This window comes from Panthera leo, chromosome A1, assembly GCF_018350215.1.
Source record: "Panthera leo isolate Ple1 chromosome A1, P.leo_Ple1_pat1.1, whole genome shotgun sequence".
Taxonomy (NCBI): Eukaryota; Metazoa; Chordata; class Mammalia; order Carnivora; family Felidae; genus Panthera; species Panthera leo.
The window spans coordinates 39,141,333-39,213,421 of NC_056679.1; the positions used below are offsets into that span (position 1 = coordinate 39,141,333).

Here is a 72,089-nt window from a genome sequence, read left to right on the forward strand (position 1 = left end):
TGATATCATAGCAAGTAGGTACCCTTTTCTCCTCCGATATTCGCAAGGACTTGGAAGGAGTCAGTTACATAAAATGTAATTTGGTATTTTTAATCACAACTGAAAAATAATGCAAACTGAAATGTTATGTGTAATTAAATATTAATTTTAATATTTACTACTTCACACATGTATAAAAATTCTAAAAATATAAAGGCTATTTAGAGAGCAATTACTTGGGACACTGTTAACGTACTAAAATGGAACTGTTCCCTAGTTAGCACCTCTGGTTCAAGCTTTTTTGTATCCTCCTTTTTATTCTTCTTTCACATTTGAAAAATGGAAGATGCAGCAACTTGTACACTGTTACATATCAAATATTATGTGTACTCGTACAGAATTTCCTCAGGTGCCCAGTGGACCTAACACTTTCAGAGTAAGATCATATCCACTTGATTTTGTTTTTTAAGTATTTATTTATTTTGAGAGAGCGAGCACAGGGGAGGGTCGAGAGAGAGAGAGAGAGGAAGAGAGAATCACAAGCAGGCTCCATACTGTCAGCACAGAGCCCACCACAGGGCTCAAACTCACAAATTGTGAAATCATGCCCTGAGCTGAAATCAAAAGAGTCAGATGCTTAACTGACTGAGTTACCCACGCGCCCCTCCTTTTGACTTTATATTTGATAAGTCTCAGAAACGTTTTCAAGCAATTTTCTTTCCATTAGGTTGGTGTAAATCCTCAGTTATTTCTCCACTCATTTATAAAGGAATGAAAAACAGGATGTTAAGAGATGTTTCTATCACATCATTTATTAAAGAACAACCAATCAATTCCCTACAACTTCAAAATTAAAGAGTATAACATAAATAGACAGCCATGCTGTAATAAAAAATGCAATGGATTTGAGGTTCCGGATGGAGATTCTGGCTTTGCCATTTACGGTCTCTATAAACTTGGATAACCATTTAGTCTCTCAGTGCCTCTCCATCTACTGATCCTTTCATTTAACTGAGACAACAATTACATTGCCTTTTTTTTTTCTTTTGTAAATTAAACATAATCACATGAAGCACTTCAGTTGCTTTGAACTAATTTAAAATAAATATACTAAAGAAATCGTGTAAGTTTTAGTGAAATGAAATAAGCTGTTGAATGGCATTAACATGATATAGGGAATCAAAGTAAAACTTTGTTGATAAAATAAAGAATTTATTACAAGTGCCTAATATAAGATCACACCATAAATATGAATATTCAATGAAAAGGTAGACAAAAAATAGCTTTTTTTTCATGTAGCAGGTATTTATTTATTTGTAGAAACATTTCATGCCTTATGATAGATGCAGATATAACGCAAAACCAAAATCTTTGCCTTCACAATGTTCATGGATAAAATTGGAGAGAGGCAATTAAAAGAGTAATGATAATTATTATTTATAAAATCATTGATGGAATTATAGGAAAAATGCTAAGGAACAAATTCAGTAAATCATTAATATATATTAATATAATCCATTATTATAGAAGATTCTTTTCACAGTCACATAGATTTCTATTTAAAAATGCTTATATTGAAAATATTTTACCTTCCCTACAGGAAATCCATACTTTATTGAGGTTTCCTAGTTTTTACCTGAAGTCTTTTTCCTCTTCATACTAACTAAAATCCATACTTTGTTTAGGTTTCTTTAGTTTTTACTAAAGTCTTTTTTCTGCTCCAGGATTTCACCCAGGATACATTATATTTACTTGTCATGTCTCCTTAGGCTGTTCTTGGCTTTTACAGTCCCATGCCTACCCCCACCGTTTAAAAATTTTTAATAGATTGCATATTTTAGAGCATTTTTAGATTTACAGCAAAAAGGGGCAGAGAGTACAGAATTCCCATTAACACCCTAAGCTCACAAACACAACAGCACTCCCCCACCTACTTACTGCTAGCATCCCTGATGATATGTATCCACCATTAATGTATTATGCAAATATTTTCACTGCCATAAAAATCCTCTAAGCTTCGCCTATTCAGCCTGCCTCCCCTCACTCCCAATCCCTAGCAACCACTGATCAGTTTACTATCTTCATAGTTTTGTCTTTCCCAGAATGTCACATAATTGGCATCAAACAGGATCTAGCCTTCTCGGATTGCCTTCTTTCACTTAGCAATATGCATTTAAGATCCCTCCATTTCATTTCATGGATTGATAGCTCATTTCTTATTAGGGCTGAATAATATTCCTGTATGTGGGTACACTGCAGTTTATTTACCCATCTACTTACTGAAGGACATCCTGGTTGCTTTAAAGGCTTGGCAATTGTGAATAAAACTGCTATAAACATCTGTGTGCTTGTTTTGCTGTGGATATGTATTTTTTAACTCCTTTGGGTAAATACCAATGAGCACAATTACTGGATTATATGGAAGAAGTATATTTAGTTTTGTATGAAACTGCCAAACCATCTTCCAAAGTGGCTGCACCATTCTGCATTCCTACTCCCAAGAAATGAGAGTTCTTGCTACTCCACAGCTACTACAGCATTTGGTGTTGTCAGTGTTCTGGATTTGGGCCATCATGATAGATGGTTAGTGGTATCTCTGTTTTAATTTGCAATTCCCTTATGACAAATGATGCTCACCATCTTTTCACATACTTATTTGCTATCTGTATATATTCCCTGATGAGGTGTTTGTTCAGGTTCTTTTCCCCATTTTTTAGAAAATTAAGCTGTTCATTTTCTCATTGCTGAATTTCTAGAGTTCTCTGTGTAGTTTGGATAATAGTCTTTTGCTAGGTATGTCTTTGGTGAATATTTTCTCCCAGTCTCTGGTTTGTCTGATTTTCTTGGTCATGCTCTTTTAGGACATTACTATATTATTTGCCCTAATGTTTTTATCAGAATTTTTGCACATATGTTTATCAGCAACATTGAATTCATTCTTTGTGTTATTCTTTTATACATTGTTACCTACATTCTACTAAAATGAGGTGAGATTTTTGCCTCAGTTTTCTACTTCCTTAAAATATTTATCTATGATTGGGATCGTTGCCCCATAAATGTTTGATAGAATCCATATATAGATCAGCCAAGTGGGATGTATTCTTCACAGAATTAGAACTGGAAATTCAATTTATTTCATTATTTTATTATTTTCATATTTTCTACTTACTCATGAGAGTAGTTGGGAATTTATATGGTTTTAGTAATTTGTGCCCTTCACATTTATTTTTAAATTAATTGCATAGTTTTTAAATAAGTTTTAATCATTGTCTTTCCCTCTCACCTTTGATTAGGTCTCTGTCTACTTAACAGTGCTTGTTTTCTCTCAGTTGTTATTTTACCAGTTCTGCTAAATATTTGCTTATTATTTTAGGCTTTTCAATACACCAATTATTGGTATTTATCCTTTTCATTGTTTCCTTTTTTATATTTTTATAATTGCTATTCTTATTTGCATTAATTTCTTCTTTATGCTTTAAGATTTAATTGGCTCATTTTTCTAACTTCTTAAGTTGAGGTAATATAACTTCCTGATTTCTTCCTTATTTTTCTATAACAGTTAAGACTACAAAATTTCCTCTAAATGTTTTAGCTGTATCCTACAGACTATCACTTGTAATAATATTGTTACCAACAGTTCTAATTATTTTCTAGTTCCCATTTTCATTTGTTCTTTGACCTATCAGTCATTTTGAAATATTTTTCATTTTACAAACTGTGAAATTCTTTTCACTGTTTTCATTTTATAAATTAATTGTGCTATTTAATTAAGAGAATATTATCACTATAATGCCAAGCATTATTTTGTATTTGTGCTTGAGCATTCCTTGTTTCTTTAAAATACTTATTATTAAATATAGTTGACATGCAATATTATATTAGTTTCAAGTTTCAAGTGCACAACATAGTAATTGAATAATTGCATACCTTTTGCAGCACTCACCACAATAAGTGTAGTTACTATGTGTCAACATACAATGTTATTACAGTATTAGTGACTGTATTCCCTATGAGATACACTTCATCCCTGTGACTTATTTATTTTGTAACAGGAAGTTCACACCTCTTCATCTCCTTACCTATTATGCCCATTCCCCCAACCCCATCCCCTCTAGCAACCACCAGTTTCTTCTCTGTATTTATGAGTCTCTTTCTTTCTTTCTTTCTTTCTTTCTTTCTTTCTTTCCTTTCTTTTCTTTTTTCTTTTCTTTCCTTTTCTTTTCTTTCCTTTTCTTTTTTTTCTTTTCTTTTCTCTTCTTTTCTTTTCTTTTCTTTCCTTTCCTTTCCTTTCCTTTTCTCTTTTAGATTCCACATACAAATGAAATCACCTGGTATTTGTCTTTTTCTGTTTGACTTATTTCACCTGGCATGATATTTTCCAGGTCCATCCATGTTGTCACAAATAGCAAGAGCTCTTTTTTTTTTATTACTCAGTAATATTCTATTGTATATGTATACCACCATTTCTTTATCCATTCACCTAGTAATGGACACTTAGATTGCTTCCATATACTGGCTATTGTAAATAATGTTGCAATAAATATAAGGATGCATATATCTTTTCAAATTAGTGTTTTTGTTTTCTTTGGGTAAATACTGAAGACATAGTGCAATTACTGGTGAAATTACTGGATCATGTGGTATTTCTAGTTTTCATATTATTGAGGAAAGTCCATACAATTTTTCATAGTAGTGGCACCAATTTACATTCCCACCAACAGTGTATGATGGCTCCCCTGTCTCCATAGCCTTGCCAATACTTATTTCTTGTCTTTTGGATAATATCCACCCTGACTGGTGTGAGATATAACTTACTATGGTTTTGATATGTTTCCCTGATGATTAATGATGCTGAGCATCTTTTTATGTGTATGTTGGCCATTTGGATGTTTTCTTTGGAAAAATGTCCAGATCCTCTGCCCACTTTTTAATTTGTGTGTGTGTGTGTGTGTGTGTGTGTGTGAGTGTGTGTAGTTGTGTAAGCTCTTTATATGTTTTGGATATTAATCCCTTAATGATATCAGATCTATCTTTTATAAATATCTTCTGTTATTTAATAGATTGCCTTTTTAGCTTATTGATGGTTTCCTTAAAGGAAAGGTTTTTATTTTTGAGTAGTCCCAATAGTTTAATTTTGCTTTTGTTTCTTTTTGCCCAAAGAAATATATTTAGTTATTTATTTATTTTTTTAATATATGAAATTTATTGTCAAATTGGTTTCCATACAACACCCAGTGCTCATCCCAAAAGGTGCCCTCCTCAATACCCATCACCCACCCCGCCCTCCCTCCCACCCCCCATCAACCCTCAGTTTGTTCTCAGTTTTTAAGAGTCTCTTATGCTTTGTCTCTCTCCCACTCTAACCTCTTTTTTTTTTCCTTCCCCTCCCCCATGGGTTTCTGTTACGTTTCTCAGGATCCACATAAGAGTGAAACCATATGGTATCTGTCTTTCTCTGTATGGCTTATTTCACTTAGCATCACACTCTCCAGTTCCATCCACTTTGCTACAAAAGGCCATATTTCATTCTTTCTCATTGCCACGTAGTATTCCATTGTGTATATAAACCACAATTTCTTTATCTATTCATCAGTTGATGGACATTTAGGCTCTTTGCATAATTTGGCTATTGTTGAGAGTGCTGCTATAAACATTGGGGTACAAGTGCCCCTATGCGTCAGTACTCCTGTATCCCTTGGATAAATTCCTAGCAGTGCTATTGCTTGGTCATAGGGTAGGTCTATTTTTAATTTTTTGAGGAACCTCCACACTGTTTTCCAGAGTGGCTGCACCACTTTGCATTCCCACCAACAGTGCAAGAGGGTTCCCGTTTCTCCACATCCTCTCCAGCATCAATAGTCTCCTGATTTGTTCATTTTGGCCACTCTGACTGGCGTGAGGTGATATCTGAGTGTGGTTTTGATTTGTATTTCCCTGATAAGGAGCGACGTTGAACATCTTTTCATGTGCCTGTTGGCCATCTGGCTGTCTTCTTTAGAGAAGTGTCTATTCATGTTTTCTGCCCATTTCTTAACTGGGTTATTTGCTTTTCGGGTGTGGAGATTGGTGAGCTCTTTATAGATTTTGGATACTAGCCCTTTGTCCGATATGTCATTTGCAAATATCTTTTCCCATTCCATTGGTTGCCTTTTAGTTTTGTTGGTTGTTTCCTTTGCTGTGCAGAAGCTTTTTATCTTCATAAGGTCCCAGTAGTTCATTTTAGCTTTTAATTCCCTTGCCTTTGGGGATGTGTCGAGTAAGAGATTGCTACGGCTGAGGTCAGAGAGGTCTTTTCCTGCTTTCTCCTCTAAGGTTTTGATGGTTTCCTGTCTCACATTCAGGTCCTTTATCCATTTTGAGTTTATTTTTGTGAATGGTGTGACAAAGTGGTCTAGTTTCAACCTTCTGCATGTTGCTGTCCAGTTCTCCCAGCACCATTTGTTAAAGAGACTGTCTTTTTTCCATTGGATGTTCTTTCCTGCTTTGTCAAAGATGAGTTGGCCATACGTTTGTGGGTCTAGTTCTGGGGTTTCTATTCTATTCCATTGGTCTATGTGTCTGTTATTGTGCCAATACCATGCTGTCTTGATGATGACAGCTTTGTAGTAGAGGCTAAATTCTGGGATTGTGATGCCTCCTGCTTTGGTCTTCTTCTTCAAAATTACTTTGGCTATTCGGGGCCTTTTGTGGTTCCATATGAATTTTGGGATTGCTTGTTCTAGTTTCGAGAAGAATGCTGGTGCAATTTTGATTGGGATTGCATTGAATGTGTAGATAGCTTTGGGTAGTATTGACATTTTGACAATATTTATTCTTCCAATCCATGAGCAGGGAATGTCTTTCCATTTCTTTAAATCTTCTTCAATTACCTTCATAAGCTTTCTATAGTTTTTAGCATACAGATCTTTTACATCTTTGGTTAGATTTATTCCTAGGTATTTTATGCTTCTTGGTGCAATTGTGAATGGGATCAGTTTCTTTATTTGTCTTTCTGTTGCTTCATTGTTAGTGTATAAGAATGCGACTGATTTCTGTACATTGATTTTGTATCCTGCAACTTTGCTGAATTCATGTATCAGTTCTAGCAGACTTTTGGTGGAGTCTGTCGGATTTTCCATGTGTAATATCATGTCATCTGCAAAAAGCGAAAGCTTGACTTCATCTTTGCCAATTTTGATGCCTTTGATTTCCTTTTGTTGTCTGATTGCTGATGCTAGAACTTCCAGCACTATGTTAAACAACAGCGGTGAGAGTGGGCATCCCTGTCGTGTTCCTGATCTCAGGGAAAAAGCTCTCAGTTTTTCCCCATTGAGGATGATGTTAGCTGTGGGCTTTTCATAAATGGCTTTTATGATCTTTAAGTATGTTCCTTCTATCCCGACTTTCTCAAGGGTTTTTATTAAGAAAGGGTGCTGGATTTTGTCAAAGGCCTTTTCTGCATCGATTGACAGGATCATATGGTTCTTCTCTTTTTTTTTGTTAATGTGATGTATCACATTGATTGATTTGCAAATGTTGAACCAGCCCTGCATCCCAGGAATGAATCCCGCTTGATCATGGTGAATAATTCTTTTTATATGCCGTTGAATTCGATTTGCTAGTATCTTATTGAGAATTTTTGCATCCATATTCATCAGGGATATTGGCCTGTAGTTCTCTTTTTTCACTGGGTCTCTGTCTGGTTTAGGAATCAAAGTAATACTGGCTTCATAGAATGAGTCTGGAAGTTTTCCTTCCCTTTCTATTTCTTGGAATAGCTTGAGAAGGATAGGTATTATCTCTGCTTTAAACATCTGGTAGAACTCCCCTGGGAAGCCATCTGGTCCTGGACTCTTATTTGTTGAGAGATTTTTGATAACCGATTCAATTTCTTCGCTGGTTATGGGTCTGTTCAAGCTTTCTATTTCCTCCTGATTGAGTTTTGGAAGAGTGTGGGTGTTTAGGAATTTGTCCATTTCTTCCAGGTTGTCCAATTTGTTGGCATATAATTTTTCATAGTATTCCCTGATAATTGTTTGTATCTCTGAGGGATTGGTTGTAATCATTCCATTTTCATTCATGATTTTATCTATTTGGATCATCTCCCTTTTCTTTTTGAGAAGCCTGGCTAGAGGTTTGTCAATTTTGTTTATTTTTTCAAAAAAACAACTCTTGGTTTCGTTGATCTGCTCTACAGTTTTTTTAGATTCTATATTGTTTATTTCTGCTCTGATCTTTATTATTTCTCTTCTTCTGCTGGTTTTAGGCTGCCTTTGCTGTTCTGCTTCTAGTTCCTTTAGGTGTGCTGTTAGATTTTGTATTTGGGATTTTTCTTGTTTCTTGAGATAGGCCTGGATTGCAATGTATTTTCCTCTCAGGACTGCCTTCACTGCGTCCCAAAGCATTTGGATTGTTGTATTTTCATTTTCGTTTGTTTCCATATATTTCTTTTAATTTCTTCTCTAATTGCCTGGTTGACCCACTCATTCTTTAGTAGGGTGTTCTTTAACCTCCATGCTTTTGGAGGTTTTCCAGACTTTTTCCTGTGGTTGATTTCAAGCTTCATAGCATTGTGGTCTGAAAGTATGCATGGTATAATTTCAATTCTTGTAAACTTATGAAGGGCTGTTTTGTGACCCAGTATATGATCTATCTTGGAGAATGTTCCATGTGCACTTGAGAAGAAAGTATATTCTGTTGCTTTGGGATGCAGAGTTCTAAATACATCTGTCAAGTCCATCTGATCCAATGTATCATTCAGGGCCCTTGTTTCTTTATTGACCGTGTGTCTAGATGATCTATCCATTTCTGTAAGTGGGGTGTTAAAGTCCCCTGCAATTACCACATTCTTATCAATAAGGTTGCTTATGTTTATGAGTAATTGTTTTATATATTTGGGGGCTCCGGTATTCGGCGCATAGACATTTATAATTGTTAGCTCTTCCTGATGGATAGACCCTGTAATTATTATATAATGCCCTTCATCTCTTGTTATAGCCTTTAATTTAAAGTCTACTTTGTCTGATATAAGTATGGCTACTCCAGCTTTCTTTTGGCTTCCAGTGGCATGATAAATAGTTCTCCATCCCTTCACTCTCAATCTAAATGGTCCTCAGATCTAAAATGAGTCTCTTGTAGACAGCAAATAGATGGGTCCTGTTTTTTTATCCATTCTGATACCCTATGTCTTTGGTGCGCATTTAATCCATTTACATTCAGTGTTATTATAGAAAGATATGGGTTTAGAGTCATTGTGATGTCTGTATGTTTTATGCTTGTAGCGATGTCTCTGGTACTTTGTCTCACAGGATCCCCCTTAGGATCTCTTGTAGGGCTGGTTTGGTGGTGATGAATTCCTTCAGTATTTGTTTGGGAAGACCTTTATCTCTCCTTCTATTCTAAATGACAGACTTGCTGGATAAAGGATTCTTGGCTGCATATTTTTTCTGTTTAGCACACTGAAGATATCGTGCCAATCCTTTCTGGCCTGCCAAGTTTCAAAAGAGAGATCAGTCACAAGTCTTATAGGTCTCCCTTTATATGTGAGGGCACGTCTATCCCTTGCTGCTTTCAGAATTTTCTCTTTATCCTTGTATTTTGCCAGTTTCACTATGATATGTCGTGCAGAAGATCGATTCAAGTTACGTCTGAAGGGAGTTCTCTGTGCCTCTTGGATTTCAATGCCTTTTTCCTTCCCCAGTTCAGGAAAGTCCTCAGCTGTAATTTCTTCAAGTACCCCTTCAGCACCTTTCCCTCTCTCTTCCTCCTCTGGGATACCAATTATGCGTATATTATTTCTTTTTAGTGTATCACTTAGTTCTCTAATTTTCCCCTCATACTCCTGGATTTTTTATCTCTCTTTCTCTCAGCTTCCTCTTTTTCCATAACTTTATCTTCTAGTTCACCTATTCTCTCCTCTGCCTCTTCAATCCGAGCTGTCGTCGTTTCCATTTTGCTCTGCATTTCGTTTAAAGCGCTTTTCAGCTCCTCGTGACTGTTCCTTAGTCCCTTAATCTCTGTAGCAAGAGATTCTCTGCTGTCCTCTATACTGTTTTCAAACCCAGCGATTAATTTTATGACTATTATTCTAAATTCACTTTCTGTTATATTATTTAAATCCTTTTTGATCAGTTCATTAGCTGTTGTTATTTCCTGGAGATTCTTCTGAGGGGAATTCTTCCGTTTGGTCATTTTGGATAGTCCCTGGAGTGGTGAGGACCTGCAGGGCCCTTCACCTGTGCTGTGGTGTATAACTGGAGTTGGTGGGCGGGGCCACAGTCCGACCCGATGTCTGGCCCCAGCCCACCACTGGGGCCACAGTCAGACTGGTGTGTGCCTTCTCTTCCCCTCTCCTAGGGGCGGGATTCACTGTGGGATGGCGTGGCCCATCTGGGCTACTTGCACACTGCCAGGCTTGTGGTGCTGGGGATCTGGCGTATTAGCTGGGGTGGGTAGACAAGGTTCACGGGGGCAGGAGGGGCAGGCTTAGCTTGCTTCTCCTTAGGTGATCCACTTCAGGAGGGGCCCTGTGGCAGCGGGAGGGAGTCAGATCCGCTGCCGGAGGTTTGGCTCCTCAGAAGCACAGAGTTGGATGTTTGCGTGGAGCGAGCAAGTTCCCTGGCAGGAACTGGTTCCCTTTGGGATTTTGGCTGGGGGATGGGCAGGGGAGATGGCGCTGGTGAGCGCCTTTGTTCCCCGCCAAGCTGAGCTCTGCCGTCCGGGGGCTCAGCAGCTCTCCCTCCCTTTGTCCTCCAGCCTTCCCGCTTTCCGAGCAGAGCTGTTAACTTCTGACCTCCCAGACGCTAAGTCGCGCTTGCTGTCGGAACATAGTCCGTCTGGCCCCTCCGCTTTTGCCAGCCAGACTCGGGGGCTCTGCTTGGCCAGCGGGCCGCCCCTCCGCCCCGGCTCCCTCCCGCCAGTCCGTGGAGCGTGCACCGCCTCGCCGCCCTTCCTACCCTCTTCCGTGGGCCTCTCCTCTGCGCTTGGCTCCAGACACTCCGTTCTGCTAATCCTCTGGCAGTTTTCTGGGTTATTTAGGCAGGTGTAGGTGGAATCTAAGTGATCCGCAGGACGGGCGGTGAGCCCAGCGTCCTTCTATGCCACCATATTCCCTTGCAATCCAAAGAAATATATTTAGAAAAATGTTTTTACGGCCAATATCAAAGAAATTGCTGCCTATGTTTTATGGTTATCAGTCTCACAATTAGGTCTTTAATCTATTTTGAAGTGTTTGTTTTGTTTTGTTTTTGTTGTGTGTGGGGGGTGGGTGAGAAGGTGATCCAGTTTCATTCTTTTGCATGTAGCTGTCCAGTTTTCCCACCATTTGTTAAAGAAGTTGTCTTTAAAAATAGCTACAAACAGAAGGGGAGGGAGGCAAGCCATAAGAAACTCTTAAATACAGAGAAAAAACTGAGGGTGGATGGAGACGGGAAAATGGGTGATGGGCATTGAGGAGGGCACTTGTTGGGATGAGCACTGGGTGTTGTATGTAAGCAATGAACCATGGGAATCTACCTCAAAAACCAAGAGCACACTTTACATACTGTATGTTAACCAATTTAACAATAAATTATATTTTTTAAAAAAAAGGTTGTCTTTTCTCATTGTATATTCCTACCTCCTTTGTTATAGATTAATTGACACCATAAGTGTGGGTTTATTTCTGAGCTCTCTATTGTGTCCCATTGATCTGTGTGTCTGTTTTTATGCCAGTACCATACTGTTTTGATTACTACAGTTTTGTAATATATCTTGAAATCTGGGATTGTGATACCTCTAGTCTTCTCAATCTGGTCAAGATTACTTTGGCTATTTGACATCTTTTGTGGTTTACATACAAATTTTAGGATTATTTTTTTCTTCTGTTAAAATTATTATTGATATTTTGATAGGGATTGTATCAAAGCATTCTTTGCATTCTCCAATTGTTGCTTATTTATATATATGCATTATATATATGTAACATATATAATGAGCTTACATTATGTTATATATATAACAAAATTATATATAGTATATAAGCTTATTTGCTACATTTGAAAAAACTTTTCTCCTTAAAAATTATTTTTTCTGGCGTTTCCTGGGTGGCTTAGTCAATTTAGTGTCTGACTCGATTTCAGCTCAGATCATGATCTCACGGTTTGTGAGTTTGAGTCCGCATTGGGCTCTGCACTGACAGTATGGAGTCTGCTTGGGATTCTCTCTACCTCTCTCTCTGTCCCTCCTCCACTGTGATCTCTCTATCTCTCAAAATAATCATTAAAAAAAAGAATTTTTTCTGTTTCATCCATTAATCACTTAAGAGAACCATCTGAATATTTACAAATGTAAGATGGATTTGTCAGTTTCTCTTTATAGTTCTATAAATTTTGTTTTCAGGTAATTAAATTTGTCATAAATTACATAATTTCAGGATTATTTTATCTCCATCATTAAAAGTTTTCTATTAATAGTTTATTTTCCCTAAGGTTTATTTTGTAATATTAAAGTTTCTTTTTGGTTATTATATTTCCCTCCAACTTTTATGGTAAGCTTTCTATGTCTCTTTGTATCTCTTATGAATAGTTTATAGCTATATTTCACGTACTCCAAATTTATAATTTCAATCATTTAACAGGAAAGTACATTTGTCTGTGATTACTGATATATTTGGATTCATTTCTGTTGTTTGAATTTATACAACATTTTACCTCTGTGTGTGTGTTTGTGTGTGTGTTTCTTTTACTTTTTCTTGCAGTTTTTCTTTTTTTTTTCATTATAAGGCTTGTTTTGCTTTATGTTGTTTCATAAATTTATTCTCTGTCTCTGCCACATTGAATTTTCTTGCTTTAATATTTTTAGGATTTTCTCTTTGCTTTGTAGAAATGCTAATAGTCATGTTTATTTTAATAAAAAGTTGACCAGTATCTTTGGATATTGGCCTTTCGAATGTATTGACTCTGACTCTCTCCATCCACATGCATGCTACTGTAATCTGCTATTTTAGTTCTAATCCCACAAATTGAAGAATCTATGGAATGAAAGAATGAGTAAATATCTACTTAATTATCAATCTTCCCTGAAAACTGAATTTAAGTGAATATACTTTCTTTTGTTTATTTCTGTATCACAGCAAGTAACACAGTGCTTCTAGTTATCATAAATAATTGATAAATATTTTGAAGAAATGCATAGCATATATGGCTGAAAATATACTTATGATTTAATTGTTTTAATTCCCTTCCATTCATACATTAGTACATAGAGTTGACCTAGAATTATTTCTTATGTATATAAATATATAATATTTATAAGCATAATGTTTCATAGCATTAAAATAGAGATGTACCAGCTAAATTTTTAATGTCCTAGAACCTTAGGCCCAAAAGGTGTCATGGTCAGAATTATTTTAGCCAATATAGGGTACATAAGCAAATATCTTCTCTTGCCTCTTTTCTTACATTTGATCAGGCCAAACATCTTATAACAGCTTTTTTTTTTTAATGCATTTACCTCTTAACATTAATGAAATGGTCTCTAATAAATGTTTAATCTTTATTTACAAGTTTTTTCTAAGTAGGCTCCACACCCAGGATGAGGCTTAGACTCAAGACCTTGAGATCAAGACCTGAGGTGAGATCCAGTCGGATGCTTAGCCAACTGAGCCAACCAGTCACCCCAGTTAGGCACACTTTTTAGTCAGGCATTATCATTGTTGAGGGAGCAACATTTTTATCATCTTCACATTACCAATATAGTACGTACTTTACATAATTATTTACAACTTTCTAAGTTCTATCACTTAAACCATCATAATACATAAAATAAGCTTTTTATTGTAGGAAAATATTTTTTTTTAAGGAAGAAAAGTTTGGAACTTGTCATAATCAATAAACAATTATAGTGAACCTATAACAAGAAATAGAAACTAGTGGTCAAAGAAAATGAGATAGACTTCTTAAAGCATATGGAGTAGGAAGAAAATGGATCAGGTTGAAGAGTATCCTCTGACGTTTTGATTTGATGGAAACAGAAGTTAATTAAAAGAGGATGGAACTTTAGTGAGAAAAGATAAGTAAGTCAAGAAGAAAATGAACACAGTAAAAATTTTAATTTTATAAATCTGTTTATAACTTCAATTCTTTCAGACTCTGGTATGAAATGGAAGATATATCTGTTCATTTAAAGATAAAAGTAATTACCTGAAGTTATAGCTTCAAGCAATAATATTATTTCAGTCTATGGGCAATATTTTCTCACAAGTATATTACCCTCTCATAGTAGCCCAACTACCTACCTACCTACATACCCCCCCCCCCACACACACTTGCAGACTCTTATTTTTCTCCTTTTATTCTGTTCCCTGAAATGATCTCTCTAAAGGAGGAAATGAAGAAGTGACAATGATTTTATTAACTATTAACCATCTTTTCTCTATCTTTCTTTCAGTTAGTAATATCCTTCAAACTTCAGTTGTCTTTCTCAATTGAGAATGGTCTGATATGGGCATAATGGGTGTTTCCAAATAATAAAATAATGTTCTCACTAAGCTATATTGTCTGGCTCAGTGCTACTTTGTCCTACAGGAAGGGGCTCTCTTTTATCTAATTCGCACAAAGATGCCAATTTGTGCTAGCAGCAGCCTTGTTTGGTGATGAATCAGTTTGTACAAAATATTTATGTAAAAAAATATCAATGTGAGTTTAGAGTGCTATTTTACAGTCCTCATACATCTTTGTCATTTAGTAGTTAATTTTATCTGTGACATTCAAATGTGACTAGGAACTATACATTGTTCTAGGCACAGTGGTTACAGTAATGAATAAATAGTTAAAAATATTTCAGCCTTTCTGGTATTTATATAGCATTTGAAGGAAAATTAAAACACATTTTTGTAGTGTGCAAAGGTGCCAAACATCTAAGTGTTTTGCATATATTAAATAATTTAATCTCATTATAATCCTAAGAGGCTGGCACGTTATTGTCCCCATTTTTCAGACAAGAAGCTAAGGCATAGAGAGATAAAGTAACTTGGCGAGAGACTTACAGATAGTAAGTGCCAGTGCCAGGACTTGAATCTCAATATTCTGGGCTTAAAAGTTTATATTCTAAACCTGTGTTCCACACTGCCTTTGTGTATTATGTTATCTCTGAGATGTCTGTTACTTCCAAACATGATATACATATTAGAAATGAAGTATTCAAAAATCACATGGTCATATATTAAAGCAGAAAAAGAATTTTACAAAATCCAACAGGAATTCATGTTAAAATTTTTCAGTAAATCAGGAATAAAAGGGAAATTCTTCAACTGATAAAGAGTATCTACATAGCATCTACAGACACCATCATACTTAATAGCGACAGAAGTTTAAAGTCTTCCCAGTAAGATCAAGAACAAGAAAAGTATGTCCCTTCTTACCACTGCTTTTCAACATTTCAGCATCATACTGGAAGTCCTAGTTAATTAAAAAAAAAAAACACAAGAGTAAATAAAAGTTATATAAGTCAGATTGGGAGAAAATATTTGCAAGAGTTATATTTGATGAACGATTCATCCAAAATACACAAAAGAAAGAAAAATAAAACCTTAAAATCATCAATAAGGAAACAAAACACGTGATTAAAAAATGAGCCAAAGACTTTAACAGATACCTCACCAAAGAAGATACACAGATGACACATACGCATATAAAAACATTTGTCATTAGAGAAATGCAAATGAAGACAATGAGATATTTGTACCTACTCACGAGAATGGCCAAAATTGAGAACACTGACAACACCAAATGCTGGTGAAGCTATGGAGCAAGAAGAACTCTCATTCACTGCTGCTGGAAATACAAAATGGTACAGCCACTTCGGAAGACAGTTTGACAGTGTCTTAACCAAACTAAACATACCCTTAGCATATGATCCAGTAATTGTACTTGTTAGTATTTACCCAAAAGAGTTGGAAACATATCCATATACAAACCTGAACATGGATGTTTATGAGAGCTTTATTCATTGCCAAAACATGGCAGCAACCAAGATGTCCCTCAGTAGGGGAAGGGATAAGTAAACTGTGGTACATCTAGACAGTGGTTATTATTTGGTGTTAGAAAAGAAAGGAACTATCAAGCCATGAGAAGACATGGAGGAAACCTAAATGTGTATTACTAAGTGAAAGAAGCCAATTGAAAAGGCTACAAACCATATGATTACAACAATATGACATTCTGAAAGAAAAAATAACCCATAAACAAATAAAAAACAGGTCTTTTCAATGATTGCCAGGAGTTGGGTGGGGGAGAGATAGCTAGATAGAGCTCCGAGTACTTTCATGTCAGTGAAAAACTCTGTATCGTATAGTAATTACAGATACATGTCATTATACATATGCCAAAACCCATAGAATGCGCAACCCCAATGGTGAACTCTAATGTGAACTATGGAATTGGATGATAATGATGTGTCAGTGTAGGTTCCTTAGTTGTAACAAATGTACCTCTGGTGGGGGGTGTTGATAATGGAAGACTCTGCATGTATGGCAGCAGGAGTGGGAAATTTCTGTGCCTTCTGCTCAATTATGGTGTGAGACTAAAACTGCTCTAAAATATAAAGTCTGTTAAATTTTGTTAAAAAGGGCAAAGCATTCTTATTTGTTGTATCATGAGGAAAATAATTGGGTACTTTCTTGTTATTTTGTTGCTGCTATTATTATTGCTGATGATGTTGTTATTCTGCAAATTCTCCTTTTATTTTGTATCTGAAAATAAATAAATAAATAAAACCCAGAAACAGGGATTTCTCATTGAATAGCTACATTGAAATTTTAGAATGTTAATGAGTAAAGAATTATATTTATTTAATTGTAAAAAAATACAATTTTATTCTTGTATTTCTAAGAATTTGGAATAAAGTGATAAAAAGAGACTGTTACCAATTACAGACAAAAATAATTACAACAAGGTAATTAGCAGGGAATAAGAACATAAGTTACTTTTTATTTAGAATACAAGATGATTCTGCAAAAGTTCTCTTTTTCATGTTGTGCTAAAAGTGTCAAACTTATTTTGAAAGGCCTAATTTTATTAAAATGTTTTATGCTAACTTGTCTTATTATGGGCATTATTGTAAAAACTGAGAGTGAAAACAGTGTACTAATTAGTGTCCATTATGCATTCTGTTGCTCGTTTGCCATACAGAAATTATTTTTTAAACTTAGATTTTTATTTCTCTTATATTCATTGCAATATGCAATCATCTTGAAAAATAGTTGTCATCAGGATACATTGTTGAGTATAGAGTTTGTGTTAATGTGCCTACTGGTTTAAGAATGAAACAATAGTTTCTACTTCAGGGACACTGAGCCTAAAAACCAGAAAGGTGTTTCTTATTTTGTTTGTTTGCTTCTTTTTAACTGTGAAAAAAATACAGATAATGTTAAATGGAACATAGCATTCTGTGATAAATAGGACAATAGGAAATATTCATTCTCGATGCGAGATGCTGAGAGAACTTTGTAGAGGTGGGAGTTGAAAATAGATTGAATGATTGGAGAAGAGAAATAATCTAACATTTATGGTCCACTGACTATAGGCTAGCCACGTGGTCCTCCTAATCATATTGGATACTCATACCAATACTTTCAGATTAATTGCTATTATTTTTGTAAAGGCATTTAAACTGAGACTCAGTGGAATGGATTGACTTGCCAAGGGAACCCAGTTCATAAAGGAGAGCCAGAGTTCAAGTGTAGGCTGGTTGTAGCCAACACTCGTATTTTTCTCCATACTTATATATAGTAGTTTATAGTTACTTGGGAAATGAGGAAGACAAAAAGGTCCAAGTAGAAGTGGGATAATTAGCAAGCCAATCTATTGATTAATTGCCCAGGAAATCACTAAAAAAAGGCATAGAATCCCAGTATTTGATGGAATTGCCTGGCTCTTGGGCAGCACCTCATGGCCTCTTAATCTCACCTCTAATGTTAGCAGCTGAACCAGAGAGGAATTCAGAAAAGCATTGGCTATTTTTATGAAGGTATAACCAGAGAGCTTGGAATCCTGTCCAAGATTCAGAAGTTGAGGTGAGAAAGGCCAGAAACCTGAGAGAACTCTAGGCAGGAGCACTGTGGGTTTGTTTAATTTTTTTTTTTTAATATTTATTTATTTTGAGAGAGAGAGGACAGAGCGTGAGTGGGGGAGGAGCAAAGACAGAGGGAGACACAGAATCTGAAGCAGGCTCCAGGCTCTGAGCTGTCAGCACAGAGCCTGACTCAGGTCTCGAACTCACTAACTGTGAGATCATGGCCTGAGCCGAAGTCGGACACGTAACAGACTGAGCCACCCAGGTGCCCCTGATTGCTTAGAAATTCTTACCATTAAGTGCAACATTTAGTCAGGGCCGATTAGGACTGATGGATAAATTGTTCACCCTTTCTTTATTCAGACATACTTTTCATCTGAATTCTCAGAAGGTTTTGAAGGATTAGGGAAACATAAAGTCCAAAAACAGATGAGTACCTCTATAACATACCGGACCCCCTTAGCACCATATCCTAATATAATCTTAAATAAGTTACCCGGACATAGCCTTTTTCTCAGGCCCTCCTTTTTATGATGAAATAGAATAAAATAGAATAAAAACTCAATCTACTCTTAGACAGCTGTTCCACCCAGCTTAGCGCTGATATCCCATCTATACTATATGCTCTGTGATTGTCTAGAGAAGGTGTCAAGGTTCATAGTGGATGAATTATTTTTCTCACACAATGCTTTTCATTTCATAATCACCATATTAAGTTGTTGTCTGTCTCCCTTTAGATTCCATCAACTAGTTGTACTTAACCTTTTTGTGGGCATGCAGTACAATTCTAATATTTCTATTATGTAATAGAGATATCTTCATATTCTTGCTTTATCACATTTAATCATCCATCATTTCAGCCAATATAAATTGCAAACATTCTATTTGCCAAATAATATAAAAGACGCTAATGTTATCCTGTATGACAGATACAGAATTTCTCTTCAGTGAACTAACAATATGGGGGAAGAGTAATATAAACCGAGACATGATATTAAATAATTTTAACGGAGAGTGGAAGTGCTGTGATAATATTCTGAAAGATGTGAATAACTTCATAAAGTTGGGAAAAGCATGGTAAAAAGGAAGCAAGGGAGGATGGAAAGAAGGAAGGAAGGAAAAGAAAGAAATAAGGATGGGGAGGATAAAATGAACTGTGGCAATAAAAGTTCAAAAGCATTAGAGAGAGAAAAAAAACAAGAGGACGAGAAAGGAGAAAAGGAGGAAGATGAAGAATGAAAAAATGCGTGGACCATTTGCTTTTGTGTAATATCATCAGTAAGCATTTTGGGTGTCATTTAAATCTTAAATGTGATAATCCCATTAGTGAAGGTTGCAGTTAAAATGCCATTGGTTTTGGAGAAGGACAGGGGGAATTCTATAAAACAAATATTCAGGGACAGAACCAAGAAGAACTTTCTATTTTCAAAAACTCTTGAGATAAAATCCATGTTAGACATAGAATATAAAATAAGGACTCTCTCTGTTTATTCTTAATGGATTTTGCTAAAGTTTTAATTTTTTTTTATAATTGCTACTTTTTAATAGCATATACATGCCTATGCCAAGAATATCTCTGAAAGGCTAACCATGTAACTAAGGAGATATTGAAGAAATAGTTGCCTCTGTATAGGACAACTGGGAAACAACAGACAATGACAGGGAGAAAATAAAATTTCACAATGTAATTAAAAAAAATTTTTTTTTTACATTTTATTTATTTTCGATAAAGACAGAGCACAAGTGGGGTAGGGGCAGAGAGAGAGGGAGACACAGAATCTGAAGCAGGCTCCAGGATCTCAGCTGTCAGCACAGAGCCTGATACAGGGCTCAAACTCACAAACTGCGAGATCATGACCTGAGCCGAAGTCGGACCCTTAACTGACTGAGCCACCCAGGCGCTCCAATTTCACAACATAATTTTTAAAAACTCCTTGGCATTTACCCTTGAAAGTAGTAAATTGGTAAGCTTGTGGAACAGTATTTATTTTTCATTGTTTTAGATAAAGATAGGTAATGTTTTTTGTTTTTTGGTTTTTTTTAAGACTCGTATTTTTTGGATGAGTTTGTTTACTTTCTTAGCCGCTGTGTCTTTGAAACTATTTTCCCGTTGCTATGTCAAGTGACTTGATATGTTAGTGACAACAAGTAACTTGATCTACTCTCCATGTCAGAACAGCAAGGAACATCTTAGCATTCAAAGGTTAAGTTAAAGCAGAATGTGTGTTTGAGTGCCGTTGTTACTTCGCATGCTCTTTCTGCAAGCAGTTCTTCAAATAATTAAGAAAAATATAAAATTTTATAAACAACTTTAAAGAGAGATTCTACAGCCATCTGGGTTTCACAGTCTTGATTGGAATTACTCCTAATTATTGCTAACATTATAAATTTTGAAACCCTTGGGTACTATTTTCCTCCTTCTCTATAGAAGCTAATTAATCTTCTCTTTACAAAAATAATCCATCAGTTTGAGATATTATTTCTTTTTAGAAGTCTCTTTGGTTTTGTCAGGGTCCCTGGGAGATTACCCTGCCTGATAACTTTTCACTCACTCAATTAAAACTTGACACTGACTATCCTGTAATCCAGACTCCACATTTTGTATAACCTTTTGACCTGCAGCAAAGCAGAGGAACGTAGAGCTCTCCGTAAGTCCCTCAGCCTCACTGAGGAGTGAGGCAGGTCTTTCCCAGAGCTGTTTTCCATCATAAGACACCTTCTCAAAAAGAATTGAACTAATGTATTGGTCTCAGAATAAACTTTTTTTTTCAGTCACCAGTATCTCAATCACTCTTCAGCAAACAGGATATGTAGACTGAATCTGTACAATATGCACATCTACAAATCTGTTGCTCAGATAATAATTCTTAATATGGGTTTAAATCACAGTCTACATTTGACGGAACTGAAACAGTACAGACAATGAAGTTTAAAGTTCATCATTTTCTAATTTGTATTTTTCATCATTACAAAGTTATATTATTTGAAGATAGAGGATCCACAGTTCTTTATCTCCTTAAAATTTCATGAAAAAAGCAAGCTCTTTAATTAAAATTAAAGAGTTTAGAATTAAATATTTTAGCACTTGTCTAAAATCTTTAGATTTTTGAGTAGTCTTTAGTCTTGTCAGCAAGACTCAGGGTCAGGTTTGTTCATGCACAGAGGGCAACATTCAATCAAGCAATTTAAGTTCTGTCAGTGATCTTTGATTAAAATATAACCTAAAAATCCTGATTATCATAAAATTATGCTCTGACAAGAGCTAATTAACAAGTAACATATTTTTTAAATGACTGTAAAAAGAAAATTCCAGTAGTTTAACTAATGTTCTCCTAATTGCCTTCTTCATATTTTGGAATAAATTATTATAGGATTATCAAATCTAAAGAAATTTAACATGCATCTTTTTGTAGTAGGAACAGCACACAGTAAAGTCTGCTCCAAAACATTTACTAATACAATCCTTCTATAAACATGTAGACAGACTTTTTTAGCTAGTGTGTTTTTGTGCGTTTGATATTTAGGCAGCAATTTAAAACAACTTATCATATTTAAAAATAAAATTTCGGGGCGCCTGGGTGGCGCAGTCGGTTAAGCGTCCGACTTCAGCCAGGTCACGATCTCGCGGTCCGTGAGTTCGAGCCCCGCGTCAGGCTCTGGGCTGATGGCTCGGAGCCTGGAGCCTGTTTCCGATTCTGTGTCTCCCTCTCTCTCTGCCCCTCCCCCGTTCATGCTCTGTCTCTCTCTGTCCCAAAAATAAAATAAAAAATGTTGAAAAAAAAAATTAAAAAAAAAAAAAATAAATAAAATAAAATTTCAAGACACATACATACATACATTGATGCTAAGCAAAATAAATAATCTTGATTATTTTTCTTAGTTCTATAGGTTCTTTTTCTGAACAAAAAGCTGCTAGTATTTATGTAGATTAGCTATATTTCAGTTCAGTAAATTCATATAACACAAATTTTTATACTGTCACTCAAAAATTTAAAGAAACTGAGTTGAAGGGTGATAGGTATAAATGCCTGTAGATAGTTCAGTATATTTCTGCATTAGAAATATGGTAGTGTGGATATTTCATTCCTATAGCTAAAATATATTTTTTTCATTTTTCATGTGACATCATAGTCACTCAAATTCTATTAAAAGAAACAATTAATTTTGTGTTTGTGTATAGACACACATATACTTCCTTTATTTCAATAATAAAAAGGATTAAAATGTTAAACAAAAACATGTAGCTACTTTGAATTAGTTACCTTTATTCAAGTTGCAGAGAGTGCTAGAAATGTACTCTCTTATGGGTTTTCAAATTCTGCATATTATACACCTATAACACAAAAGGTGTTATATGGGCTTTTTAAGTATAAGAAATTATTTGTTTAAGAGTACACTTATCTTGAGGTCATGTGGGTCGCTCAGTGGGTTGAGTATCCCACTTGATTTCAGCTCAGGGCATGATCTTTCGGTTCTTGGGATGGAGCCCTGTGTAGGGCTCCACGCAGAGTAGGGAGCCTGCTGGAGATTTTCTCCCTCTCTCCCCCTGCCCCACCCCCAGCTTGGCTCTCTCTCTCTCTCTCTCTAAAAAAAAAAAAGAAAAGAAAAGAAAAAGAAGAGTACACTTATCTTGATGAGCACTGAGTAATATATGAAACTGTTGAATCGCTGCATTATACACCTGAAACCAACACTGTATGATAACTACACTGGAATTAAAATAAATATTTGTAAATTGGAAAATTTCTAATATGTCATTTTCAACTATCATTTAACATGTAAAATAAATCCATAATGATCTAATAAATCACTTTGTAGTTTCCTTTATAAAGCTTGACACTTGATTTTTTGTGCATATATGCAAGCATCTGGGCTGTAAATATCAATATCAAATTTTATTACAGTCAATAAAGGGGAAAAAGTAAAGCACATGCGTCCATGAATGATTTTAACATGTATGCCTGTGTATGACAAGTAATTTCTATATAAGAATTAGAATCTGATGGACCAAGTGCATTGAAATAGCAGAAGAGTTTATTGAAATATTATTAAATTATAATTTATTTATATTTGATATTTTCTAATGCCATTGCATTAATTAGCAATAATACATTATTTTTTGGAATTAAGTTATAGTGTTTTATAGAGTAAAGTTTAAGCTGCATTGAGGCAATATGGACATTTTAATCATTATAATTTTGTAATAGTACATTATATTTCTAATCAGAAGTGCTCCTGTTTAGCGAGGCTAGCTAAGTTCAGAAAGGTCTTTACTTCTCTGTGCATCCCACAACAGATTGCCACAATCAGTGCAAGCAGTAGGATGCTCCAGTGAGGGTGATCTGATTAGAATGACTCGGCTCATTTGTAATTGCTAGAAACAGAGCTATTCATAGAGGGAGTAAGTGGAAATCACAGAAGCTCAACATCATGCTATTATTTGTATACACTGGAATCAAATAAACAGGTAACATAATCACTTGTTTTATGTATCTGCTGGGGCTTGGTGATGTGCTTTGCTCTTTGTAAAGATTCTGGCTTATTAGAAGTGTCAACACCAGAGTTCTATGTTTCTGCCAAAAATCATGGCTTAGCATCTGCCACAATAATTTACGATGTTGGAACAGGTAGTCTTTATCTTGAAACTTTTGGAGCCACTTTACTTTTAGGTATTATAGGAACTCTGAGATTCAAAAGAAATATACCACCTTCAGCATCATTTAGTGTATCATTGCATATTGTGGAAAACTACACTGTTCATTGATATAAACTGCTACCTACATCTCGTCATGTCTACAATTTATAAAGCCTAATTCTCACTATAAACTTATATATATTTTTATTAGAAAACAACCTATGCGATATATAAACAGTCACTTTAGTGGAAGATAATCAAATTATTTAGTCAAGTGTAGATAAAAGCAACATTTACATGAATGTTCCTTATAATGTTATGTTTGCATATGCAGTTATAATATATCATTTTTATATGCAAAAATTGCATATTTTATTCATGGTGTACACAGAGGCATTACTTTTATTTATAAATATCAGGATTTAATTTTTTGGTTTAATACTTTATATTTCTATAAATTGGGTTTTTAGTAGTAAATTACAAGTCCATATTGTGAGCTGATGAAGGGTGGGTGTATATAATAACTACTTTTGTGTAACAAATACTGTGAAACTTAGCAACTTAAAATAGCAATTTTATTTTGCTCAAGATGTTGTAGGTCAGGAGTTTGGAAAGAGTTTAGATGTTTGATTTTTCTTGGGATCTTCCATGAAATTATAACCAAATCTTAGTGGAAGCTGGTTCATCTGTAGGCTCAGCTAGGGAAATCATTTACATGGCCAGCAGTTGATGCTGGCTGTCAGCCTTCAGCTCATCTGGGGCCCTTCATGAGTGTCTACACAAGGTACCACCATAATAAGTCTTGGGCCTCCTTATATCATGGTGGCTTTTTGATAATGAAGCTTCCTGGAGGGAAGCTTAGGGCTCTAGCAAATTTTCCAGTGAACAAAGTGAGAGCCCCATTACCTTTTTTTTTTTTTTTTTTTTTTTTTTTTTACTCAGCCTCTGAAGTTACATAGCTCAATTTCCACAGGACTCTAATGATTTAAGAAGTCACAAGTTCACTCAGTCAAGAAGAGGATGTACAGACTTCACCTCTCAATGAGAAAACTCAAAGGCTTTGTGCCTATTATATTTTTAACCATTTCATGGAGAAATGAAAAATGTTACATCAGGGATATCTAAAAATACAGTAGTTTGCAGACTTTACAGTTGGAGTGAAGCAACTGGGATTTGAGTTTATGTACTCACATTTAAATATAGAGTTAAATCTACAAATCATTCTCTAGAAAGGAATGCCATTTAGCAGTGGCAGTGAGCTCACTATGGCTTTCACCCTAAAAATAGATGAAAATGTCAAAAAAAAACCTGAGCCCATTTAAATTGGAATTTATATGATATTTGGAGACATCAACATATTTAAACATGAAATGATCCAGATTATCATTGTTATAATAAAAGGCCAAAAGTAGTGTGGTGATTGAGCAAATTTACTAAAATCAAAGATCATTTTTTTTTTCTTGAAACTCCAGCCATCAAAGAAAAATGTGGAAGATAGTCCCAAGATGAAAAAAGGTGGATTGGTATAGGATAAAACAGCCAGGCAGAAAGAAGAAAGAAGAAAACAGAGCCCATTCCTTTGGGAAAAGAAGATAAGAGAAATAATCAGTTACTTTCGGGGGAATCTCAAGAACTGTATATAAAGGTACAAATAATTCTTCATTTGTTGCTTCATTCTCAGGAAAGATTATAAAATCTAAATATCTGTTTAATACTTTTACTGATTTCCATCCAACTTCAAATCCTTATTTGGGGCACATAGTGAACTACAAGAGTTATAGAAATATGGAAAAGCTCTTCTATATAAAACTGATATGTTTCCTACTGGTATATGATTACAACTAAATGCTATTAATCTGAGTGCTTTAGAACTATACCTATTACAGTCAATATTTGAAACTCACTGTCAATAAATGTGGAAAATATTTTATTCACAGTATTGCTAAATCTGTCTGTGCATAATGATATTCCTTGAACTATATTACAGTATTTGGCAAATGCATATGTTCCTTCCTGAAGAAAAGCCTCATCATTTATTTTCTTCCACTTAAAATCCTCCCTCTTGAAAAAATGTTCATATTTCTTAAAAAGCTTTATAAAACCTTTATGCTTTCACCCCATCCAGCATTACATTGCAGTTTGCAGAAAATTTTATGATTTTTCTTTTTCCTGGTTTTTGAACAAGTTCCATCTGGTCCTTTCCCTTGTGTTCTTTTTCTGAATAGCTCCTATTTGTTGCTGAGGTCATAAAAAACCCTCTACACAATTCTTAAACTTTCCTTTATCCTTTAAAGTAGAGGGAAGTGCCACTTTAAATTGTTCCCATGACAACTTCTACAAGTGCCATGGTAACACTGTGATTTCCTAAACCATACTAGCAATGTTAAAATGAAAAGTCCAAATTAATATCAGAGCTCTGACGCAACACCATGAGTACAATGCAACTAGTCATTTACAATTGTTTTATTTGTTTACTTTTTATTACCTTTATAAGGTAAGGTGATAAGTTAGAAAAGCTCTTCAGATGATGTCATAGTCAGTATTCTAATTCCTTGATTGTGCTCATCCAGGTAGATGATATACCTGTGAAGCCTTTCCCTTTATGTTGATGTACACCTTACTTACATAATTCCATATTCTCCAAACCTTTGTTTTTTTACAACACCTATTACATTTCATATTGCCATATACATAAATATATTTCATCTCCTTTGGTGGAGGAAATGGTATCTCATTATTTATCATTGTACATTTTATTCACCAACATACGTCCCAAAAGGACTTGTCTAATGCCTTGTACTTGGCATGCAATGAATATTTGTTGAACTGATTCAAATTGAATTAAATATGAGTCAGTCATCAGGATTCATGGCATCACTTTCATCCAGGGCAAGTTAAGTTATTGAGTCACAGATTCATCCAGTTCATCCTCAAAATGGAATGAAGATAAGAAGGTGATGTATTTTTTCTAGATAATGAATTTTTTATAGAAATGCAGGGGTTTTTGTTTTGTTTGTTTTGTTTTGTCTTGGTCTACTTGTTTTATAGTCAGATAGACTTATATGCAGGAGAATGCGTAGAGTTTTTAATCTCAGTCTATTTTTTATTGCCTCCATCATCTGCTGGACAACTTGCACATGATATAGTATTTTATCATGTGATAAAATCCCCAGTTGCCATTACTCATGATCATGCAGCTCAGAGCAGCAGAATGAGAGACCTACAGAAGGGTCAACCACATTGCAAGGCTTTCAGCAGGAAGCTGAAACAAAATACTCTGGAAGAATGAACTTCCAAGAAAAGAAATGGTCTAGAATGGCTTGTAAACATTATTCTTCATGTTTAGACTTTATTCTTCAGAATATAAATGCTACTCACTAGTGGAAATATTCACTTTCTGTGACTTTAATTCTATCTGTAAATATACCATACTGTCACAAATTAATATTCCATAATAACTAGCTACATTTTCAATTTTAGTAAATTTTTAAGCCATTATAGGAAAAGAACTTTATTTCATTCACATAACTTCTGATGCCCCGTCCACTGGTTACTGTAATATTGTCAGGAGTTTTCTTCAATATTTTTTTGTAAATGAATTGTATTATCTATTTTTATCTTATATTTGTAGACTAATACAGAAAAATAATAGCTTGAATTGGATGTATCTCCTCTTTTGCAAATAAGTGTTTCCATTTGAAGTCGAGTTTGGTAGTTTAAGCAATTACATTATTTACTTATGATTTATATTAATATTCTTTATATATTATGCGATTCAATAGCACATACTTAAGTTGTTATGTGGTATGCATATAACTCAGTATAAGAAGGATATTAATTTTTAAAAACTAACTTAATTTTGATATGAATTTGATAAAGCTTTTTAAACTGCTAAGCAAAGGTTCCTCTGAGTGGAGAAGATCTGTGGTTACATCCACAGTTGTGTTTATTAAGAGCCATATATCAAATAAGTAGTCCCTTGTCTTCTCCTGATTTGTCTTCTGTCCTTGTACAATGTGAGCTTTTAAGGTCGAAAAGGAATCTAACTTCTAATTAATGATGACAATTTGACATTTATATTATTTTCCCTCTTTAAATTCCACTAAATTGAAAATAAAGTTGAAGACATTATTAGTACACAGGGAACAATAGGATTATGAAACAGAGTAAACAAATAATTACAAAAAATGTTGGATGATAGAAGACAGATGCAATAATATAAATGACTTATAGGCAGCCATCCAAGTGACTGAAGTGAACCAATTAGCTTCTGGCTTCCTACAGTCACAAAACAGGCTTAAAACTTGCAGCAAACAGTCCTGCTGTAGATTCTGATGATATGTAAAGTTCTATATGACGAACAGGAGAAAAAAATCAGTCACTTATACTGAATAACAGCACCTGAGAGATTGGGCTGCAGACATAAGACAGCTGGAATCACAAAGGAAAGCACTCAAAGATGCAGTAGTATTTGGTGGTCTCTTGACAAAAGAACTTCCCTCACTCTATCACTGTACCCTGAAAGTACTTGTGTTTTTCCTCTGAAAGCAGACTTTCAATCAGACATTGAGTTCTGGCTTTTAAATATGAAGTCAGTTAAATGACCACAAGTATCACTAGCATTTCAAAAAATTCTCCAATGAGAAAGGAACAAGAAAACTACTACCATGATAAAAGAAATGTTAGGGGCATTCAGGTGGCTCAGTTGGTTAAGTGTGGGACTTCAGCTCAGGTCATGATCCTTCAAGCCCCACAACTGGCTTGCTGCTATCAGCGCAGAGCCTACTTCGAATCCTCTGTCCTCCCTCTCTCTGTGCCCCTCCCTACTTGTGCTGTCTCAATAATAAACATTAAAAACAAAAAAATGTTAAGGGAGCAGAGACCATTGAGAGTAAGAAACGTAGCCTCTCAATATTGTACAGTATTTATATTGTCACAATAATAGAAACATAAGCAAATGATTTAATTAATATTGGAATGTAGTCACTCAGGAAATTCAGGGACAAGTAAATGAGAAGTTGAAAAGGATAGGGGCTGACTATTGCAAATTTTTATAAGCAGTGGCGCTCAAAGTCTGAAGTTTTAGAAGACCCCTGCCCCAATCTCAACAACAATAAATTAAAAATTCAGTCAAGAAAGAACACATTAAATTAGGAATAGAAGACAACTTTTCCTAGACAGGTCTTTTCAAAAGAGGCTCTGTTTCCTGGGACAGAAGAAGGGGGGAAAGCAGAAGGAGTGAGTTCAATTTCAAGTATTTTCCATACAGGTTCATTTTATTGAGTCGAAAGCTTACAAAAAGTCCACCGGCCCTCCCCTCCCGCTCCCCGATGCAGACTCCTGAACATCCACACGTACTCTGCGTCACTGGCGTCCCCAACAAGGCACAAAAGGGTGGGTGCGTTCGAAGGATCCCCTGTTCGTGCAGCAGGACTTTCGGTGCTGGGTGTCTTGTGCAGATGGGACTTCACTCAGACACTGGGATCTTCCTTACTCCTGAAGAGGGGCTTGGCCCCAGGCCCACAGTACTCGTTGTAGATGAGCTTGAAGAGGAAGAGGTGGAAGAGGGTGATGAGGGAGGCCACGCTGAACCAGAAGAGGAAGGGCAGCCCGGGGTCCTGCTGGGCCAATTGTGGTCCTGCTGGGCTACAACAATGGGTTGTGTCTGGTGGGTGTAGAGGTGCTCCTGTGGAGAAAGAGGGTAGAGACCCAGGAGCTGGTAGTATGGTCTGAGGATCCCCTTGGTCACACAGGGAGAAACAGTTCTCCTTCTTGGTGTGCATTTGGGAGAGGTAGTACTGCCTCTCAGGGGACAAAAGAGAAGGCAGATAACATCGAGTGGACCCATTAATTAGCATAGCAGCAGAGGCTTCTGCTGAAAGCAGCTACCCAGCTTTTGGCTGCACCTTACCACAAACTCCTAGCACCATGCAGTTATGCGACTATTTTTCTGGCACAAACCAGCACCAGCTACAGCGTCATCAGACCTTCCCCTTAGAGGATCAGCATGGGTCTGTGCTGCACCTGGTCCCTAAAATTTGGAGCTTTGAAAACCAGTCATGAGCCTGAGTTAAAACACAGGAGTGTTTTGTTATGGCAGAGGGATGGCTTGGACACAGATAGGGTGAAGACAGGGTTCTGACAAAAGCTAGGGACAAAAGAGGGGAAACTGTTTGCTTTTCTGTTAGGGTTTCCTCAACAGTGGTGGGCACGAACTCCTCACTCTGGGGACTAGAGCATGAGGCAACTCAATTTCCCCCCTTGCCCATCAGCACTGACCAACTTCAGTGAGCAACACAATGCCACCCAGTGGAGACTGGAGCTGCTTACATCAAGTCCCGCCCCACTGCAACTGCAGGTGCATTTTTCCTAGGCAAGTCCGCCTGAGAACCTGTGCAGTAAGCCCATCCATCTCTCAGAATACAAGCACAACCCCCCTCCTGCCCTGCACACACCAAGTCTACTGATGATATAGTGCCATAAAGTGTTAGCTCTAGGGGAAATAGGATCTAGCTTTTTCTAACAAGCAGACCAAAACACACCTAATTAAAACTCACCACACACTGGACCAAATCCAAACACTCCACACTGCAGGCAAGGAGAAACTCTGCAGAGATCTGATCTGAGGGAAAGAACAGCCAAAACACAACAGCAGAATACACACAGCATATGCCACCCCCCCCCCCAAAAAAAAAAAACAAAACTCCTGAAGCACCAGATCCTGGTCAGTATATGACCTCTTCTTAATATAGCCATTACTTTCAGGAGCAGGAAATGTAACAGGTTTTCCTAACACACAGTAGACAGAGATCTAGGCAAAATGCCAAGACAGAGGAATTCATCCCAAAAGAAAGAACTGGAAGACATCAGGGCTGAGGATCTAATCAGAACAGATATAAGTAATATGTCTGAACCAGAATTTAAAAAAAAACAATCATAAGGATACTAACTAAGCTTGAGAAAAGCATGGAAGACACTAAACCTTTCTGCAGAGATAAATGAACTAAGAGCTAGTAAAGCTGAAATTAAAAAAAAAAATGCTATGACCAAAAGGCAAAAAACAACTGGATGCAATGAAAACAAAGATAGACGAAGCAGAGGAAACAATGATATAGTAGATACAATTATGGAAAATAATGAAGCTGAAAAGGAGAGAGAAAGAAAAGTATTGGATCACAAATGAAGACTTAGGGGACACAACAACTCCATAAAGCATAATAACATAATATATCATAGGAGTCCCAGAAGAAAAGAAGGATAAGGGGCAGAATGTTTATTTGAGCAAATTTTAGCTGAAAACTTCTCTAATCTGGGGAAGGAAACAGTCCTCTAACTCCAGGTAGCACAGAGAACACACATCAAATTCAACAAAAGCTAGCCAAACCTGAGACATATCATAGTACAATTTGCAAAATATAGAGATAAGGAAAGAATCCTGAAAGCAGCAAGGGAAGATAAATCCTTAACCTACAGGGAAATACAAATGAGGCTAGCAGTAGATATTCTCACAGAAACCTGGCAGGATGTAAAGGAATGGCAGTATATATTTAACATTTTGAAGGGGGAAAAATATGCAGCCAAGAATACTTTATCCAGCAATGCTATCATTCAGGATAGAAGGAAAAATAAAGAGCTTCCCAGACAAACAAAAACTGAAGGAGTTCATGACCACTAAGCCAACCCTGCAAGAAATACTAAAAGGAACACTTAAGATGAGAAAGACCAAAAGCAACAAAGACTAGATAGGAACAGATAAAAATCTCCAGAAACAGCAACTCCACAGGTAATATAATGGTACTAAATTCTTATCTATTAACAATTACTCTAAATGTAAATAGACTGAATGCTCAATCAAAAGATACAAGGTATCAGGATGGATTAAAAAAAAAGACCCATCTATATGCTGCCTACAAGAGACTCATTTTATTAAAAAAAATAATGTTTATTTATTTTGGGGGTAGAGAGAGACACAGAATGTGAGTGGGGGAGGGTCAGAGAGAGAGGGAGACACAGAATCCGAAGCAGCCTCCAGGCTCTGAGCTGTCAGCACAGAGCCCAATGTGGGGCTCAAACTCACAAACTGTGAGGTCAGGACCTGAGCCAAATCAGATGCTGAATCGACTGAGCCACCCAGGTGCCCCCAAGAGACTAATTTTATACATAAAGACAAATGCAGGTTGAAAGTGAGGGGATGGAGCACCATCTATCATGCTAATAGATTTCAAAAAAAAAGAAAAGAAAAAGCCAGAGTAGCCATACTTCTATCAGACAAATTAGATTTTTTTTTAATTTTTTTTCAACGTTTTTTTATTTATTTTTGGGACAGAGAGAGACAGAGCATGAACGGGGGAGGGGCAGAGAGAGAGGGAGACACAGAATCGGAAACAGGCTCCAGGCTCCGAGCCATCAGCCCAGAGCCTGACGCGGGGCTCGAACTCACGGACCGCGAGATCGTGACCTGGCTGAAGTCGGACGCTTAACCGACTGCGCCACCCAGGCGCCCCCAGACAAATTAGATTTTAAACCAAAGACTGTAACAAGAGATGAAGAAGGGCAGTATATCATAATTAAGGGGCCTATCCAACAAGGATATCTAACATTTATAAATACTTATGCCTCCAATTTGAGTTCCCAGATATATAAATCAATTAGTAACAAGCACAAAGAAACTTATTGATAATAATACAATAATAGAAAGGGACCTGTTTTTTTAGACGTTTATTTATTTTTGAAAGAAAGAGACAGAGCATGAGCAGGAAAGGAGCAGAGAGAGAGAGGGAGACACAGAATTGAAAGCAGGCTCCAGTCTCTGAGCTGTCAGCACAGAGCCCAAAGCAGGACTTGAACTAACGAGTGGTGAGACCATGACCTGAGCTGAAGTGAGATGCCCAACCGACTGAGCCACCCAGGCACCCCAAAGACTTTAACACCCCACCTACAAGCAATGGACAGATCATCTAAGCAGTAAATCGACAAGGAAACTGGCTTTAAATGATATACTGAACCAGGGGGACTTAACAGACATATTCAGAACTTTTCATCCTAAAGTATCAGAATACACATTCCTTTAGAGTACAGATGGAACACTCACTAAAATAGATCACATACTGGGTCACAAATCAGCCCTCAGGTACAAAAAGATTGAGATCATACCAGGCATATTTTCAGACCATTACACCATGAAACTTGAAGTCAACCACACAAAAAAATTTGGAAAGACCACAAATAAATGGAGGTTAAAGAACATCCTACTCTGGGCACCTGAGTGACTCAGTCAGTTAAGCATCCAACTCTTGATTTTGGCTCAGATCATGATCTCACAGTTGTGGGATGAAGCCCCACATCAGTTTTCGCTCTGGATGCAGAGCCTGTGTGGGATTCTCTCTCTCTTTCTCTCTCTGCCCCTCCCCTGTTCTCTCTCTCTCTCTCAAACAAAATAATAATGACAATAATAATAATAATTTAGAAAAGAGAACATCCTACTAAAGAACAAATGGATTAACCAGGAAATTAAAGAAGAAATAAAAAAAAAAAAAAAACGCATGGAAGCAAATGAAACTAAAAACACGACAGTCCAAAACCTCTGGGATGCAGCAAAGGGGGACATAAGAAGGAAGTATATAGCAATATAGGCCTACCTCAATGAGTAAGAAGACTCTCAAATCAACAATGGATATATTTATATATGATATAATATATAATATATATATAGTATATAATGGATATATCTATATCAATTAATCCCTTCAATGTCACACACTTACCTGATACTTCTCTCTCATTATATATATATATATATATAGAGAGAGAGAGAGAGAGAGAGAGGGAGAGAGAGAGAGAGTGAAATTTCAGGGCGCCTGGGAACCTCAGTTCAGGTAATGATCTCGTTGTGATATCGAATCAACAATGGATATATATATACGTATATATATATATATATATATATATATATATATATATATGGTATAATAAATAATATATAATAATATATAATGGATATATATATCCCTTAATCCCCTGAATGTCACACACTTACCTGATACTACTCTCTCTCATATATATCTATATCTATATCTATATCTATATCTATATCTATATCTATATCTATATCTATCTATCTATATATATATATATATATATGTAAACAGAATATTACCCAGCCATCAAAAAGAATGAAATTTCAGGGCAGCTGGGAACCTCACTCAGTTAAGTGTCCAACTCTTGATTTCAGCTCAGGTCATGATCTCACTGTTGTGATATCAAACCCCACACTGGGCTCCTTGCTGGGTGCACAGTCTGCTTAAGAGTCTCTGTGTTCCTGTCCTTCTGCCCCTCCTTTGCTTGCTTCTTTCTCTCTCTCAGACAAACAAAAAACAGAATGAAATCTTGCCATTTGCGGGGCGCCTGGGTGGCGCAGTCGGTTAAGCGGCCGACTTCAGCCAGGTCACGATCTCGCGGTCCGTGAGTTCGAGCCCCGCGTCAGGCTCTGGGCTGATGGCTCAGAGCCTGGAGCCTGTTTCCGATTCTGTGTCTCCCTCTCTCTCTGCCCCTCCCCCGTTCATGCTCTGTCTCTCTCTGTCCCAAAAATAAATAAAAAAAAATAAATAAATAAATAAAAAAAAAAAAAGAAATCTTGCCATTTGCAAGGACATGGATGGAGCTATGCTAAGCAAAATCTCAGAGAAAGAAAAATACCATATGATTTCAGTCGTATGTGGAATTTAAGAAACAAAGCAGATGAACATACGGGAAGGAAAAAAGAGAGAGACAGAGGGAAGCAAGCCATAAGAGACTTAACTATGGAGAACACATGGAGGTTTGATGGAGGTGGGTGGGGATGAGCTAAATGGGTGATGGGTATTAAAGAGGGCACTTATTGTGATAAGCACTGGATGTTAATATATAAGTGATGAATCACTAAATTCTACACCTGAAATCAATTTTACCATATATTTTAACTAACCAGAATTTATATAAAAACTTGAAAAAAGAAAAAAATGTGTTTGCAAGTGTATGTGTGGAAAAAGAAAAAAAGAAAGAAAGAAATATTGAAGCAGGGCCCTCAAGAAGCCAGTAGAAATTGTTAGGAGTAAGACTGAAAAGAACACACTGTTAGTATTGTAATGTTTATTAATAACTTGTTAACAATGTATTCATTAAGTTATATATTCCTTAAGTTATAATCATTCATGCTATTGATGGAAATGTAGACTTATTTAACTAATACAAAATTGAATTAATTGAGTTACCTAAAATATGGCTGGCATTTATAATTTAAGAATATGAAATACACATTTTTATTGATGTTTAACCCATAAAAATGACATTACCAAAGTCACAAAGGCTGTAAGTGTTCTCATATATTTCTTAAGTCTGGCTGATAACACTGATCACACTCTAGACTTTGCCTTTTTGTGGTTATGGGGTATGGAGGAGGAAAAGAATAAGGGAGTAATTTAATAACTATGCACCCTTTGTCAAAATCGAGTAGCTCATCTTGTTATGGAAAGGATCATTAATATTATTATTAACAATTTTAAGGGACCTTTCCAAAAGTATTCCTTTCAATTGATGAACTGTTGTGGTGGTATAATAAATATTAAAAAGTCACAAACTGAAGATGAAAACTTTTTACCACTTGAATAAAATGACAAAGATTCGAGAGGTTTTTAACCTCCTTCGTGTCCCTGGTACAGTTTAGGTTTTGTCTTTAATATTTTCTTAGTTATCTCTATCTCAGCATTCTCTTGGGTAGAAAAATTAAGGAGACAAAAGTTCTTTAAAAAACAGTTGTGCTTACTTGTTCTAAGCATAAGAAATAGATAGGCATACTAGTGATTCCACTGAGCAAAAAATATAACCCATTAATCCCCTGAAATGTCTCATACCCGATACTACTCCCTCATTTGTTATGTTGAAATAAGTGTATAGAATAGGTATAATAAATTTAGGAAAGCAATATTTATCTATAGGAACTAACCAGAGACCAACTAACAGCCTTTCAGTGATGAATGGAATCCCAGTTTTTCTCAAGTTAAATTGAAGAGCATATCATCATTTTCTTGTGTAATGTCATTGCCACGAAAATGCATCCAGACCCTCTCAGGGAACTCTTTCAGCATGGTGCTGACTACTTTAGGCAGCCTCCTGTTCATTTGGAGAGTAGATTTATTAGTTAGAAATTCATTAAAAAAAACTAAGGAGAAGAGTCTCCTTATTGATTATGCCTTCTCTTCTTACTTTTGTCTCTGATGAAATATAGATTAAGTGGATTCCATTATCCCAATGACAGTTTCCCAAAAATTTGAAGAGAGTTATTTGGCCCATTTTAAATATTCAATGTTAACTCTACCCAGTTCTTCCAATCATTTTTTGGTGTGTGAAATAAATTTTTAAGAGCGCTTAATATACTGCCTGCATTCCACAGAAAGAATTCTAGTTTATCAATATTCGCTTCGAATGTAGTGTACAAAATGAATAATCTTATTTCTACTAACTTCAGAGTCATCACAGAGCATACTAGGGATGTTTCAAATTTTATCCCTTAGTGCATCTATATTTCAACTATTAGATGCTATTATTGTGTTGGATATTTAGCAAAATTATTCTTTAGAAATTTTTAATAAATAATTTATATTTAATTTCAAATTTAAAACCTTTATTCCACACTAATATATTGTTTAACCTTCTATTTTATATGATTTCATCCAAAAGTCTTAAAACTTTTTAAAAAAGGATTGACATTTATCTCCAGTGATAGGTATTTTCTGTCCTTGACCCTGAATGCATTGGGAATATGAACACTATGTGATAATGGTAGGGTTGATTTGTTTTGGTTTTTTCATTGTGGTAATGTTGGATATTGTGTTTTGATGTTCTCTCTTATGCTACATGCAGAGCTCCCAGTTAGTGGTGCCACACTTATCTATGTATTCCCAGATATTTATCCCCTAAAATATTGTCTAGTGAATAAATGAAGGGATATGTAAACAAATGAATAAAATTATATGGCAAACTATGCACCAAACTCTATTAATCATTTATAAATAAGCTTTAATTTGATTCATTTTCTATTTGAATTAACCATTACTTTTTTTATTGTACACATGAATTGAATATGATGTTTATTAAGTAGTTTGGTTAATACTTTAGTTGTCCAGTAGCACATTCATTTAAGCATAAATACATATTTAATGATATGGACTCAAACAATATGTTAAAACTGATACTTTGGTTAAAACTGTCAGTAAATCCATGATAGGGAAGTGGGACGATAAAGACATGGAAATGGAAGCAGGTATAATAAGACCATATGTCTCATGTACTGTATATCCTTTCTTCTATTTCTCTTTGGCAAAAAAAAAAAAAAATCAATACTAGAAAGTTTAAATTTAACATTCAGAATAATTTGTTCCTCATGAACCATGCTAAATGTCTAGACAATGGTGAAGTCAGAACAGCCAATATCAATTTTCCAGGAGACAATTTCATATTCTTTCATTATAAATAGAACTGAAAGTATCTGTTAATGCAGCTGTTACCTTGCAAGAGGTTTTTTAAGGTTGGCAAACTTTTTTTTTTTTTTATGTTTTAGAGTGCTAAACTATTTTGGCTTTAATGAAACTTAGGGTGAAAAAGAGAGTAAGCCTTAATTTAAAATTCATTTAATTTGTATCACTTATATATTTTAATGATCTTTTAAATATTCTTATATTTTCTAATAGTTTAAATTACTTTTAGTAATGTTATTTTAATCAAATTAAGTCTTTGATAGCCTTGTTGAGCAAAAGAATTAGAGTTCTAATAGTAGTGAAACTACACCCAAGGAAACATGGTATAAACTCTCCAAATCTATTTATGTTTTTAGTCAAGATTTTATGCAAGTTGTTTCCATAAGTATTTATTAAATGTAGTAAATCAATGAAATACATGGGCTTATTATTTGAGTTTTAATCATTAATGTATAAACCTAAAATTATATTTCACATTGAATTTGTAATTTTACTGGGACTCAAAATTTCATTTGCTCATGTGTGGAAAATTAGTTAACTGGAAATTGAGTCTTACAAACTATATATACATTTTGTATTGTTGCCATAATAGATTTCTACACACTTAGTGATATAAAAGAAGCCAGATTTATCACTGAATAGCTTTGTAGGTTAGAATCCCCCACAAGTCTCATTGGACTAAAATCAAGGTATTGTACAGATGCATTTCTTCAGGAGTCTTTACCAGGGATTTCCTTGCCTTTTCCAGCTTTGAAAGGCTTTCCGCATTCCTTCATTCATGACCTCTTTCCTCCAACAAGGTAGCTTCTTAAAGTCCTTAACCTTAAACTCATCTGTAATTTGTTGCTTTGTTTGGTTTGGTATGTTTTGTTTTTGCCATGTTAAGTAACATATTTAAAAATTCCTGGGATTAAGGCATGGATATCTTTGGAAGGTTTGTTATTCTTTCTACCTCACATAAAATCCATTGTAGTTTCTTCTTCTTCTTTTTTTTCTATTATGATTTTAGAGCAAAAAAGTGTTTACTTTATTAAAACTTACCTACTTTATTTTAATAAATATATTTTCTTAAAATTTACATTAAGTGAATGGTACAACCTTAAAGTTTAGGTTATGTGAGAAAATGCCTAGAGAGTAGATATAGAAAAAAATGAACATAAAGGAACTTCTACATATTTGGGGATTTTCAATCACTTCGGTTTAAATCTCTTCAGGCTATAATGGAGGAGTTATAATTGAAAAAAAAGAAAGCAATACAAGATAAAAAATAATACTTTGAGAACCTGCTATAAAGTAAACATTAAATTGGAGACTGTATAATTCACAGGACATAAATATTGATTTATTCCTTCATCTAGATAATATTATCTTTGATTTTTTGATGTTGATGCCATGTGTCCACCAATGCAAGTTTCTAGGGATGCATGTTAAGTAAGTCAAATTTTCTACTGTGGAAACCTCCATAATATTGGGATGTACAGAAAAGTTAATACATATTTGCCAAATTATCTAATAAGTGTTATAACCTAAATATGCATAATTTGCTATTTGAAAAATGAGTACAAGTAGTTATTATCCTTGGGTAGCAGAGAAGATAGAAATTAGAGATACTGTTCAAGGCTATTTGCTGTTGTCAGAAGCTTATAAGCTTCTTATGAGAAAGGAATAGATCTTGTTAAGACTTGTGTCTTCATGGCCTATCACGGTGCTAAACACACAGTAGATATTCAACATTTGTTTATTATTAAAGGAGATTATGGTTCAGGTTGTAGAGAAGAAACTAACATTAGTTGATTATTTTCCAAGTGTTGACACATATCACATATTGTTGAATCAGTGACCATATATAGAAAAGAAGGGGATACCCATTTATTTTAAGGAATATTTGGAAGCTCAGAAATTTAGTGACTTTCACTGCTCCTAAAGGTTCATCTAGTAATTAAAAGGTAGAGTCAGAAGTTTTGTAATTGTTTGCAAATTAAGTTACATCTCATTCCAAAAATTATGTTATGCCCGTTTTATTAAAATATACAATTTTCTTTCTATAAGTAAGCTTCACACCCAGTGCAGACCCTAGTGCCGGGTTTGAACTCATAATTCTGAGATGAAGACCTGAACAGAGATCAACAGTCAGTCACTTAACCAACTGAGTCACCCAGGCGCCCCTAGAATATCATAATTTGGTGGTGGTGGGGTCACCTAGGTGGCTCAGTCAATAAAGCATCCAACTCTTGATTTCAGTTCAGGTCATGATCTCATGATCATGAGATCAAGCCCAGCATCAGCTCCACACTGGGCGTGGAGCCTGCTTGAGATTCTCTCGCTCCTTCTCTCTCTACCCCTCCCCCGCTCGTGCTCTTTTTCTCTAACTAAATAAATTTTTCAAAACCTTTAAAAAATAATATTTTTAAAACATGTATTCCTTTATGGTAACTTAAAATGTTGAACTTTCTCAGAATTACATCCATTTCTTCTCTTCATGGGAAGAACCCCTCCCTGGTCAAAAATCAATTCCAAGTTTAAAATTGGTGCTTGATATTCAGCTTCTTATCACCAACTGAGAGAAATTTGTTAACCATTGCTCCCTTCAGTTTGCATGAAACAAATACTTTTATTTAAAAATTATGTAATTAAATTCCTAGCAAAATCCCTGAAGATTTTGATTTGCCTTTCCTTGGAGTACACTTTCTTATAATTGATAAATTCTGAGGCACACCTATATACATACTTGAGTGAATCACTGAAAATCATTTTTGTGGTGTTTAGTCACAAAATAAATTATGAACAATTATCTAGGATAAATAATAACAATAAGAAGAAAAGTGTGAAAAATTCCAGATTTGTGAGAAATAGCATATTTTGAGAACTGGATATTAATGAACTTCAGGGAATAGAAGAAATAAGGGAATGATGCCAATTGATAAATACTTAATTGGTTTCTACCAATAAATGCCAAGCAATTATCTGAGGACCAGAAATCTGGTCAGGTAGTAAAGAGACTATGTACAACCTGCATATATATATGTATAAATGTATAGGTGCTCATATAAAGATATCAATTTGCACTCAAGCAAGTTAAAATCCATTTCAGAGTTAATTAGAAATTTATTTTGGAAGAATACTCTTTGGAACAAAACACTAAAGAGTTGAGCAAAATAAATGAGGTAATTCAGAGAAGGCTCCATGGAATGTGTGAGTTTAGAGCTTGACTTTTTGTTGTCATGATGATAAACTGCCCAAGAAATTGGAAGATCATTACAGTCAAGAACAGTTGTATGACATAAGGTATAAAAGTAATATAAAAATTATATAGCAGGGGCAGTGAGATAACTGGCCTAGTTAATTGTGTTGCAAGGTAAAATGAATTTAGAAATATATTTTATGTGACACAAAGGTATTTCCTTACTTGTCTATGTAATTTTTAAAGCTAAACATATTCTAGTATTTTTAGTAAAAACAACTAAATAATTAATTCTGGTATGAAGCTATGTCATGGTAAGTATGAGAATGCTCGGTAATTATGTTTCTCTTCACAGAGAACTGTATGCCACATAATATTAACCTTCATTGCAGGGTCTATAAAGCCAAAGTAACAACTTGGCAATATAAATTTTCTAAAATATAAATTTATAGATTATACCATGCACACATACATGCTTGCCTATATGATATATTTCAACATAGATATTTTAAGGAGATTATTATATTAAAAAGATTAAAAAATTCTGCAGTAGCATTGATAAGAACATTATACTTTCAATAATTCTCTGTATATCTGCTTCTCTATTTCAATTCTCACTCTGATTCTAATGCCTAACGCCCTAGGTGCTTTCTGCTTTAGCTTTTATTACGTTAGTCATGCCTCAATCAATTTGATGTTATGAAATTAACATTCAGAATGCTGAGTTTTCTGAAAGCATTCTTTTTGATGTGAATAATTTCTGTTTCTCTATGATTCAGAATTATCGTCTTTGTTATAAAATTTTATAATCTAATTTTCTATAATTGTGTGATTAATGCTTTCCTTTGGAGGAAAATCATTGATTTCTATTTAAAAAAATTGCTTCAACAGTTAGATATATTTTACCCAGCTGCATTATAATTATTTCAGGTTTATAAAATAAAAACCGTGACTTTTTACTTTTAATTGATTTCAAATAGCAAAAGTATCGTTTTGAATTTTAGGGAAAATAATATTCAGTGCATTTCTTTCTGTGTTTGGGTATAGAATTAATTCTTTTCTCTTTGCTGTTAAAGTTATTTTTAGGTTTACTTAATAATCTTAAAGTTTAAATGTTTTTCCTCAAGATGAAAACATTCGGCAATTCTATTGTAAAACTGTTTAGGTCTTATTGTCTTTTAGGTTTCTGATAGAAATATATTGTTATTATTTTTGAATCTTGGTAGAGGAATAGAATCTTTTTTTTTAAACTCATTTTCATCTTTGGTTGATGAATTTGTAATCATGTACCAATATTAGAATGAACTTTAACTGATTCTCTTACCTTAGTTTAAGGAACTATGGAAAATAACTGTTTGCAACCCTTTGTATTACAGTTAGGAGAGAGACAGCTTATCATTCATTCTGTTATGGAAGCATAATAACTCTTCAAGCTAAGTGATATAGTGGGTAAAACTACACTTAGGTTTCAAGATCACTGTACCACAGACTAGCTATGTGACTGTGTGCCTGTGTTTCTTAAATGATATGATAAATGAGATGTACATGGAACTTAATAAGTAATACATGAATATAATTTTCATTTTCCATAAAAATATAAATAAATTAGAGGGGCTGTTTCCTCACTAGTTAATATTATAGGAAGTGAATAAAATTTTACAAATTTGATGTAATTCTTACTACATATCAGGCAATGTGCTGAGATTTTCACATTTTGTTTAAAGGTAAAGAATTCCAAGTCTACCCTTAATTCACTAAAATATCCTGAGTGTGATGCCTTTGCAAAAGGTCTGTCCTAAATAGCACTGCACACACTCATAGGTTTTTCAGTAAGGCTGTTTTGTTTTGTTCTGTTTTGTTTTATTTTAAATCTGCCATTGGCAAGTTTACGGAAAAACAAAAAACTATATATACACACATATAATTAAATGCGTGCAATTTTAAGAACTGGGATTTATTTTAGTGCTAGTTGTTCTTATAATACTGGGATAATAACAACATGTTCAGTTACTGATATTGAATGGTATATTGTTATTGTTATTTTTTAATGTTTTCACATAGGAAAATAAAAAGTTGATAGAATTAAATATATTTAGTCCTCTTCTGTTTTCATTCATTCCTTTCTTCCTTATTTTCTTCTTTTACTCTTTCATTATTACATTTATTCATTTAGAATGAGTAACTGTTCTACATGTTGTGGTTAAAGCAGTGAACAACAACATAATAGTTTTCATGAAACTAACACTCTAATAGATGAGTGGTTCAGGTAATTCTGGCTGCTGTAACAGCTAAATCTAAAATACTTAATGGGTTAAACAGCTTAAGGTTTGTTTCTTATTTATGTCACTGAACAGTGAATGTATTCCTGGTTGGGGCCTTCCACGTGGTTAAATCAAGCAGTTTTCTTTCATCCAGAGGCATCCCTCAAAGTCATGGGTTACTTTCCATTCATCTGACCAATGGGGAAAGAGAACATCGAGAAAGTACAGCATCCTCTTAACTACTTCAGATTGAAAGAGACAAATCATTTTTGCTCTTGTTCCATCATTGAGAACATGGCTCAAGTTCCCAACATGGGGAGCAAGACGTGGGAAGAGGACTCCTGACTTTACAACTGATTCCAAGCAAAATTAAACCCTGTGAAAACAGCAAGATGCATATGATCAACTAACTGTCATTGCCACTGTCCACCATGGTGATAAGCAAATCTGTCTTCTACTTTTCTTCTGAAACACAGAATGTCTTGTACTTTCTCCAAAGAATACAACACAAATTGCCTCTAATAACTGCATCTGATTTAAGGTCCAAGTAATGAGAAGTCGTCTCCATAAGATCTGGATGTGGTTCTTCTTGAACCGGCAAAGTGTGAGCTAGAATAGATACATGTCTGCAGCTCCAAAATTCCAAATATACAGGAGTGGAGCTGAGACAAGGTAAAACTGTAATTAAAACAAAACAAATAACACATTTGAGAAAAGCAAAGAACTGGGACCACGTAGCACTTATTCACAGGGATCATGAAATCTGAGTTGCAAAGGATGACAGCCTTACCTTTTAGAGTAGATATTATTTCTTATTTTTGGTAGAAATTCTTTAATCCATTTTTCTCTGTGAGTCCTTGCTCTGGATGGTAAGGGGAGCAGTTCTTCCTTTTGCATTATCCTCCTTTGTAACATCTAAAGCTGTAGCAAGAAAGGGTGCCTTCCAAACCAAGAAACAGACTCTTACTTACAGAGAACAATGTGATGGTTACCAGAGGGGAGGAAGTGGGGGATGGGTTAAATGGATGAAGGGGATTAAGGAGTGTACTTGTTGTGATGAGCACCTGGTGTTCTATGGAAGTGTTGAATCACTGATTTGTACACTTGAAACTAGTATAACACTATATGTGAACTAACTGGAACTTAAATAAAAACTTTAAAAATAAAAAATAAAACACATATTTTAATGAAGTAAATAAAGTGTGCCTTCATGAGGTGCTGCAAACTTTTTCAGCTTCTGGCCTTAGCAAGTTCCATGCCTGAGAATTGTTTTAATGCTCAAAAGTCAAAGGTTTATCTTTGACTAGGATAAACAAGAGACATAACTAGCATTCCACTTTCCAACCTCTTTGCTTAGATCTGTAGTTTAGTGAGTGCATGTTGAACCTTGAATGTTATATCAGAAACTTTGTTTCATTTCATGTCAAAAACTAAGCTAATGATATAGCTAAACTTTAAGGAACACATTTCATTATTATTCATTATAATTGAGGTAATTCTAGATGTTGTAAAATATAGATTCTAAATCCTCAGCAATTTAACACAGTCAATCTTTATTTTGTTTTTATGTCACAGTCTACCAAGAATCCTCCTGGTTGAGGGGTCTTCGCTTGGCTATTTTTGGAAAATGATCTTCCATATTGTGGCTCAGTCCTCTTCTTGGTCTTCAGAGTCCTCTCCCCTAAGTAACAGGTAAAAAAAACAAAACAAAACCAAACAAAAAAACACACCTCTCAGGACAGCACACGTGCTTGTTAATTCAGAAGACACACAAATATCATGTATACTTAAATTTCATTTGCTACAAATAATCATCTAGATATAATAGGTGTTTGGGAATATAGTCACAAATTAGCACCATCTTTCAATCACCAATCTTATTAATGAGTGGAGTCTGAGTCTGATCAGTTAGTTGCTTTTAACATTGAATAAAGACATGAAAATTTAAAATACGGGATGCCTGTTTCTCTCAGTTGGTAGAGCATACAACTCTCGATCTCAGGTCATGAATTCTAGCCCCACGTTGGGCATAGATCTTATTTAAAATAAATTTTAAAAATATTAATAAGGATTACATAAGTATGTCAAAATATGAGACATACTACGAAGCAAAACAGAGTTGGTTAAATGGATAATAAGTGATAATGGGAAAGGGGGCTATTATTTTATCTCAGAGGGTAAGGGATCCACTGAGGTACTTCGGGAAATGCCTTCCAGACAGATATAACAGCACAAAGACCTTTAGGCAAGTCAGGCTTAGAATTCTGGAGGAGAAATTTAAAAAAAGGATAGTGTAGTAAAAACAGTGAGGTGAGTATGGAAGGGGGTTGATCAGATATGTAGCTAGGTCTGGATCGTGTAGCACCTTGTAGACCAGGTAAAAACATTTTATAATTTGCTCTGAGTGAAGTGGAAAGTTGTAAGATGATTTTAAGCAGAAAAGTAATATGATCTTACAAAAAAGTTGGAAAAATGATATTCTAAGAATATACATGATATTCCAAGAACCATATATATATGGTATATATATGTATATCCTTCACTCAGTTCCCCTAATTTCACATTTTAAATAATTATAGGACACTTATCAAACTAAGAAATTAACATTGTTACAGTATTATTAACTATTCACAGATATTATTCAGATTTTACCAATTGCTCCAATAATGTACTTTTTCTGATCTAGAGTTTAACTCAGGACTTCACATCGCTCATAGCTGTCACATTTCCTTAGTGCCCTTCAGTGTGGGACAGTTTCTCAGTTTTGTTTGTCTTTCACAGCCTTGACACATTTGAAAAGCACTGGCTGATTATTTCATAGACCATCCCCTGATATGGATCTATATGACGTGTCCTTAGACTAGAATGAATTGTGCAATTTTGGCAGTAATGTAAAGAAATGATGCTTTGCTCTTCTCACAGTATCATATCAGGAAGTACATAATGTTCATACTACCTATCACTTTTTACTGGTAATATTAAATTTTGTTCAGATGGTACCTCTCAAGATTCTCTGCTATAAATTACTGTATTCCATTAGTAATTAATCACTATCTTGTGGGGAGATATTTTGAGGCTATGAAAGTATTCTGTTCATCTTTATACATTTTACCCACCTAATTTAACATCCATCAATTATTCTTGCCTTCCAACATTTATAACTGGTATTTGCCAAATTGTGATTGTCTATGTCCATCATTCTTTCCACACTCATTAATTTGAATTCTACTCTAAGGAAGAATGCTTCTTTCTTATTCATTAATTCATTTGCTTCATTATTGGTATCAGTATTTAGTCATGGATATTTACTTTATTCTATGCATTATAATCCTATAGCAGTGTTGTTTATTTTTTTGTTCAAAAAAACTCTTATTTGGTCATTGATAGATCCTTCCTAGTGATTCCTGTAATTTTTTGATATGCTTCTATCATTTTTAAAGAAATTTCTTATTTTCTGGTATGCCAAGATGTTCCAGGCTTATCTGGGACTTTCCCAGCCACAGTCCTGGAATTTTGTTCATTTTATTGGGAAATGGTATTTAGAAACCAATATTTAAATGCTAGATGTTCTCATTAATTGCAGGATGCCATTTTTTGTAAGGCCCCTTAATGGACAGAGGTAGAAAATAGATGTATAAATACACACACGCACACACACACACACACACACACACACACACAGGCATGCACAAAACTGCCTCCATTTCTGTATATATTTAAGAAAAGAAAGACTAGTATAACTGATGTGTTGCATGTGGACACATGAGTGAAGTGAAATGAGGTTAAAATAAACAAGGAGCTAGGTAATGTGTGGTCTAATACACCATGACAATTCTAGATTTTACTGTAACAGTAATGGGAAGCCATCGAAGGGGGTAAAGCAAGTGCAACATGGGATTCATGATGACAAAAGATGATCTGCCTGTGAAAAGAGGATTGGAGTTTGGATCTACTGGGATGTGAGATTTAAAATAAGTAAAGGACAAAAAAGAATAAGTGATATTAAAAAAATAGTAGGGATAGGATGTAGAGGAACTGAGGCACCATTATCTGTCTCTAAAAATTTGCATTAATATTATGGTCAGAATTCATAAGCTTTTCTTCTCATGGCAAGAAGGGAAGTAAAAGCAACTTTAGCATAGAGAAGAGATAATGCAGAAATAAATGCCTACAGAGGTTTTTATCATTTTGAGTAAAAGGTTCATGACTGAACTTGTGTTGGAAAATAGTTCCAATGTCTCATCCTATAGCAATGTAAAATGATTATGTGGAGTAAAGCCTAGCTCAGGAAAGATAGAAGTCTTTTTATCCAATCTCTCTCACACACACACATATACACACATGCACACAAGCACACACACATGAGCTCATGCAGCCTGAGACACAGCCTATGAATAATGATTTTTGTTGTCTCAGCTGAGCCACCCAGGTGCCCCTGTTTTATATTTTGTTTTTAAATCCAAATTTTGAATATGAACTAATATAAACTTAGGTAAGGTTGTGGATTCATAGGATCATTCATGTTTCATTTGCGTCGGAAAACAAGCAGGAGAAATTCTTACACAGGCCATGCATAGGTGTGGTTATGTTTGTATACGGTATAGTAGTGGGCCTTTGGAGTCAGGCTAGAGTCTATCAGTGTAGGATTGAATGACTATAATGTGGTAGTGTTGGCAAATTGTGGAACACGATGTCACAAAAAATCAATGAAATTTGTTTATATAGAACAACTTCAATAGGACTGTGAAATTATTAGATGAAAGTTAAAAAATACATATATGGTACTAATTATAACCACACATAAAACAATAAATGTATGTATCTGTTTTTTAAGAATATATACTGATATGTTCACACTTTATTTCAGAGTGAGTGCTAAGTATGTGAAGGAGCAGATAATGGGAAGTAGGAAAGAGAGATAAAAATACTACAGTATTAAAATAATTTAGCTATGCTTTGGTTGGATCAATATGGCAATTACACAATGACCTCATGAGTTGATTAAGTTAATACTGTATACCTGACACTCACAAGAAATAAAGAAAAAAAGGTAAACGTATATATGATGGACATTATCCTCTAACCTGCGATGGAATGACTTCTGTAGCTATTTAAATGCATATTTACATTTTGGATTTTCATCAAACACTGTAGAAGCCACCAGCCCTGCCTCTGCCCCCATCTCTCTCTCTGTCTCTGTCTCTGTCTGTCTTAAACCAATGACTACACACAAGTATTTTTGGCATTTTTTCCCACATAACACAATATATATTCATAACCAATGATTAGTTACTGATGTAACTATAAACTTTGCATCTTAGTTTGATTTTCTCTTTGCAAGGGGTATGTCATTTGTGAGATCAGTTGAAATGAAGTCACGGAATATTTTGTTAAATACACTGACAATTAATTTTGTGACTTACAGCAGACCGTTTTTTTAAATCACTATTAAATTTTCTAGAAATTATTTCTCTCTCTCAGTTATTTTTAACTTCAATATTCCCTGTTTTTTTGTCTTTTCTTTTGGTAAATATTTAATTATGAAATTAAATGTGTTTCTATCAAGAGAACAATCATAAGGAGAATCCTCAGTAGGTGCAAACCAGGCACATTTCCATCCTGGGACTTTGCACTTGCCGTTCTGTCTGCTTAGCACTATTTTCACAGCTATCCACCTGACTCACTCATCTTTTCTTCAAATCCTTGCTTAAATGGTATGTACTCAGAAGGACCTTCCCTATCCACCTCATTAAAAACTAGCCATTAATTAAATCATATTTGCTTATTTGTTTATTCATCTTTTTTGCCATGTTATGCTGCAAGTAAACTGCATGAAGGCAAATATTTTTCTCAGTCTCCAAAATCTGCAAATGTACCTTGTATATAGGAGATAATATGAAACACTTGCTGAATGAATGAATGAATGAATGAAAGCTCTATTGTAAATTTAAAAAAAAAAAGAGGAAGAACATCTTGCTTAGAAATAAATACACATGTGATAAAAAAAGTTTTTGGCATACTTAGTCCATTGTGAGAATTTGCTTATTATTTACTGCCCTTAGTGTCTTAGTTTCTATAACATTAAACAATAAGAGTATAATTTTACAACCACTTTTGTTGGAATGCATCAACACCAGATGCAATAACTAACTACTTTACGGAATCATCTTTTGAGAGAAATATTTTTCTTGAGATATTGACAGACCTGACCTTTGACAGTCAGCAACATACTGCTTCAAATAAATGATGATTATGTTTGAGTTATTATCGTGTTTTAGAATCTCTGTTATACTATTTCACTACAGATTTTCTACATCTTAGGGAAAACGAAGAGGTTTAAGCTGTGGAAATTATGATTAACATAATACCCTTCAAATCTTGGGTCACCTGCCCAGGCTTCCTTAAAGTTTAGCTGCATTAATTAACTTCAACTTATTTTACATACAAACCCACAACCCCTTCACATGGAGGAAATAAAAATATTAATCTGTTAAAGGCCAAGAAATGACATTATAGAAATGCTTTGGAAGTAATAAAAATAACTTGCCACATAATTCTGAGGAAGTTATAGCCTCTGAAAATGTGTTATCTACTGTCCAGTCCTACATGGTCTGATAACGCATACAAAGCCGAAGATTCATATGCCGCCTGCCATCCCTAATGTGCCAAAGGAGCCTCTCAACTATTGAAGTAAATGGTGAAATTTAAGCAGTCTCAGTGACTGTTTAAAATATTTATCACTTACCCTGGATTCTTACAGCCTAATATATAGGGCATTTTTACAATGATTTGTGTAAACTTTAAAATATGTGTCACCTGGATTTTTAAAATGTGACTAATGACAAAATAGTGTGTTATAATTGCAAAGGCATCAAACATAAAGAAAATAATGCTAATTTACTAACACTATATACTCATAAAGCCATGAAATTGGCCTTTTAAATGGGAGCGCTGGCATTTTTACAAATACTCAGCTCCAATAATGGTTTTGATAAAAAGGTTAGGAGCAGAGAATGTTATTCTGTCAATTATATTGGAAAAATTAGTAGTTACAAACATTCAAATCAATAATAGACTGGAATTCATTATATACTGTGAAAGGTTCTTATAACTTTTATGACATATCAATTTAAAAATTATGATGGTTGTGTCTCAATAATTGAAAATTAAGGATTGAATCTTTCTCATTTATTCCTCCTCCCTCAAAAAAATTCCTGGCGTACTAATCTCACACACTTTAAAAAATAATCACAAGTTTCCTGAAGATTTTATTTATTTTTAAAGAAACATTAAAGAAATGTTTTAAAAATGGTCTTTGAAGAGAAGCAAACATGGTTTTTCAAAGTGCTCATTTCCTTCTTATGACTGACGTTTCTACTCAGAAATGTTCTTGATTTTCCAAGTAACATTCATCGATGCAATTTTTTTCTTGAAAAAATATTAAACCATTCATTGACTTAAGTTTTTGTTGAAACATATTCATGCATAAATCAAACTTATGGAATATCCATTCTCAAAGTGACACAAAAAAAATAAGCAAAGTTGTCAGAAGTCATTCTTCTCATCTTTCCTTTCTTCTTAGTAAGTGGATTCCAACGTCTTCACTCCAAGGAACAGGCTTTGAGCATATTCAATTCAAATTCGTACTTGCGGTTTTAAAATGGCCACTTAGTCTAGTAGTAACTATTAATCAAGGCCATGATGTTTATATGCCAGTGATGTCAAAGTAGACTCCCTAATATTACTGAAGCCATGTTCAGACAGCAGCTGGGAGACAAGCAGTAATTGAACATATTTAAATATCCACCCCATGTACTGAACAGATTTCAATGTCTGCTGTGTTTAAGGTCCACTGGGTTGTGAAATGGCTGCTTCGTTCACACAGATGTTAATATCTCCAGGCTTTTCTCTAGCTTTGTAGCTTCTCATTTACATATCTGCAGTAAGTTTGGTGTTCATGAAGTGAGATAGAGCTCCTTGTCACTACTCTTTGTTATAATAAAGCATGTTTGATACAAAATACTAGCGACTGGAATTACAGCTCATTAAGGCTTAAGAAGAAAAATAATAAGGAACATAGCAATAGGTATTCAGTCACCAGTGCTTCATTAGTTCTTTTACTGTTTAAATACCTGAAGCTGATGAATATAAATTACTCGTGAAAATGCAGTTTAAACAGTTTTATACTCTTACCTATTTTTTACTCTGTGTAAACAGTGTATAAGATGATAATTCTTCTACAGTTGCATCCTTATTTTTTATATGTTCAGCATATTTTTCATATAGATATGTATGTGGAGCCATTCCCCAAGCTATTTAAAAATTATTTCAAGTAAGATCAGGGGTTAAAAAGCCATATTAGCTATTTTTATTTCACATTCAGGGACAATGTTGCCTCTTCTGAAGAAACTGAATATACTAATACGTGAACTGTATTACCTGCCACACAGCTGGCATACTTCAATTAAATCTATTGTCTTTACGTACACAGTCCGTTATTTTGCTACAGTGCCTCTACTCCAGTAAACCTAAACGTACCTTGACAGTGAGCTGCTCAATCTTGGCATTCATCAGGACACACTCGAATGTTTCCTCATCTCAAATACTAATAATACTGCTACTTTTGATTTTGGCTTTGCAGAAATATGTGTTTAGAGTACGCTATGGTCTGCTTTGTAATCCATTTGGTCGGTTTCCTTAGGAGCACTTTGCCAACATTTTTATATGCCTACTTAAAAACAATACTTGTAAACAAGATTTACATGTTTCTGATTTTGATATTTTGTGTATCATATAAATTATACTTCCACATATGTATTAGTTTTCAATGAGAATGATCGTTTATTAGATTTTGAAGAGAACACAGAGAAAACACCTCTCCTTACATTGAAAAGTTCATGAAAGAATATAAAATGATAATACCATACACATATGCTTAAAGATATATCTAATTTAGTCATCTTTAACTCTGAATCTGTATGTGTATATATATTGAAAATATACATATATATGAGAGCAAATATATTTCATTTTATTCATAAAATTATCAACTTGGAAAACACTTCTGTGATATTTCATATTTAATTATTATGTTACTATTTACTCTTTAAATTTTTTCAAGTTATATTTCAAATGCATGTTGTTAAAATACATGCATATACTTAAAAGGCATATACTTAATGCATATAAATTAATTTAATTATATATTATTAATACAAATGTACACAATGTATATACTTAAAATATATGCATATACTTTTAAAAATGCATATTATATACTTAAAAGATAGACTTCAAATGCATATAATTAAAAATATGTGGTTTCATACAAAACTTTCCAGTTACAGTGGTAATAACAACCTAATTTATATTTACTATTGATGAAGTGTTTGTGATAGTTTTCCATCATTGGCTTATATAAAGGACATCAGAAGAACATAATATATTTTTTCTTAACTATTCTGTAGACTATTACATAAGCTGACTTTCTAGTTTATAAGAAAATTAAGTTTTTTGTTAACTGTTGAACCACAAATATAAATATTGCACCATTTTTGCCCTGAGAATCCTCTCTGTTGGTTTATTAACGTACTTCATTACATAGGCAAAGCTAAATCTGAAATAGCATGGGCCAAAAAATAGATGGAGATCAAGCAACCAAGCAGAGGTAAGGGCAATGAAGGTGGGCCTCAGAGTATAAAATTACCAGTCAGATCCGAACTACGTGACCCAAGCCTTGTCATTGAATCTCATGTCTTGCAACATAGTTTCGGTAATTAGACTTCTAATTTCTTTGAGTTTAAGTCCTGTTTTACCCAATGATTACAATTTTATTATAGTAAAAGAATACAAATTAGAATGAGCCAAAGGAAGAGATGTGTAAGGTGCACTCTGGGAAGTATCCAAATGTGGAGCTTCCATTGTCTTCAAGGATGCTTTACTCTTCTAAGTATCGATGTATCGATGTGTGGCGATATGTGTGAAGCATTTCTAACACGAGAATCTCACTGAAACTTCAGTTTGAGAGTTTTTATTGAGGTTTCATCAAGTGGATATTGATTCATTATCCACATGGTCAAACTCAATCTCTAATACCCCATCCTTCCCCAGAGATGTCCTGTGGCCTAAGACCCATCCTCTAGTCTTAAGGTTATTCTGTCTTGTGAGGCCAGCTGTTGCCCTACATCATCTCCCTAGCATAACTATTGAGGGGTCCATTGTGAGTCAGCTTGTTAGCATGAACTGTCTATCAGGTATGGTCAGAGAGACCTTCCATGAATAACACTCCCATCACTTGGGAAACTCAAAGCATTTAGTGCTTACCTCCCAGGAACTGGGGCAATTTAGTACAAAATGATCCAACCAAGAACTAAAATGAGAGTCTGATCTCCCACATAGGTAGACTCCTGCTATCCACTGCTTTGGTCAACCATGATGCTACCCCCATATTAATCTGTCTAACCAAATCATAGACTCACCTGTGCCCAACCTTGTATGAGAGCACTCCATTTACACCCAACATCTGATGAAAAGTCAAACTCCCTTTTTGAAAATTTAAATGATAAACATAGATGATAAATTATTCCTCCTATTTGGGCTAAAAACAAACACAAAAAATTTACTTTAAAATTCACATAAAATAACTTTTTTGATCATTTATTGCTATTTGTAATGTTGCAGCTTCCATTTTTGTTTTCTCATAGCCAAAATATTCTACAAATAATAGAATTTTAAAATTTGTTTTTAATTGAATTACCACAATTTAATAAACTCGCTCATTGGCTGATAGGCTTCCTTATGTTATGGCAAGAGCATCAAACATCCTTCCCCTTTTCAATAATTTGAGTGTTTTTTGTTTTAATATGCATGTCACTGCTCTGGATTCAGCAGTAGGCCCAGATGTAAACATGTGCAACCACATTCCTTGCCTACACTGGCAGTGCAGTTAAGTTTGAAATACAATAAATGACTCATTACATGAACCCTGTCAAAAACAGAATCAATGTCTGTCTACACAAGAGTAGATAGACGGTAACTCTGAGATTTTCGCAGATAATGACTAATGTCTGTTGTCATTGTGAATACAAATTCTAGTTACATTAGACTCAGTAATTATATTCACAGTAGTTTTTACTTATATTTAAAATAAGTGTTGAAAGTTGCTTAGGTGCTGAATCACATTGATTATGCCATTAGTAAATAATGGATAGAATGTGAATACCTTTACAAACTATGCAGCTTTGTACACAGGGACCTTGAGCAATGACTCACCCTGAAATGTTTTATCCTTAACACTTTTTACTATAAAATGTATGCATTGATATAAATGTATGGAAATTCAAGAATTTTGAGATATGAAAGAAAAAAAGTCTTAAGAAAAGTGTTTGTTTTTTTAATATTTATTTATTCAGAGAGAAGGAGACAGAGAGAAAAGAGAGGGCTGGGGAGGGGCAGAGAGAGAGGGAGAGAGAATCCTAAGCAGGCTCTGGGCTGTCAGCACAGAGCCCAAGGTGGGGGGGGGGGGGGGCTCTGTTTCATGAACCATGGAATCATGACCTGAGCCAAAATCAAGTTGTATGCTTAACCAACTGAGCCACCCAGGCACCTCGCAGTCTTAAGAAAAGTTTTAATTCAAGCTTGAGGAATTTGAAATCTGAAACATCTAGTGCCTACCTAGAGTTTCACTGACGAGTAAGAGATGTAGCCTGAACAAACTTAAGTGAGAGGATAAACAGGTACAGTTTACATTACATTTGCCCAAAACAACAGAGTAGGCAGGGTGGCACCAGCTAGACAAAGTCTGCAAATATAGCCTCCATTGTTTGTTTAAAGGGATGAGATATATAGGATATATATGTATCCTTAGATAATGTTAATTATAATAATGGGGTGACAATTGTGAATCAGACAGTTCACTGAGAATGCCTGATTCATAATTGCTACCCCATAATTATATATGAAACTATTATGTCACTTAAGGTACATAGTCTACAAAGCAGAATAATAGGTTTGTTGTGGTTTGTTAAGTAATAGATACTGACTCTGTATAGTCCTTACTCAGTTTTGATGCTTTTATGTGTAGGCACTACCTTAAAATGCATTTCTGTTTGGGATTGTTTACTTGTTCCCCATAGGTTCCATCATAAAGACTAAGATCCTTACTATGTGGTAGACTGTTAGTCTATTCCAATTTACTTTCCTGCAGTACTTCTCCCTGATTCTTCCCCATCCCATTAATGTCGGTGTTGACTTTGTGACCTGCTCAATAAAATATGAGAGAAAATGACATGTGTCATTGCAGAACAGAAGCTTTAAGAGCCAACATACCCTCTGCCAATTTCCTCCTTCCAGGACTACTACCAGCAGCACTCCAGATAAAGGCTGCTCCATCACCTACGACCCAAAGTGAAGGTGACAAGGGACCGAGATGCAGCTGACCTGTAATAGCTCTGTAACATAAATGAAAATTTTACGTCTGCTGTGTTAAGCTGCAGAGATTCTGATATTGTTTTTTCCTGCAGCATAAATTTAACTGATTCTGAGAGACACATTTTGACTTCTGATTTTGGTCATGATCTGGTACTTTATTTTCCAGCCACTGTGCTGTATCACCACTAGTTCTTTCCACGATACCAATGAATATTTTGTAACTCAAGCCATTCTAAATATTACAGCCAATGAAATCTTTTGAAAGAAGTTTGATTTCATAACTAATAAAATTAATTCAGAGGTTAGAGAATGTCTCATAGTCTTACCCCTTACTGACTCACATCTAACACCTGATCATTCCACCAGCGTCCCCCAGATTCCTCTGCTCCAACAGTAATGGCTCTCTTATGTCCTTGATCACTCCCTACATACTCCATTCTGACACAGGAACATTGTCTAACATCTGCCTGGCATGAATTCGCCCCTTCCATTTGGCATTCTTCTACTCTGCTTTCAGATCTTAACTGAGTCATTATTTCTCAGGGAAGCACCCAAATTTCCTAAGCAGAATAAGAAATCTTAATCACTTTTGAAGTCACAAAACTGAATAATAGAATTGATAGAATGATATGAGCTGTAGCTAGGTACTCAAATTGGAAATGAAGACTATCATTTATATGAGTCTCACTCTTTTAATGTGTATTTTTAAATTTATTGGATCACAATGGGATATCACATAGTGTTTAGAATATTTGTACTTTCTGACTCCAATCCTTAAAAAAAAGAAAAGGTATATGAGATATGTTTTCCTTATCACAGGTAAGGACAGTGGGTTTTAGGGATGCTCAGTTACTTGCCAAATGTTATCAGCTTTCAGAGTTATTAGAATTCAGTTTTCTCTGTGTCAAAATTTTCTTTCCAGTATAACATACACTTGAAAAAACCGAACAAAGCTTATTTTATGGATAAATCTATTGTTTTATTTTCCTCAATGAAAGCCAGAGGGAAATTACAAAATTTGTGGTTGTCCTGACACTTGCTGAATTACTTAGATCTTAAAAAGTGAATACTGCTCTTTAAATGTCTTAGTTTGAGTCTTTAGTCCCCCTGCTCTGAATCTTTTGTGATATTTTATGCCACTCAATCAAAGTAGTAATTCAAGTGAGATGCATACCATAGTTTAGAAGAGTTCATTAGACTTGATGCCTCAGGTTTCTTAAGTAAACTGGCTTCTTAGTTTAGAAGAGTTCATTAGACTTGATGCCTCAGGTTTCTTAAGTAAACTGGCTTCTTACTAGACCCACTATGTTGCCTTGACTTGTGTTCTTTTTTTTTTTTTTAATTTTTTTTCAACGTTTTTTATTTTTATTTTTGGGACAGAGAGAGACAGAGCATGAACGGGGGAGGGGCAGAGAGAGAGGGAGACACAGAATGACGCGGGGCTCAAACTCACGGACCGCGAGATCGTGACCTGGCTGAAGTCGGACGCTTAACCGACTGCGCCACCCAGGCGCCCCAGCCTTGACTTGTGTTCTACTGAAGATATATCTCTGTCTCAAATTTCCACAATCTGCAAACACTGACTTGGCTAGGTAATTGTCTCTATAGGTCTTATTAATAATTCAAATGAAAATTTTTCTGTGTTAGTACTGAGAATGTACTTTTCTTCTAGTGGTCAGACATGAGTATAAGGTTACTGTGGATATGTGGAAAACACAAACAGGACCCCAATTAAATTACTGGACACTGAAGAAAAGACCAGGAAAATATGTATTCTCTTATACCCAAGGCTGTAGGCTCCATGAAAGCAGGAATTTTGCCTGTTTTAAAATGTCAGTATTTTTTTTTTAATTTTAACGTTTATTTATTTTTGAGACAGAGAGAGACAGAGCATGAACGGGGGAGGGTCAGAGAGAGGGAGACACAGAATCTGAAACAGGCTCCAGGCTCTGAGCTGTCAGCACAGAGCCCGATGCGGGGCTCGAACTCACGGACCACGAGATCATGACCTGAGCCGAAGTCGGCCGCTTAACCGACTGAGCCACCCAGGCACCCCAAAATGTCAGTATTTTAAAAAAGGTAACTATATGAGGTAATGTATGTGTTAATTAGCTTGATTGGGGTAATTTATTTTACATACAAGTCATTTTGTATGCCTTAAATATTAATTTTCAATAATATGTACTTAAAATTTCTCTGTTTTTTAGAATGTTTTGGCACCATATATTATAAGCTGTTTTTATTAGTAAAATGTTACTTAGTACAAAAATACTGGTTTTGGTCACTATTTCCCCCGAAATCCCAGTCTTCCTTTCAGTTCCCCCAAAATCCCAGTCTTCCTTTCAGTTCCTAAAGCATTGTTGTGATAAATTAAATATCAAAATGAAGGCATAGACTACTGAAATATACTTTTATTGTGATACCTAGGTATAGGACATTCTTGTGCATTTTGAAAATAAAGACATTCAAAAAATCTCCTAATCTCAAATATGTTGGGTAATTCTTAGGTATGATTCTTCCTACAAGGTAGTATCAGGAGCAAAGTATCCCGTGCATGCTTCATAGGTACTAGAAAGGCATATTTCTTTCAAATATCCACAATGAAACACATATATGAATGTCATAGCTTCTTTTTCTTCCTCCTCTATCTCCAGACACTTTCTCAATTAAAATATGAAGCAATTTTCAAACATAGATTTAAAATGATAGTAAGCATTCTAAATTATTTAATTTTAGATAATAAAGGCAAATATTAGCTTTGAATTACTTATTAAGAGGAAATGATTACTTTACCTTAGAGTTTTAAAGCAAAGTGAGAGCATTTACTGCTGCCTTGAATAGAAATGCACACATACACACACAAACTTCCTTTCAGTAATATTCTCTCATTCTCTCTCTACTTTCACCTGAAATCTCTATTGCTTGAGTTATTCCAAATTTTTCTACTACACAAATTCTGATTTTAGCCATTTTATACAGATGGCCTGGATTTCCATTGTGAGGGTGAACATTAGAGGAAGTCAAATATATCAGAGGTCTAGTTGTACAGAGTTTATGTGATAATAATGCACAAATGGTATGTGTATAATTCATTAAGACTATTGGATATTGCCGAGAATGTGTGTTATCTGGTATTTCTTAAGTTTATTTTCTAAACAAACATTCCCTGTATTTCTATGAGAGCATGATGAGGTAAACGTGTTCTTTTGTCTAATGGCGACATTAATATCTGATTACATCTTAAGGCGGTGGTCCAAAAGTTATGAAAAGAAGCCATATTGAGAAATCTAGCTCATGCTAACATCCAAGTACTACACTATCTGTTTCTGGAGATGAAAGATCTAAATTTTTATTTATTGTTTTGTTTTTGCTGTATGGATCATAATAGCTCTTCTTTCCATTTGTAAATGAGACATTTCATGTCATTAGTTTGGTAGTAACATAGTGAACCCCTATGACAAGCTGAATTTGTCTATCATCATGTATTCCAGTGCATCCTTTCCCTTTAATCACTTCATTAAATCTGGGACTATTTCTGCATCTCTGTGTGTACACAGATGGAAACCTTATGGGGAACCCATCCTCACTTTCAAACAAAGCTGTTTATTCCCATTAAAAATTTCTAATATATATTGTGCTTATGGTTGGGTGCTCACCATATTATAGAAAATCTTTAACAAAAGAAAAACATATTTCAAATTTGTTTCAAACATTTGTAGTGATGTCACAAGAAGCATCACCAAAAAAACCAAAACTCGCCTGCATCATCTTCTCCTATTATTTATTTATTTATTTATTTAGGGCTATTTAGCTAGACAAATAAAAATCTGGCAACCCTCCTTCAAAAAATAGGCCCTAATTTTATATACATCATTATAATTCATTTATTCCTTCAATAAGCATGTATGTTTTGCTCTGCACTACATTCTAGTCCATGAAAAAATAAGAAAACAGTCATACAGCATTGTGACTGGGTTTCCCCCAAAAGAGACCCTGAGAAAAGAATGTCAATGCATGTACATTATTTTGGAGTTGCATGAAACTCACTTAAGGAGGTGAGCAAGTGGGAAGGAAAACTGGTAAAGGAAGGGAGTCAAAAAAAGAATGTTATTTATACCATTGGGAAATTCTGGGAAATGCTGTAAAACACCATTGAGGTCTGAGCGGTCTGAGTATTTAGGTACTTGGGTGGGTTGAGAGGTAAAAGACTAGGAGGGTAAAGGGTGGAGAGAGAACTTGGCTGGATGGTGGTCTTGGTAATTTACAAGCACATTTTGTTGCTCTGGCCGAGAGAGCAGGCATCTAGTGTTCTAGACAGAAAAGAGGGAGACAGAGAGAGATGCATGAACTGGCCAAAGTGGACTACAGGGTTATGGACAGGGCATTTATGTCATCTCCTACAGGCCAACTGGGGTCTTTAGTATGTGTGTTTGTATCGTCTGGATAATGACAGAGAACCTAAAAGATGGAAACATTAGTCTGGGAGTTAAAACATCCAAATTCTGGTTCCACATTGACAACTGTAGTAGGCTTTGCTGTTCTTTTCTTTTTTATTATTTTTATTAATTTATTTATTCTGAGGGAGGGAGAGGAAGAGAGGGAGAGAGAATCCCAATCAGGCTCTACACTGTCAGTGCAGAGCCCCATGCGGGGTTGATCTCAGAAACCATTAGGTCATGACCTGAGCCAAAATCAAGAGTTGGAAGTTTAACCAACTGAGCCACCCAGGCGCCCCCTGATGTTCTTATTTTTATGTAATCTGTGCTTCTGAGATACTATTAATCTTGACCCTCAAACATTCATGATAGAAAACAAAGGTGATTTATATGATGTTAATTGTGAGAACTGGAGCTCCCTTCACACCTCTGCCAAATCATCGTTTGATCATCTAAGTGGTTTTTTACAAGTTGGCATCCTCTATTCTCCTTTTCAGCTTAATTTCACAAGAGTGAAATTTAACGCTATATTTTGAACTGAAAGTGGCAAATACAATACCAATGGCTAGTGAAAAGGTGCTGCAGCTGCTGACACCTTGCTAATGCCTAAGAATGGTCTTGTAAAGTCACTGAAAGCCTACATTAAAAGTGCAACCATGAGCATTCTCTTGCTGCCTTGCTGTTGGATTAAATAATAAGAATCAGAGGTTCTCAATATCCCAACATTCACTTTTTTTTTTAAACTCTTTTTGTAGGCCTCTTGCCTTTCTACATGAGTGCATGAGAACTGGATCTGAGGGTCATTTGTGTTAGATACAACACTTTATTAAACGTCTCTTAGCCATTCTTTCTTTTCTTGAAAGGTGTGTATGCCACTCTCCCAGGATAAAGGTTGACCTACCATAGAGCCTCTTATTTAGGTTTCTTGATCAGCTCAGTCATTCAGTAATACTCAAACATGCTACAATGCCAGGATAAACAAAGGTCAAGCAGTTTGCTCTGATTAGACTGTGACACTAAAATTCTATGACTCTTTATAGATGTTTATGCCCCTGCTTGCACTATGCCATGAAGTGTGAGCTGGCCTGTGTGCATTAGTGGCTATGATCTTGCTGTGCTTTAGCTGAGAGAGTGGAGATATATATATATGTGTGTGTGTATATATATATACGCACACATATATATATCTCAGATGTATATCAGATATATACATCAGATATACACACAGGCTGAATACTGAATACACCTGAATGAACAGCAATATAGTGAATTAAACTTCATTAGTCTCTGGTATAAAGGTATCATATGTTTTTCAAATGTCAAAACCAAAGTGATATGTGTGTCAGTTTAATGACTATTCAGAAAGAACAAACTTGAAAATACCCTTCTGTGGGTTTGCTGCTGACAGTTTATCATGATTGAAAATAGAATGTCTTGTGTTCATGAATTTTGAACATGGATAAATAGTGCGTCCTTATGTTCTCCTTCAACTAAGATGCTGTTGCTGACCTCCCACATTTCATATCCATCATGAGATGAAACCCCATTAGCAAAGTTCACTTCAGAATTTGTCCTCGTCAATGCAAGTTTGTCACAAAATATTCCATTCTCCTGTGTGAGATTGTGAAGGAGTCATTATAGGGAGATGTGTTGGATATACTTAAAGCAACAGCGCATTGTTGTGATGAACTCATTAGCATTGCCACTGCTTCAGGAATTTTTTATATCATCTATAAGATAGGGCAAATAGATAAACAAAATCTCATTAAAATCTTGATGGATATCCAATACTAAGCAATTAATTCCCCTTTGTGCAAAGGAAGGCGCCACATGTGCATTTTTGTTTCTGACAAGGAAGGTGAATTTTTCTGTATATTCTATTTTCCCCATACTTTTCCTTATGTCTTGACCATGCTTATCTGAATGGGATCAGTTGTACTGAACCAGCAACCAGTGCTTTCCTAAGAGAAAATTTGTGCTCTCTTTTGAGTCTTGAAGTGTTTTTGTTTGTTTGTGTATGTTTTTATTTTTTTTTTTTAATATCAGGAGAACAGGCCAAAGTGTAACTGACAGATGGAGGCTGGAGCCTTGTAGGGTAAGGCACAAGTTTCATTTAATTTGATCCTATACAGAACAAAGCACAATGCCAAGTATAATGCTTTCTGATGGATTTTGATTAGCTGTGCTTGGCTAGCTCCTCTTTACATTACTTCAGTTCACACTCATTTTGAAGACTAGATGGAATTTCTTCATAGCAGTGGCATGTCCATTTGGGGCAGGGGATAATCAAGCCTGGCTACTATTTCCCTTGCTTACTCACATACACAATAACCTGCTTTCCCTGCTGCTTTACAAGAATTATTGAAATATTTTCTCCCTATTGCCAGCTGGATCAGTCTCTGTGACTTCCTTATATTTGATTATAAATATTGTTTCAAAAATAAATGCATTATTCCTTGGAATACAAAAATAGGATGGGAAGTCACCTTGAGTTTTCCTTGGTGTTTCTCTTGTCTTCAGTATAAAACACAATCTGAGTCCTCCCTGAGAATGAGAATCTTATTCCTAATGACCTCAAAGAAAGAAGATTCCATAACCTTTCAAAATTCTACCCTCTATTTATCAAGCTGCAATATTGACTTTTTTTAACCTGTTTCTGGAGATTAGGCTTATCTCACCCTATTTTTTTTCTCCACTCAGTGAAGATAGGAAAAATATGTCTGTGTCTGGGGTTTTCTTTATCAAGCTTGTGTGCTTTATTAATGTTTATAAGACTTTTAGATAAATTACATCTAGCCTATTTATTTCTTCCTTTTCTTTTCTTTTTTTCATTCAATTATTATTCTATTCTTATGGCAACTAAAACAGCCACTTTTGAATAACTAGGAAATGAAGTCATTATATTCAACTTAATAAAGCTAAGTAAAAATTATATTTCTGCAGTTAAGTTTGCCTGAAAGTTTAAAGGATCTAAACTCTTAGGGCAAAGATTGATACTTAACATTTTCTATATTTGATGTGCATCTTTTCTCATAATTTCCTTGAAGTGAGAGATATGGGGAGACGTCATTTGTCTCAGAAAAGTAATACACTGTTATTTTACTACATATATCAATTATTTTATTTCAATTTCTAGTTCAAATATAACACACATAAAAAATCCACAAGGAGAATTGACAGTACCAGCAATTTGGAAATAGAAACTTGGAGCTGAAGAGGAGGTCTGGTCTAGACATGAAGATTTGGTAACCTTAACATTGATGTGAACAAGTAGCTTAGTGCACATGGATGAAGACTGAGATTTCTGAATCTCAGAAATCTGGTCACAACAGTTGGTGATGAAACACCCCAGGCCTTTTGACAGATCCCTTCCTCTCTCTCTCTTTCTCCCTGTCTCTCTCCCGTGCATGTATGTGCATGCACATACGTACACACACACACACACACACACACACACACACACACGAGTAACCTATTAACCTCCAAGCCATCAAGAACTTTGAAGGGCCTTGGGCCAGCTGGTTCAGTGTTTTTTTGTTTTTGTTTTTGTTTTGTTGTTGTTGTTGTTGTTTTTCCTGGTGATATAGTCTGCAGGCCGTTCTTATTTTGCACATAGTATGATCCCTTGTTCTCTATACTCACTTCTTCAAGAACAGAAAAAACATGACATTTTTTTCCATTTTGCTTTAGAAGATCTCCATTGATAAAGACCAAATCCTCTGGGTTTTATTACCATGAATTTTGCAATAAAATGTTTGCTATTTGCTCACTTAAATTCAGGTTTAATATTCTGCTTTTCAAGTTCTTGCCTACCTGGCTAAAATTGCTTATGCTTCTGCTGGAGCCTAATAAGATGTGTTTGCTTACTAATGTGGTATATTTGCCTTTCTATATGTATTTCCTCTAAATGCAATTTCAGAGTGTAAAACCTCTTACATTTTGCAGGCTGTGAGGTAAAACCAAAATAATTTGATCCAGACCATTTTAGAAGGTACAAGAAGGGCAACTTAGAAGCTGTGTAATTTATATTAATTGCAGAGATGTACGAGTCATAATAGTCTGGGTTCAAATACCAACTTAATGCCATTGTGACTTTATATCCATCTCCCAACTGCTAAACCTCATTTTAGTCATCTCTTTAATAGATAAAAATGTCACACCTCATTGATTAGGTGGGACATTTATAAGAAATATGCAATCCCTAGTAGATAGTGGATGTTCAATAAATGTGCGTTGTCTTTTATCTATGTTGCTGTTTCTATATTCAAACACTAGGCCTTCTTCCATCCTATTAACCTCTATCAATAAAGGGAACCTTACCCCAAGATGACAATTCAGATATAAATATAATATTCATATGAATATGTGTATGTATTTGGAGAAATTAAAAAATTGAATTTCATACATGAAGTTTTATTATCTATAGGTAAAGAGAATCTAATGATCTTAAAATATGGAAGGTAATTTAGATTTATGATATGATAATCTTAAATATTTTTATAACTTATTGAAAATTGATTTTCTTTAATTGATTACATTGCTTTACTAATGATTTCTAATTCTTAGTAATGACTAATTTTATCCTACTGTTTACATGTAAATATCACTCAGATACTAAATAAAATCTATTAAAAATTCTTTTTTCCTAAAATAAGGTTCCATGGCTAAATTTAACTATAATAAGAAGTTTGTAAGTAAGCAAACATCATGACAATTTTACCAAAAATCTCCTCTCCAATAATAAAATGGCAACATGGATTCACTGTACTAATATAGTAAGAAAGCTACCAAACCCATCTCCATAATGAATACCATTTCAATTTTGGTGGAATATATATGACATAAGAATGATCTTAAGGATGGACTTAAGTTAAATTGTTTTCCCAGAGTCAGAGACAACAGGGGTCTGCCAGTATACCAAGAAGCAACATTTTAATGTTGACCGTGTCTCTATGGTTATTCTGACATTGACACATGTACATAAGTCTCTTCTTCAATTGCACTTCATGAGCAATGATTAAAATTAGTATTACTATTTTCTTACAGGACAGGACAAAATCTACCCTGATTTTGCCTCTCCTGTTTTGCATGATCTTTTTTGTTGTTATTGTTCTTGTTTTGTTTTTTTAAAACACTTTGTATTTTCTGATCTACTTTACCCCCATATTTGTTAATCTTCCTTCATTCTTAATCTTTTTGTCTATTTGCTTTAGATTCCTGTATGTCCATTGCTCCCTCATTACTATAAAGCACATTTTGCTTTTCCCAATCGATTTCTCTAACTGGTCAATTAAGTAAAAGTCTCACTCCCTCACTGCACTATTCAGCCTGACTAATCTCATGTACAAATGAGGCATGATTGGCTAAAATGGCAGGGAAACTTCCCTTTATTTATTAGGCATGATTCTGATCAATCAGAATTATAAGAAGTAATTATGAATACAGGCACCATTACTAGAATGTATGTGAGTACCTCAAGTAACACTACAAGAAGTTGCCTTGACTTGAAATTTTGAATGCAGGTATGTGTTTGACTGCACTAATAGTGCCTTAAGGGAAAAGTAGAAATTATTTTGTGCCTCTGTTTGTAAAGCAAAAGGAAAATACTGAAATATTAGGATATTCTTGAGACACATATCACAGACCAAATAGGGAGCCAGAGCAAAAACATGAGATAATAAAAATGGGTTAATCATCAAATACTGTTTCTTTCTATGTGTTTTATAAATAAAAAATCTTAATTTAATCCTCACAGCTTCCTCAGGGAATAAGTATATCATTGACACCAATTTTATAGATAATAAAACTCAGTTTCAGAAAAATAAGAACAATAGGCTAAAGAAGTTCTGCTTTAGTCTTAGTGACATTAGAAGCATTGGAGACATAAAGACAAAGGAGTGGCATTCGTTGGCTTGTTTTATGTCAGAGTCACTCTAGCTATGTTTAAGAATAAAATGAAAAGGTAAGGGAAGAAGCTGGAAATTAATAGGAGGCCATTGTAATAATCTGGACAAGAGAAGAGAGTGGCTCAAATTAAGAAAGTAGCAGGTGTGATGGTGAAAAATGGTCAGATTTGGGAAGTGCTTTAGAGATAAGGCCTGTAACATATGTTGATAGAGTGAATGCAGGCTCTGAGGGAAAAGGCTATATCCAGAATGTCAACTGAGGTTGTTATTTAAAGTAACTGGAAGGCTGGCCTTGTCAGTAACTAAGATAGGGAAGATTGTAAGAAGAGCAGTTTGATAGGGAAGGGAGAATGGCAGCTGAATTCTGGACATGTTAAGTGTAGATGTCTATTAGACAACACAGTGAGTATGTTATATAGATAATTATATATTTAAGATGGGAGTGATCAGGGAAGAACTTAATGCTGGTGATATCATATTGTTATACGTATATATATGGTCATTTAAATAGAAGAAATCAAAATGATTGCAAGGAGGGATGAGAGAAATCCAAAAAGATGACAAAAGATAAGTAATCACTGAGAAAGAAGGAAGACAGAGCAAGCATATGTCTCCAAAACCATGTGAAAGAATAATTTTAGCAGAAGAGAGTGATAACATATTTCTGATAAATCAGGTAAGGTGGAGGCAGAGAATTAACTATTGGATTTGGCAACATGAAGGTCACTGGAAACCCTGACAAGAGCATTTTTTTACAAAGTAATGATTATGAGAGCTTGATTTGATTGATTCAAAGATAATACTCTTAGATATATTTAGAATACTCTAAGAATACTCTTAGAAAGAGTATACAAAGTAAAGTAGTTCCAAGAATTTTTTCTGTAATAAAAAAAAACGTTTAGTAGCTAAATACCGAAATAAGGTGAAAAAGACTCTTTAAAAATAGTGGAGATATAACAGAAGGTTTTTATGTTGTTAGGAAAGATAGAAGAAGTTGCTGAGAATTCCTTCAGGCATGTCCTTTAATCGGAAGAGGAGATGGGATCTCTTGTGTAGAAGAGGTTGTCCTTTGCTGATACCTGGAAAAGTACCTCAGCGATAGACGAGGCAGAGATGGGAATTTGGTGATGGGGGACTGTGGAAGTTCTCTTCAAATTATTTTGGTCTTCTTAGTAAGATTGGAATAAAGATCATCATCTAAGAGTAAGAATGGAGCAGGAGTTTTGGAGGTCTGAAAATTGGGGTAAAATTCCATTATGTCCTCCTAATTGTTAGATCATGAGTTTAAAATGAAACTAATCAATATGATTTTCTCCAGCCATGCTTGGTGGTGAAGATTTAGCATGGAAGTAGGCAGAAATGTATACTGAACTAGTTGGTGTCTCTGGCATAGAAAATATGATAAATGGGAGAGGGTCAGAAAAGTTGAAGGTGTTTACCGAATTAGGGATTTAATCTGTTTACAGAGAGAACTAAGAACATGATATGGCTAAAGGGAAATGGAAAGTTAGCAAGGACAATAGATTATTATAGCTCTTGATGTAGTTACAATATCACTGTAATTACATTTCTATCTTCTTTAACTGAAATCAGCTTGAAACAAGGAAATGTGACATGTTTGGCCACCAAACATTTGTTAAATATATATTTATAAACAAATAAATACATCATAAAACTGAATAAAAAAGTTATTTTACATTATTTTCTCAAATTTACAAATTCCTTATTAATTATTTTTAGAGAAGAAAAACAATTTCTCTATTGAATACAATATTCTACTTATAAGATGAATAACTGATGTTATACAAATAAATATATAAAAAATAACATAAAATAGAAATAAATAATACCACTCTATATACTATGATATATTAGGCAACTAGATTGGGAATAGAGATGTGATAGAATTATTGTACCTAGTAGAAGCATCTTGCCTAGTTCTGAGTTAGGTGGACATTACATATGGCAGGTGAGAAACTCCTTCGCAAGTATGCATGCTGATGGTCATTTGTAGCGTGTCATCAATGCTAATGTCTTATATCTGTGCTTTTAAAATTTATGAAGTACCTCCATATTTGTTTTTCATAAGAACACCATGTATTAATCAGCACAGTCCTACAAACCAATCTTACAAATTATTCTTTTTAGATTCAGGGAAATTGAATTATCGCCCAAGATCATGTAGATAAATTTATAGCAGATTTAAATCTAGTACACTGAACTCTAGTTTGTTGTAGGAATAATATCTCTTCAGCAATATTTGTGAGTAGATCAATTAAAGCATAACTTTGCCACCACAAAAGGAATCTAAATGTTCCAAATTTTCCCACAATGTTCACTCAAATACATACATACACAGACACACACAATATTTTGAATAAATACTTGTTAGAATATTCTAAACATAGAGTTTGAAAGCCCTTATAGAGATTGATCAGTACACTATTAATATATTTCTCCCAAGTAGTGAAAATGTATTTTTGAAATTATATACTCTTCTCCATCATAAGGACCTAAATAATGACTCGGATAATTACATGTGGTGGAAAGAAAAGGGGACTGGTCTGTGCACACATATATGCATGAAGATCCACACATCATTTGGGGATATAGAGAAACAGAGCTAATGATTGTACTCAGTAAACGTTATTGTATTGCATTTATTTTAGGGTTGCTAGCCAAAGAGTCCTAGTCTAACTCAAGCAATGCAGATGTATTTTAAAAATATGTGTAGACACAATGGCCATAAAATCTCTTAACAGCAATAGCAATAAAACTTGGCATGTAGATAACAATATACCCTCAGGAATGGAAGTGTTTAATATCACTTTACGTTATATAATTTCTTTGTCATTAGAAATTTGCAAATCTCTGTCATCATTGGCATTTCTCTTCCCCTTATTCTTTTTTTACTACATCTGTCACTGATACCCTGTATAGATTCCTGACCTTTGGCTTTTGCTTATTTGTAGTTTCTAAATACTCATAACGTAAGCCCACTTACTGTCAACCATTGCCTCTCCTGCTTCATGCTTTACATATGTACCCAGTCTCACTGTCTGTTCTGATTAGGAATTGCTTGACTCTTTCATATTTTCTAGTTATAGTTGCCAAAGGAGATGATCTCCCTGTGTCCAACATTGTCCCTCTTGAAGATATAAATCTTTTCATGCCAGACCACTTCATTTGGTGCTGGCTGGCTTATGATTATGGTTCCTGGATTCATTCAGTTGTGGCCAAAGCATATGTGATGGAATGTGGCCCCTAATAGTTTCTCTCAGGTAGAAAACTTGCTGTGGGGCAGCATCTTTGCTAAGAGAATATGAGTATGGTAGCTGCTATGATTGACCTTTATATGATATTTCAATGTCTGGGGAAGATTTATAAAAAATGAGGTCACATGGGGCGCCTGGGTGGCGCAGTCGGTTAAGCGTCCGACTTCAGCCAGGTCACGATCTCGCGGTCCGTGAGTTCGAGCCCCGCGTCAGGCTCTGGGCTGATGGCTCGGAGCCTGGAGCCTGTTTCCGATTCTGTGTCTCCCTCTCTCTCTGCCCCTCCCCCGTTCATGCTCTGTCTCTCTCTGTCCCAAAAATAAATAAAAAACGTTGAAAAAAAAAAATTAAAAAAAAAAAAATGAGGTCACATATCATAATTATTACTCATTTTACCTGGTTTGTACCCTGCATGGAGCAGACAGAGTTCCAATCTTATCTTTTATCACTTACGTTTGCTGGCATCTACGTAAAGGTCCTTTTTGAATTCCTTAAATAACTCAGATAAAATAATAAAACTCTTATATTAGGCTCTGGATAGCAAAACAATGTGATTTAAAAAGTTGTTGAATTCCATTAAGCTATATTAATTTAAAGTAGTAAGTGATCCTGTTCTTTCGCTCTACATACTTTCTTTCTACAAACTACTAGCATCAGTGAAAGTGGAGATTTGTGTATAGCAGTTAATACACATATATCATAGTTTGGGGAAAAACAGCAAACAACTTAAGAAAGATGGATCACATTACAAATGCTAAAGTCTTTTTTGAACCAACAGATCTTTACATCATTTTTTCAGGTTTTATTTGCATATAATACGGCAGTGCACATGGGAAGTCATAAGCACTCTGATACAGAAACTGGGATAATTTGATCTTGTATTTTCCACTTCATATGGACATAAAAAATTATGAAATACCAATAACAACTTGATGTCATTTTATTCAGAATGAAATATGAGGTTGAAAAATAGAAATTGTGATTATGTAGGTATATTATTTACCTTTAGCAGCCCCAAACATAACCTTTAAAAAAGCGAACTTTTGCTACCTCAAATTTTCTTTCGGTCAAGAACTCGTAAGTAGCTTAGCTGAAGTGACTCATCTGTCTTTCACTGTTTCAGAGAGTCTAATGGAGTGGCAATCAGGCTTTGAGATGGGCTGCTGTGAACTATAAGCTTGCGTGGGCTCAAGTTTCCTTTCACTCCCAAGGGTCTTGGCAGGAGGTCTGAGTTCCTTGCTACATGGGCCTCTTGCTGCATATGAGTAGCCTCACATTCCTCCAGAGCATGGGATCCAAAAGAAAGGACAAACAGGAAGGTGTGATGCCTTTTATGACCTAGTCTGTAAAGTTGTACACTTTTACTTTATTATTATCTTCCAATATTTGTATTTTTTGAAAGTGAGTATCAAGCCCAAGTTACACTCAAAAGAAGAAGGCTTCTTCTTTTTGAAGGGAGTTTCAGAAAATGTGTGGGCATATTTCAAACTACCATAAGGAATGTGAGCACATTTACTCAGGATTTTTTTTTTTTTTTTTTTCCGGGCAGAAGATGAAATTCTGTAAAGGTAATGACCTTTCTTTGAACAAAGTGGCTAAGGTAGTTTTCCTTGCATATATGGCATTGCTGTTTGGTCTGTGACTTTGCTTCCAAGGCCACAATTTCATGGAGCAAAGATTAGTGCTGCCTACAGCAGCTAGCTGGAAGCCAGACAATGACACGGACTCTGGAGCACTGTGCCAATTAAGGACACAATCTGTGGAATACATACAACCACACCTATTCACTGCCCTCCTTTGGGGAGCGTGATTTTAAGGCTATATTAGGCTTTTATTGCTATTATAAAACATAATCAGATCATAAAAACACAAAGTTATTATCTCACAGTTCTGTAGTTCAGAAGTCTAGATTAATTTGGCAGGTTCCTTTGCCTAGAGTCTGACAGGGTCAAAATGAGAGTGTCAGCTGGCCTAGGCTCTTATCTAGAGGCCCTGAGGATGAATCTCCTTCCAATCTTATTCAGGTTGTTGGCAGAATCTAATTCTTTTCAGATATAAAACTGAAGTCCTCATTCCTTCATTGGCTGTCACCTGGGGTTCATCTTTAACTTCTGAATGCCCTTCTCTGGTTCTTACTCATGGACCCCTATGTCTCAGAGATAACAAAGGGGTATCAAATCATTCTCCTACTTGAAATCTCTCTGAATTTTCTTTTTCCCACATCTTTTGACTCTAGCTGGAGCAAGATCTTTGTTTTAATCTCATGTAATTAGATTGAGCCCAACTGTGGATATAATTAAGGTTACATACCTCAAAATAGGAAGATTATTCAAAGTCCCTTTTGAGGTGTAACATAACATCTTCACAAGTTTCATACCAGGAGGGATGACTTTTTAGCACCAGAAAATATTCACATGCGTCCATGCTTTTTACGTATATCTTTCCAATAGTCTTTGATTCTGGGCATAATTACACCTGAAGATATTTCTGCTCCCAGGATCCCAAAGGAACTTCACAAAAATCTCAGAAAATAAATGTGTGTGTGTGTGTGTGTGTGTGTGTGTGTGTGTGTGTTGTGTACCTGAGGGGCAGAGAGTATATTTCTCTTAAGACACACATGTATGTGGTAATGAAAATCAAAGGTGGCACTTGTCCACCTGAAATATCTTCCTAATTGTGTCCTTCCCTTCTCTTTAAGAAAAAAACACCATCAGTTTTTGCAAAACTCTTTTAAAAACAACTAATTATGTGAAAACCATGGTAAATATAACATAGAAAAGAACAAAGGTACAAGAATTCTTAAAGGCCCATTAATAATTGTCACCCTGATCTTCATTGAAATGTAAATAGAATTAGATTTGCCCTTTTTCAGTTGCCCTCTTAGTCCTGCACTGATTGGCCTCCTCCTACTCTTGTCTTGAAATTTCATCCTGCCCAGCCCTTTCCCCCAACATACTACTCTGTGCATATATCAGTGACAGCATTTATCACTGTCTCTAATGATCTTGACTTCTATCTCTCCTAGTTTTGTTTTTTTTTTTAACTTCACAATATTTAAGGACAAGAACTGTATCTAATTCATTTCTAAATATCCAGATCCTAGCATAGTAACGGGAATATACTAAGAATGTATATGAGTAAATGCATGAATGAATATACATTGGATTTTCTCTCCTCCCTTTGGTAAGTCTCAGTCTGTTTATACTACCTTAGCTTAAGGAGGCACAAAAGGTAATATGTGTCAAATGTTTACATGATAGACCCAAAGAGATCAAGGAAAGTAATTTACATTTCACAACAAACTCCTCAGAACTGTACAATCTAATACAGCAAAGTTATCCTAAGTGTTTGTGCATATGTTCTATGAAATCTCATTTTTAACATATTGATTTTTTTTTTTGCTGAAAATGTATTGCACATAGAAGCACTAAAATGATCTTTGACTTAAG

General features: G+C 35.0%; 1 long non-coding RNA gene across 1 annotated transcript; it reads left to right on the forward strand.

Moving 5' to 3' along the window:
• Positions 1-25,120: 25,120 nt before the first annotated feature.
• Positions 25,121-55,312, forward strand: LOC122213438. The gene is made up of 3 exons (XR_006199515.1): positions 25,121-25,289; positions 44,173-44,289; positions 54,949-55,312. It is a non-coding gene; the product is annotated as an uncharacterized LOC122213438 (long non-coding RNA).
• The last annotated feature ends 16,777 nt before the right edge of the window (positions 55,313-72,089 follow it).